The sequence below is a fragment of the Carcharodon carcharias genome, chromosome 3 (assembly GCF_017639515.1).
Source record: "Carcharodon carcharias isolate sCarCar2 chromosome 3, sCarCar2.pri, whole genome shotgun sequence".
NCBI lineage: Eukaryota > Metazoa > Chordata > Chondrichthyes > Lamniformes > Lamnidae > Carcharodon > Carcharodon carcharias.
Genome location: NC_054469.1, coordinates 181287254 through 181359342, shown reverse-complemented (window position 1 = coordinate 181359342; position 72089 = coordinate 181287254). Strand labels below are relative to the sequence as shown.

Genomic DNA, 72089 nt, shown 5'->3' with positions numbered 1-72089 from the left:
TGGGGCCCTCCAAGCTTCAGCCCTCCAGAGGACGCCTGCCAAAGTCATCACAGACAGCAGGGCGTAGCAGTCAGCAGTTTGCCACCACCTCCACTTTGGATGTCAGGGATGCACCAAGACGTAGCAGTAGGGTTAGGAAGAGATCAAGAAATAGTAGGAGCACAACGGTGGCACAGGTGTTCACCACATTTGTATACTTTCCCCCAGTGTAAATAGAATTGTGCCCATTCCATGCCTCATCTGTATGCTGAGTTGTGTTGTGCTTGATCAAATGTCACACCACGATAAAAGCAAAATACTGTGGATGCTGGAAATCTGAAACGAAAACAGAAACTGCTGGAAAAACTCAGCAGTCTAACAGCATCTGTGGAGAGAAAAAAAAACAGAGTTAACGTTTCAAGTCCTTAAGGTCTGAAGCATGACTCAGACCTTCCTGTCGCTTGCCATTTCAACACCCCATCCTGCTCTCATGCTCACATGTCTGTCCTTAGCCTGCTGCAATGTTCCAACGAAGCCCAATGCAAACTGGAGGAACAGCATCACATCTTCCAATTAGACACTTTATAACCTTCCGGACTTAAAATTGAGTTCAACACCTTCAGACCATGAGCTCTCTCCTCTATCCTCACCCTCTCTGGCAATCTCTCCTTTGCCTCCACCTATCATTAGCTTTGTATCCAGCTCCACCTGCTCCACCCCCCTTAAACAGCATAAATTTCATTACATTTTTACTTCTCTTTGGCTCTGAAGTGTCATAAGAACTCGAAACGTTAAGTCTGCTTTTTTTTCTCTCCACAGATGCTATTAGACCTGCTGAGCTTCTCCAGCATTTTCTGTTTTTGTTTCAGATGTCACACCATGTTCCCTACCCCTACTTATCGCAGATTTCGCATCATGTGCCTCTGGTCGATGTTGTGTGCAGCCATCTCATCAAAGCATCTGTCCCTTCTCAGTTCATTAGCGACATCAGTGATGCCTCAATGTAAGTGTGCTTTTGCAAGGCATCCCAGTGATATGCATTGCAGGTTCAAGAGATGTTCATCCTTGGCTGTGTAAGATGGAGGCTCATGTAGTCCCCCAACCTGTCTACATTGTAGAAAGGTGAAGGTGTAGTGTAGAAGGAAAGATATAGATGTGCATGGAGAAAGGTAATCTTTCCTTAAACTCCATGCTGTCTGTTATCCATGAGTGTTTGCAATATATAAGCTCATACTCAGGGGTCATTTGCACTCCTGCCAGCCTTGCGCGTTGTCAACTCTACAAATGTACATCTGCTAAGCTGACCAATAAATGTGCACACCCTCTCACCTCAATGTGCTGGTTCTGTCCCTCACAGGCATAATTTTGTCCTGGTGCTCAAAGCTACAGCTTTATCTGTTTTCCACCTTAGAATTATCTGCATAGCTCCCACAAGGCTATCATCACAAAGAAGGGAAGTGCTGGGCCATTCATTCTACTTAGCCTCTCCTATCCTAAACACTCGCCAAGCTCAGCAATGCTACATCCATATGGAGATGTGTTGCTGTTGATGGAACCGTTGAGCATGGTCTCAATGCTCTTATGTTAGCTTCACGGGAAGACAGTGCTTAAGGCAGAAATGGGCTAGGAGCTAGGATGTAATGCAGCTGATGTGTGCTCTTTGTTATCAACAAAGCGGAACCTTGAAGGTTCCATGCTGTGTTTGCATTTTGGGGGTCGCAAGAATCAGGGCTGGCCTTAATGGGAAACCAATGTGTTAAAAAGGAGGTATTTTCATGACTGTCAGGCAAATATGTGAAGATGATCATCATGAGGTGATCTATGTCCATTGAAAGGTCAGGCTAACTAATACCCCACATCCCTAACTGAAAGCGGAGTGTCTTAATGTAATGAGGATTAAGGTAACGCTGAGGACTGGGTGCTCTGAATAAATGGTAGCACCTTTTGAACATCCTTGTCTGCCCTGGCCCAAGTCCAGCCGCGCAGTATCGCCATCAAAGTGACACTTAAGGGGTTTCTCCATTGCTGTAGATGGATCTCCTTGAGGAGCTTTGTCAGACTGAAGGTACACTGCCATGAATCCATTGAGGACCGCAGTGCAACTCCTGCCTCTTGTAGACTGTCTTAGCGATTGGGATGCTGAAGACGCATGAAGAGGCAGCACCTTCTGTCGTGTGATGCCAGAACAACCTCCTGCAGTTGGTACCTCATCTCAGCAAGGACATATACCCTCAAGGCTTCATCATCCTTCAAAGTATGAGGACATAGTGAGTAGAATGTGTAAATACTCAATCTCAGAATGAAGAGGATGGTTGAGCATACTAGTCACGCTGGTGGTGATGTGGGCCCATCATGGAGAGCACTGGTCTGACAAGATAAGCAATGCTACTCTTCATCATCCTCCTGGAATCTGGTGGCTATGAACACCTCACGTATATGCCTGCCTCGTCTGGCCCATGCTATGGCTTCTTCCTCTGCAGCCTCAGCTTCCTTAACCTCATCACCCTCAACCCGCTTGATGTCATCATCACAGGAGACGTGCACCTCCTCCATTTTAGCATCTGGCAAGTCTTCCCCACTTTGCAGCATTGTTGTAACTTCTCTCAACTGGAGTTTCTGTCCATCGGATGAGCATCATCAGCCATGTCTTTTTGGGTAGCCTTTGTCACCAAGGAGCCAACCCTGGATGTTGAGTGGTCCCTCGAAGATGTCTGGGGTCTACGATCTACTCAAGATATAGGGGTTGTGGCAGCTTCCCAGGTATCTCGCACTAACTTGCATGATGTGTTTCTGATGGTCACAGACCAACTGCATATTGAGCAAGTGGAAACATTGCCTGTACCAGGGAGTTCTTATAGCCACATGAGTACAGTCAATGGCACCCTGCACCTGTGGGAATCCAGAAATAGCAGGAAACCCCAATGCTCTGGCTCCCTGGCTAGCTTGATCTGCAGCAAAGTGCACATAATTGTGGGCCTTGGCAAAGAGGACGTCTGTCACCTCCTGTATGTACTTGTGGGTGGAAACTTGGGTGATCCTGCAGGAGTCTCCAGTGCCCCTGGAAAGAGCCACTTGCATAGAAGTTAAGAGTGTCGGTAACTTTCAGAGCCATTGGCAAAGGATGTTCTCCTAGTCCCCATGGCGTCACCTCATGGACAATGTGGCAGATGTGAGCCACCAGATCCCTGGACATGCGGAGGCACCAACGAAACTGTCTCTCGCTCATCTGCAGTAAAGGCATGTGTCTTCTGTATACCCTTGGTCTTGAGAGGCACCTATGCATAGTGGTTCTGTGAGCCTCATCTTCTGTGTCTGGAGGGGGCCCTGCTGGCCCTTGCTCATCAGGGTCAAGCTCCTTTCCTCCTGCCTGCTGAAGCAAGCTGCTTTGTCCTGGATAGTGTCAAGCTTCTCCAGGACAAAGCAGCCCGTTTGATTGGCACCCCTCCCACAAACATTCACTCCCTCCAACACCGACGAACAGTGGCAGCAGTGTGTACCATCTACAAGATGCAATGAGAAACTCACTGAGGCTCCTTAGACAGCATCTTCCAACCCCACGACCACTACCATCTAGAAGGACAAAGGCAGCAGATACATGAGGACACCACCAGCTGGAAGTTCCCCTTCATGCCAAGAGACTTCTCCTGTTTGGCTAGGTGCCCATTTGTTTTTGGAGTCATTATCACATGGGGGAATTACCACAATTCGTACAGGGAGATCAATATTGGAACACATCAGAATTAATCTCAAATAAATGTGCTATTACATTGAAGGCTTCAGATTGCCTCTATAGTTATTAAGATGTTCCTGATATGCCTCAGCTGTACATTCCTCTTCATTTGGTAATACAGGTTCCAGACGAGTGTGCCTTTAATCAGCCCCCCAGTACTGTGATCCACTCCTCCCAGAAGCCAAAACAGCCCTCCTCCACAGTGTTTTTCTTAGTTTCACTTTCTGCTGTGCCATTGCTTGAGGTTCCAAGATGATGATCCTCAAGTTTTACTTCCAGACCATCTTCAACCCTCCCTCTGTGACATGGAAATCTCTCCCATCGTCCTGGAGGAGCATAATGTTTAGGTTTCCCTCCCTCCTATTATTCTCTGTCCTCCCCTGTAATCCTTGATCCCATTCTAATTGTGCTTGATATCCCTGTGTTACCCTGAATTGTTTGAGGTGGATGTGTCTATGCTCCATATAGACCTTACCCTTCCCCATCTTGAAATCTACTGTACCATCACATATAGGGACCCCCCCTCCACCACCATGAAAACATAGAGCGCCCACCCTATGCTACCTGTTCCCCACCTACAGACTGCAGATGCCTCCCCTAACTGTGACTGTACTAGCTGTGGCTGAGCACTATGCCAGAAACCCCCTGGACTGCCATGCGTGAGGTGATGACCATGCCCTGTGCACACTATGCTGGGCATTCCTGATAGTGAACTGATATGCCCTCCCTCTCTCTGGACTGGGACAAGGACTTGGAAGCTCAGCAATGTGAAGTGAAGCGCTTCTTCACTCCAGAATCCTCCCAATTCTGGCCCCAGCTTGCTTATGTCCTTCTGTAAGAGAATCTTTCCCAATTCTAGACCAGAGGACACTTCCACCCGCCACCCTCCCCACTCTATCGAAGTCATCTGTCTCTGTGCAGCCATCCCCAGTGCCCGCTCCAAGTCATGTGTCTGAATTCAACTTTCCCCAGTCTTTCCCCTCCCCCCAGCTGAGCCCTTGTCCTCCAGCTCCTTCCTTTGCCTGTCTTGTCTCCCCAGCCCCCAGTCAAGCCCTTCCCCTCCACCCCTTCCCTTGCCTCTTTTTTTTACTTTCCCCCAACCCAGTAGTGTGCCCCGAAGCACATTACATCCAACCCCAGCCTTATCACTGGTCTGGTATATAGAGCTTCTCCTCTGTAACCCCACTTGAAAGCAAAGGCGCCGAGTCCTAGTTGCAGCGAGCACTGCACAATGCAAGGTAGGCGAACAAACCTTAAGGCCACAAGTGAAGTGCAGGTCACCAAGTGCACGTCGCTTATATGCAGTTGTGATTTCATGCCGGTCTAATTAAATGCCAGCGTGACCTTTTGATTTAGCATGGAGGCGTGATCCCGGCAAGTTACCTTGATAATGAGCATTCATGATATTTTAATGTATTCAAATAGCATTCCCAACATGGCATATGGGAAAAGCAAGCTGCCATCGAGGGCAGGAGCAGACGATCACAAGCTGTTTTTATGCTGATGGGAAACTGACTTATTTGCTCCCATGATATTTCCGTTCCCATCCGCCATTACACACACTGTGGACAGGACTGGAAAATCCTGGATCGAGTGTCTAGCACCAACTTGGCACAGGGCTTTGTGCAGAGCTTGTAATCCACCCTTTCCAGCATTAAAGTGGTGACCAACAACATCAGCATGATTATGGACCCAGCTATTATGGAATGTCTGATGGCTGGTGTCTCAGCTTCCATTGCAACACAAGAATCTTACATTGGAAGTCTGAGTGCTGAGGTGGAAGCTAAGGTTGATGCAAGCTCAGACTTCTGCCATCATGACTGTGGATCACTGTGTGCACAGGGGCTTACAGAGTGTTACAGCAGCCCAGAAATCTGTCCTCCTACAGATTACTTGGATTTCTGAGGCATCATCTGGGAGGTGACAGTCTCCATGGAACAAAACACATTACCCTCCCTCAGGAAGACAGCATTTATCCTCCCATCACTGCCAGTACCTTTGCTGCCTGCTAACCAGCCCAGATTGGTGCCAATGCTGAATAGTGCAGTCCACATTCTAGTCCGCTTTTAGGCCCAACACTGCTTCTCAGCATCTACAGTCTCCTCCAGTGAAAATCAGCAGCCTTCCACCAGTCATGCTGCACTCACTGGGTTAGCACTGTGTAGTGCTGGGTTAGAACATGAAAGACTGGCAGTAAGGGAATCACAAGGATTTTTGTATGCAATAAGAAATTATTTGATTTCTCAGTTTGGTTTGGAATATTTAATTTGTGGTGGTTTTTATTTTTGCTATATGACCAAAATGGTGTATGACGGAAAGCAAGGTTCAGGACTGCTTGTGAATGGGGAATTGAAGTTCTGTTGGCTGGTATCTCACTCAGGTGAATACTTCACAGACAGCCAGGCCCAGAAGTGCCCTTTCTCTTCTTTATCCTCTGCATCTTCCTTCAACTCCTCCTTCTCATTTTCTCTTCCTCCTCATGTTCCTGCACCACAGCTGCTCATTCACCGTATAACTGGTGGCAAGGACTGTCCATTCACGATGGCGAGGTTGTGCAGCATGCAACAGACCACAATGAATCTTGACACCCACTCTGCCAAGTACTGCTGGGCTCTTCAAGAGCAGTCCAGGTAACAGAAACAGTGTTTCAATGCTCCAGTAATCTGCTCCATCACATTTCCTGCAGCATCATGGCTTTTATATGAATGCTGCCCACAAGTGCATGGATTTCACATCAGAATCATCAGTCATATGATCAGCAGATAACCATTGGCACCACTTTGATTTGCCAGGTAGCTTAATAGCTGTTGGCACAAGGGACTGCCACAGATTGAAGGCATCATGGCTGTGCCAGGATAACAGGCATTGACCTGCATGATTCTCTGAATGTGGTCACACATCAGCTGGACATTGAGGAAATGAAATCTCTTTCAGTTGCAGTATAGGGCGGACTTTGCCTTGTAGGCTCCACATGCCATGTACATGCAGTCAATGGCACCCTGCACCATGGGCCTGCAATCCTAGTGAAGTCACATGCTTGCTCCGTTTGCTTGGTTTTGGCAAGAAAGAATGAAATATAGTTAACTCTCTTTTAATTGAGAGCTTCAGTGAACTCCCTTAGACACACATGGACAGCAAGCTGGGAAATGTTGCAAGCGTTGTCTGCTCCAGTCTGGAAGAGGTTTGGTGCACATAAATTCATCGCCATGGTCATCTTCACAGCCACTGGCAGTGCGACTCTTGCCCTAGTCTGAGGTTGCAATTGTGACTGCAGCAGATGACAGTTTTCAACAAGATTGTCCTTAAGTGCAGAGGTTTCAAATATTTGTCCTTGGTGAGGTTCAGGTAGGAGAATGCTCCCTGAACACCCTAAGTGACATAGCCTCTTGAAATGGGACTTTCTCCTCTTATTCCTCCTCCCTCTTCCAGCAGCTAGTCCTGGACCATGTGGCCTCTATTCATTCTCCATGCTGTATTCCAAGGGAATAGCTACCAGTGGACCCATATCTGGGAGCAACTGGTTTGTTCAGAAGCCTTGAAGTCAGCAAAAGTTCCTTAAGCATTTGCCACATCACTCCCAACAGACTTTGACAACTTAAAACAAAAATAGAAAGCACCAAACAGTTGCAGAATTGAAGCAACAGCCAAAAGAAATCAACCAAAAACTAACCTGTAAATGTTTGAAGTTCCCTTTAAATAGTGCTGGTGAAGATCAATTCTGCTGCTGAACGCAGGTTTAGTTGCGCAAGGTTAAGAGATTGTATTAGCTGGAGTATTGAGTTCAAATGTGGTAGCACTGGCATCAAATCAGCATTGAACACTAATTGATGTCATGATCTGCCTGCTCTGCAAACTTCTGGCAGCCATTTACTGCACGCACTCGAATGCCAGCACCAATATGGCCTCTGGTGCAACTCACCTTAAAAATGTGAATGCCCTCCACAGACAGCATTTAGACCACCAAATAGCACCTGTAGCATACAAATAACTGGTGCTAACAATCCAAGTTTTGACCCGTGTGTTTCTTGTTAAGGATTATTCAATCCAATTGGTTGAAAAGACATGCTGTTGTTTGCCCTGTTCGCACAGCTCTCAGCTGCCCTGTAGAGGGCACTGTGCTGAAATTATTTTTTTATTCATTCATGGGATGTGGGTGTCGCTGTCTAGGCCAGCATTTATTACCTATCCCTAATTGCCCTTGTTCAGAGGGCATTTAAGAGTCAACCACATTGCTGTGGGTCTGGAGTCACATGTAGGCCAGACCAGGTAAAGACAGCAGATTTCCTCCCCTAAAGGACATTAGTGAACCAGATGGGTTTTTACAACAATTGGCAATAGTTTCAAGGTCATCATTATGCTTTTAATTCCATATTTTTTATTGAATTCAAATTCCATCATCTGCTTGGTGGGATTCAAACCCAGGTTCCCAGAGCATTACCCTGGGTCTCTAGATTATTAGTCCAACAGCAATACCAGCATACTATTGCCTCCCCAAAGTTGCCATGCAAAAGCCTACTAAAAATCTCTGGGCAGCAATAATTGTAATGAACAGCGAGCACTAGTAATTCACTGCTGACCACAAAATCCAGGCCATTATCTTTAGTCCCCTCTACAAAATCCATTCACTAGCCACGGACTCCAATTGCTTCCCTGGCCACTGTCCGAGTCTAAACCAAATTGTGCGCAACCTCAGCATCCTATTTGATCCTGAGCTGAGCTTCCAACCCACTGTTCACTCCATCACCAAAACCACCTATCTCCACCTCCATTATATTTCCTGTCTGCTCCTGCCTACGCACATCAGCTGCTGAAACCCTCATCCTTGCCTTTGTATTTCATTGATATCTTGGACAGCCTCCCACCTTACACCAGCTGTAACTTCAGTTCATCCAAAACTCTGTGCCCATATCCTAACTTGCATTATGGTCCATTCATCTATCACCTTATGCTCGCTACCTATACTCTTGACTTACATTAGTGCCTGGCCAGCAGAGCCTCAAATTTAAAGTTCTTATTTTTGTGTTCAAGTGCCTTCATGACTTCACCCCCCCTATCTGGGTAATTTCCTCCAGCCCTACAACCCTCAGAGATCTCTGCATTCCTCCAATTTTGGCCTCTTGTGCTCCCTGATTTCAATCTGCCCACCATTAACAGTTGTGCCTTCAGCTGCCAGGGCTCTAAGTTTGATAATACACCTGTAAATTGCCTTGGAATGTTTGACTATATTAAAGGTGCTCATTATATAACATATATATAAATGTGCAAGTTGTTGTAGTAGAAACAACCAAGGTAATAAATATAGCAATGTGTTGCACATGGCAGGCAGCTACCAATTTCCTGTAGTTGTTTGCCAGGTGTTTCTCATGTGTTGGTGCAGACTTGATGGGCCAAAGGGCCTCTTCTATACTGTGTGATTCTGTGATATTGGTTTGAAATGATTCTATAACTTGCGTAATTGATTCCAACAGAGGTTCTGATTCTGTCTTCCATGTGCTTGTGCCAGTTCAGATCTAATTAAACAGAACAAGGGAATGAATCACTACTTTCTAATTAATACTGCAATAGTAATTTTACAGTACACCTATGCTGTTATAATTGCTTTGATACCTGTGCCATTTAGGGAGTGGTGCAGTTAGAAGGGTAAGCTTATGAATTTGTGCTCTCAGTGCAGAGGTTGCCCATCAGGAGCACAAATTGGGAATTTCAGTGTGTGCACTCATTGACTTTCCATTCATTAAATTTAATGAACGGAAATCATGGAGGGTGCATGCCCCAATTCCTGATATGGTCGCCCAATGGGCAAAGTTCCATACTAAAAGTGTTAGCATGTAAAATGGCTCCTATACTGTCTACTTACATCACATTCCAATTGAGGACAGCAGATCTCACTTCATTTATACTTAAATGTATGTACAGAACTCCAGCCTCCAACAGAAAATACATTTTTAATGTTCGGGATGAGCTGACTAACCCACATACTCTTTCCTACAAGTATTCACTTTAACATTTATAGCAGAGTGCCAGACTGATCTGAACACAGCTCAACAATGAGATAAATGCCAAATATCATTTGTATTATATTAACAATTTTACTTAGGGTGCACACTTCCGGTTCACAAATCTTCTTGTCATGATTATTGGCCAACACTTGTGTCAATGCTTACCATTGTAAATTATTATGTCAACAATTTCCATTCAGTTTTACAACATCAACTGTCCTGTGTATTTCCATGGCCAGAACGTGGGGTGGCTTCAGTAGGTGAATTAATCTCTCTCCCAAGCCCATTGCCATCCTGTATATTAAATAACTTGCATTCATTAACTGACCATGGGCAACCACACACAAGTTTACTAGCATGGATAAAATATAAATCTAAATAATGATATTTCAAGTAAAATTAGTGCAAAATTCACCACTACTCATATTAGTTGATCTGGCACACAGATGATGGGCCAAATGGTCCAAATATTCAGTCCCGAAGGCTGTAAAGTGCCTAGTCGGAAGATGAGGTGTTGTTCGAGACTGAATATTGAATTCAACAACTTTAGGTCCTGAACTCCCTCCTCCATCCCCACCCCCTTTCTGTTTCTTCCCCCTTCCTTTTGTTTTTTCCAATAAATTATATAGATTTTTCTTTTCCCACTTATTTCCATTATTTTGAAATATTTTTAAATCTTTTATGCTCCCCCCACTCCCACTAGAGCTATACCTTGAGTGCCCTACCATCCATTCTTAATTAGCACATTCGTTTAGATAATATCACCAACTTTAATACCTATGTGTTCTTTTGTTCTGTTGTCTGTGACATCTTTTGATGATCTGCTTCTATCACTGCTTGTTTGTCCCTACAACCACACCATCCCCCTCCACTTCTCTCCCCCTCCCCCACCCACACACACACACACACACACACACACACACACCTTAAACCAGCTTATCTTTCACCCCTTCCTTGGATTCACCTAGTTCTGTTGAAGGGTCATGAGGATTCGAAACGTCAACTCTTTTCTTCTCCGCCGATGCTGCCAGACCCACTGAGTTTTTCCAGGTAATTCTGTTTTTGTTTTGGATTTCCAGCATCCACAGTTTTTTTGTTTTTATCTCTGTGTTTAATTGACTGCCACTGCTCTTTAAGAAATGTCTTCCTTGAAGAAGTTTTGTTCGTCTCTGCGACAAGATTTCCATACCTCTCTTTTGCCTTGCTCACCTTCATTGCTTTCCCTTTCTCTCCTGGTGTTTGACAAGGTGTTTACTAAAACCCGCTTTCACAGCCATATCTCCCTTCTCAGTGACTGTCTCCATCTCTGACTTACCCCACGTGGATTTCAACTGAAATTTCACCCCTCATGTTTCGAACCCACCCAGGATTACAGGTATCTCCGGGACATAAAACGTTCCTCTGACTGCTGTTCCCGTCACATTCTGAGATCCACACTCAGTGCCCTGTGCCGCCATATGAACACACTCGACCTCTCCCTCCAGCAGCACCGCCGTACCCTTTTTCAAAGCTGCGCATGCCCCCAGTTTCATTTTATTCTTCGTCTCATCCGATGCCTCAACAAGAAACTTTTCCTCTTTCTCTCAAGTGCTAAGGAACACAAGCTCCAACAACTCATCGACACCAACACCCATCTAGGACCCTCCACCCCTGCCTGTCCCTCCGGCCCCACCCCATCTTCCAATCCCAGCCCCAGCCGTGTATTCACTATACCCCCTGACCTTCCCCTCTCCGATGCTGAACGTTCAGTGCCCAGCAAAGGACTTAGTTTCATAATCTTACGCCGTCGCCTCAATGAATTTCGGGCTCGGCATGATGCTGAACTCTTCTTCCGCCGTCTTCGTCTCCGGGCTCACTTCTTTGGGCAGGAGTCCTCTCCCCATTCAACGGATCCTTTCACCCACCTCCAATATTCTCCCTCCACCTGGACCCCTCCCTCTGGATTCTTACCTTCTCTTGATCTTTTCATTGAGAACTGTCGGCGCGACATTAGTCGTCTCAATTTCTCTGCTCCTCTCACCCATTCTAATCTGTCTCTCGCTGAACTTACTGCACTCCATTCTCTCAGGTCCAATCCTGACATTGTCATCAAAGCCGCTGACAAGGGTGGTGCTGTTGTTGTCCGGCACACTGACCTCTACCTCGCAGAGGCTGAGCGTCAACTTGCAGACACTTCCTCCTACCTCTCCCTGGACCATGACCCCACCACTGAACATCAAACCATTGTTTCCAAGACTGTCACTGACCTCATCTCCTCTGGGGATCTTCCTCCCACAGTTTCCAACCTCATAATCGCCCAACCTCGGATGGCCCGCTTGTACCTCCTACCCAAAATCCACAAACAGAACTGTCTCGGTAGACCGATCGTGTTAGCTTGCTCCTGCCCCACAGAACTCATTTCTCGTTATCTTGACTCCCTTCTCTCTCCCCTTGTCCAATCCCTTCCCACCTACATCCGTGATTCCTCTGACACCTTACGTCACATCAACAATTTCCAGTTCCCTGGCCCCAACCGCTTCCTCTTCACCATGGACGTCCAATCCCTCTACACCTCCATCCCCCACCAGGATGGTCTGAGGGCCCTTAGCTTCTTCCTCCAACAGAGGTGCGAACAATCCCCATCCACCACTACTCTCCTCCGTCTGGCTGAACTTGTTCTCACACTGAACAATTTCTCCTTCAACTCCTCTCACTTCCTCCAAATAAAAGGTGTGGCTATGGGTACCCACATGGGCCCCAGCTATGCCTGTCTCTTTATGGGGTATGTGGAACATTCCTTGTTCCAGTCCTACTCCTGCCCCCTTCCACAACTCTTTCTCCGGTACATCGATGATTACTTCAGTGCTGCTTCATGCTCTCATCGGGACTTGGAAAAATGTATTAATTTTGCTTCCAATCTCCACCCCTCCATCATTTTCACGTGGTCCATCTCTGACACTTCCCTTCCCTTCCTTGACCTCTCTGTCTCAATCTCTGGTGATAGACTGTCCACCAATATCCATTACAAACCTACCAACTCCCACAACCAGCTCGACTACAGCTCCTCACACCCCGCTTCCTGTAAGGACTCCATTCCATTCTCTCAGTTCCTTCACCTCCATTGCATCTGTTCCGATGATGCTACCTTCAAAAACAGTTCCTCTGACATGTCCTCCTTCTTCCTTAACCGAGGTTTTCCACCCACGGTCGTTGACAGGGCCCTCAACCGTGTCCGGCCCATCTCCTGCGCATCCACCCTCACGCCTTCTCCTCCCTCACAGAAACATGATAGGGTCCCCCTTGTTCTCACTTATCACCCCACCAGCCTCCGCATTCAAAGGATCATCCTCCACCATTTCCGCCAACTCCAGCATGATGCCACCACCAAACACATCTTCCCTTCAACCCCCCTGTCCGCATTCCGTAGGGATCGTTCCCTCTGGGACACCCTGGTCCACTCCTCCATCACCCCCTAATCCTCAACCCCCACCTATGGCACCACCCCATGCCCACGCAAAAGATGTAACACCTGTCCCTTCACCTCTTCTCTCCTCACCGTCCAAGGGCCCAAACACTCCTTTCAGGTGAAGCAGCATTTCACTTGCATTTCCCCCAACTTAGTCTACTGCATTCGATGCTCCCAATGTGGTCTCCTCTACATTGGAGAAACCAAATGTAAACTGGGCGACCGCTTTGCAGAACACCTGCGGTCTGTCCGCAAGAATGACCCAAACCTCCCTGTCGCTTGCCATTTCAACACTCCACCCTGCTCTCTTGCCCACATGTCTGTCCTTGGCTTGCTGCATTGTTCCAGTGATGCTCAACACCAACTGGAGGAACAACACCTCATCTTCCGACTAGGCACTTTACAGCCTTTGGGACTGAATATTGAATTCAACAACTTTAGGTCCTGAACTCCCTCCTCCATCCCCACCCCCTTTCTGTTTCTTCCCCCTTCCTTTTGTTTTTTCCAATAAATTATATAGATTTTTCTTTTCCCACTTATTTCCATTATTTTGAAATATTTTTAAATCTTTTATGCTCCCCCCACCCCCACTAGAGCTATACCTTGAGTGCCCTTCCATCCATTCTTAACTAGCACATTCGTTTAGATATCACCAACTTTAACACCTATGTGTTCTTTTGTTCTGTTGTCTGTGACATCTTTTGATGATCTGCTTCTATCACTGCTTGTTTGTCCCTACAACCACACCATCCCCCTCCACTTCTTCCCCCCCCCCCCCCCCCACACACACACACACACACACACCTTAAACCAGCTTATATTTCACCCCTTCCTTGGATTCACCTAGTTCTGTTGAAGGTTCATGAGGACTGGAAACGTCAACTCTTTTCTTCTCCGCCAATGCTGCCAGACCCGCTGAGTTTTTCCAGGTAATTCTGTTTTTGTTTTGGCAGTAACACAATATTATTGTACTGGCAGGAGGAGCACTTATTAGAATACATTCTAACTTAAAATAGCAGTAAATGGGCATAAATCGGGCCCTGGCGAAATGGCAAACCCATATACATTTCTGCTTTGAATTTAAGAATTTAAAATTTCAATTCACTTAACAACGTGTATCAGACACTTTTAAGAACATGCACTCGGGGAAGTTCTAATAATGTTTATTTGTGACATATATTTTGTCATAAAATGCATTCAAAGAAACAGCAGATCTCAGTGACGGTGAGTTTTTAACATTTGCAATTGCATGTCTAAGAAGATGATTTTGTTTCCCGGCGCCTGAAAATCTGGACACAACATTGAGACCTCTAAATAAGCAGCAGTTGAAAATTCAGGGACGCGGCCAGTTTTGTAGGCGGAGATTTGTTTGGACAGAGAATTTGATGTACAAATCTAAATAGAGTGGTTGGGGGAAATTATATGATCTTTTAAACCATGCAACTAGATCACAGTGATTTGGTCTCTGGGCCAAATGCGAAGGAAACTCCACACTGATGCGTTTTTGGCTTCTAGACTGACCTTTCTTTGCCGCTACTGATAATTTTATAAATGCCATTTCAAGTTTATTTATATTGCTTTGGATTTTTTCTACCTAATTTTATAATTTGTACTTATTTATATTCCGAATGTATTGTAATTGTAAGGTGAGTTTTGGTTACATCACGAATATTTGTGTTGCGATACGCGCGCTTGAGAGAACTCTGAAATTCTGAACCCTTGAGGCAACTGATCGCGCAGCCTGCAGAGGGACAAGGCTTTACACACAAGCCGCATGGGACATATCCATGTGCAGCAAGGGTTATAACTCCATTCGTGCCTTCTGCGTCACCAGATACGCCGTAATCTCAGAGATGGATTTGCGGAGTGAATAACGCAGACACTCTAGGGCACAGTTAGAGGCTAGGGAGTTTCCAGAGCGGACAGCTTTCGATCTGATGGAAGACGTACGAAGGGAAATAAGAGGTGTGCAGCTAAGAAATACGGTCTGCTACACTGAGAACTTTTTCCGGATTTCTAAATTGTAACTCGGAGTCAGCACCTACTGCTGGCTGAACAGGGTGAGCAGGGCTGAGACCGGAGGCTGCACTCAGAAGGTCGATGTTTCTTTATTTGCAAGTGCCTTTAGCATTTCGGTCCAGCGAAGTTGGTGATAGAAGGGAGACCAATGCCGATCCAAAGCAGCAAGGTGGCAGATGAAGGGACTGCAAACTCGGCAAAGGCGAGAGATGACTGCAGAGCTCTTGTGGACTCTCTGAACAAGGTAACGGGATGCTACAAGCACCTGGCTATTGGTGTAGGGGGCTCGTCGGACTGCACCAGTCTGAGGGATGAGTTAAGGAAAACAAGGGAGAAAACCCAGGACCTGGCGGTGGTCATCAGGAACAAGCTAACGGCGGTGCTTCGGGATAAGAACCTGAGCAAGGTGGAGCGAGATGAGATGGAGCGCCTCTGGGTCATCTTCTCCTCTAACCTGGAGACCTTTCAGATGGACATGTGCAAAGTGTTAGAGCTGGGCCAGGGCTTCCCTCTGTCGGGAACCGAGAAACCCTTGATCCAGACCGGGATGTCTGGGGGGACCTCGGAGGTGGCAGCCCGGGCTCTGAGCGTCCAGAACATAGTTCATGACACGACCATGAACGTGGAGAACCTGGAGCTAGAGGAGCTGGAGGAGCAGATTGAGAAGGTGGACAGGATGATGGAGAACATGGAGATGAAGGTCAATGTCCTCAGGTGGACCGTGGAAGCCAAGGGAGACACGTACCATTCCGTGCTCAGCAACGACGCCTCCTCGGTAGCCCTACTAGCAGAGGAAGAGGTGCGGGGCAGGCAATGCTGTGACCGTGAGAAGTGTCTTATGTCCGTGCTGTTTTGCACGGTGGCTCTGATTGCTGTCGTATTATCGGTCTGCGTTGTGAACCTTGCATGATCGCTCGACCCCCACCCATCCGTGGAGCACAGGGAGGCTGCGGGTCGTCCCACTGACTTTGCAATTCACTGTTTACACATAAAAGAAAGCCAAGGCTTCGACTGTTTGTTAGGTATCCGGCAGTGAGTTGAAGACCTGATAAACATGGCAAAGATTTTTTTAAGTTTTCTTAATACGTATGCCAAAAAAAACTGATCTGTGTAAGGACTATAGATGTTGTGATTGGTCCTCCCCTTGTACAACTTTGCTGTGATGTGAGTTACATTTCATTGACAACTGAGCTCAATTTAAAAATGACAAAGGTAAAAATAACAATCTTTAAATATTGCTTTTCTAGGTTTTACCAGGAGCAATGGAAAATAAAGTTTAAAAATAGAAACCAGTTTGGGGAGGAGTGGATTTTTTAAAAAAGTGTTGATTCAATTGTTTGCATAGGAAGAGACTAATAATAATCAAAATGAATTTAGATGCTGAAGAAATGTTTGATATTTATCACTTTGAAAGGTATGACAGATACATTTGGTTTGTGATTGTTTTTGAGGTCAAGCTGTTATTAATAATTCATCCTTTTTTGCAATAATTACTGATTTAAAGTAAGCAACTTAAATATCACAGCAAAGTGGAAATTTTGAACAGTACAACCTACTTAGTAGATAATTTGAATTGAGGAAATTTGAATGAAAAGGAGTAGACTGCGCTAATACAAATCAAAAGTATGCATATTAAAATGTTTTAAAATATCCATGAAATAGAATGACTAAAGGATTGATTCCACATGGAGCTTCCTTTGTAAATACCATTTTTGTACCATAAATATTAAATCCTAAACTTTTACCTGTCATAAAGAAATAAAATACTATTGTAAAAAAATGCAGCAAGTTGTTATGATCAGAAGTGCACTGCCTGGTAGAATCAGATTCAATAGAAACTTTCAAAAGGCAATTGGATATATAATGGAAAAGCAAAAATTTGCAGGACACTGAGGAAAGAATGGGGGATTGGGACTAATTAGATAGCTCTTTTGAAGAGCTGGCACAGGCATCATTCCCTCCTCTTGTGCTGTAAGATTCTATATTTCTATGATGAAGGGAGAGAATTTTTCAGTCTATAATATCCTCAATAGCTTAATGAGTAAACACACTGTGTGGCATGATACCATTGCAGAGAGGTTCCAGAGGATAATGTACAATCAGCACTTGCAGTAGTTACATGTGACAGGAATGTATATTGGGAATCCAAGTGCTGAAATCACAGAAAATTGTGGGTCGTGAACTGAGCACAGTGCAAAATTGTCAAATGTATGCTCCTGTCACGCGAAGCTGTGCACCAGGATCAAAAAATATACCCTTTACTTTTTCTTCCTGGTCTCTGTTGCAGTGGAGGGCAATACTCTTTGTCTCTGTGACTCCAGGCAAAGAAATGGAAAATAAAATCCTACTTCTGATCAATATATCAATATACAGCGATCCCTGCTGGAATTACAACTGTGGGAAGATCTAGTGATGACAAGATCGAGCATAAACCTTCTTATGGTTGAACAGCCTGCCAAAACTGTCAGCGTTTACACATTTACACAGGAAGGATAGTCACTTGAGCAAGATAGTAGCTTGTTGCAAGGGATTACAACAAAATTAAACACTTTCAGAAGAAAGGGATTTCCCTAATCCAAAGTGAAACAATCCTTTAGACTCTTAAAAACAAAAAACTGTGGATGCTGGAAATCCAAAACAAAAACAGAATTACCTGGAAAAACTCAGTGGGTCTGGCAGCATCGGCGGAGAAGAAAAGAGTTGACGTTTCGAGTCCTCATGACCCTTCAACAGAACTAGGTGAATCCAAGGAAGGGGTGAAATATAAGCTGGTTTAAGGTGGGGTGGGGGGGGGGGAGGGGGGGTGGGTTGGGTGGGGGTAGAAAAGTGGAGGGGGGTGGTGTGGTTGTAGGGACAACCAAGCAGTGGTAGAAGCAGATCATCAAAAGATGTCACAGACAACAGAACGAAAGAACACATAGGTGTTAAAGTTGGTGATATTATCTAAACGAATGTGCTAATTAAGAATGGATGGTAGGGCACTCAAGGTATAGCTCTAGTGGGGGTGGGGGGAGCATAAAAGATTTAAAAATATTTAAAAATAATGGAAATAGGTGGGAAAAAGAAAAATCTATACAATTTATTGGAAAAAAAAAGGAAGGGGCAAGAAACAGAAAGGGGGTGGAGATGGAGGATGGAGGTCAAGACCTAAAGTTGTTGAATTCAGTATTCAGTCCAGAGGCTGTAAAGTGCCTAGTCGGAAGATGAGGTGTTGTTCTTCCAGTTTGCATTGGGCTTCACTGGAACAATGCAGCAAGCCAAGGACAGACATGTGGGCAAGAGAGCAGGGTGGAGTGTTGAAATGGCAAGCGACAGGGAGGTTTGGGTCATTCTTGCAGACAGACCGCAGGTGTTCTGCAAAGCGGTCGCCCAGTTTACGTTTGGTCTGTCCAATGTAGAGGAGACCGCATTGGGAGCAACGAATGCAGTAGACTAAGTTGGGGGAAATGCAAGTGAAATGTTGCTTCACATGAAAGGAGTGTTTGGGCCCTTGGACGGTGAGGAGAGAGGAAGTGAAGGGGCAGGTGTTACATCTTTTGCGTGGGCATGGGGTGGTGCCATAGGTGGGGGTTGAGGATTAGGGGGTGATGGAGGAGTGGACCAGGGTGTCCCAGAGGGAACGATCCCTACGGAATGCGGACAGTGGGGCTGAAGGGAAGATGTGTTTGGTGGTGGAATCATGCTGGAGTTGGCGGAAATGGCGGAGGATGGTCCTTTGAATGCGGAGACTGGTGGGGTGATAAGTGAGGACAAGGGGGACCCTATCATGTTTCTGTGAGGGAGGAGAAGGCGTGAGGGCGGATGCGCAGGAGATGGGCCAGACACGGTTGAGGGCTCTGTCAACGACCGTGGGTGGAAAACCTCGGTTAAGGAAGAAGGAGGACATGTCAGAGGAACTGTTTTTGAAGGTAGCATCATCGGAACAGATGCGACGGAGCCGAAGGAACTGAGAGAATGGGATGGAGTCCTTACAGGAAGCGGGGTGTGAGGAGCTGTAGTCAAGGTAGCTGAGGGAGTCGGTAGGCTTGTAATGGATATTGGTGGACAGTCTATCATCAGAGATTGAGACAGCGAGGTCAAGGAAGGGAAGGGAAGTGTCAGAGATGGACCACGTGAAAATGATGGAGGGGTGGAGATTGGAAGCAAAATTAATACATTTTTCCAAGTCCCGATGAGAGCACGAAGCAGCACAGAAGTAATCATCAATGTACCGGAGAAAGAGTTGTGGAAGGGGGCAGGAGTAGGACTGGAACAAGGAATGTTCCACATACCCCATAAAGAGACAGGCATAGCTGGGGCCCATGTGGGTACCCATAGCCACACCTTTTATTTGGAGGAAGTGAGAGGAGTTGAAGGAGAAATTGTTCAGTGTGAGAACAAGTTCAGCCAGACGGAGGAGAGTAGTGGTGGATGGGGATTGTTCGCACCTCTGTTGGAGGAAGAAGCTAAGGGCCCTCAGACCATCCTGGTGGGGGATGGAGGTGTAGAGGGATTGGACGTCCATGGTGAAGAGGAAGCGGTTGGGGCCAGGGAACTGGAAATTGTTGATGTGACGTAAGGTGTCAGAGGAATCACGGATGTAGGTGGGAAGGGATTGGACAAGGGGAGAGAGAAGGGAGTCAAGATAACGAGAAATGAGTTCTGTGGGGCAGGAGCAAGCTAACACAATCGGTCTACCAGGACAGTTCTGTTTGTGGATTTTGGGTAGGAGGTAGAAGCGGGCCATCTGAGGTTGGGCGACTATCAGGTTGGAAGCTGTGGGAGGAAGATCCCCAGAGGAGATGAGGTCAGTGACAGTCCTGGAAACAATGGTTTGATGTTCAGTGGTGGGGTCATGGTCCAGGGAGAGGTAGGAGGAAATGTCTGCGAGTTGACGCTCAGCCTCTGCGAGGTAGAGGTCAGTGTGCCGGACAACAACAGCACCACCCTTGTCAGCGGCTTTGATGACAATGTCAGGGTTGGACCTGAGAAAATGGAGTGCAGTAAGTTCAGCGAGAGACAGATTAGAATGGGTGAGAGGAGCAGAGAAATTGAGACGAACTAAGTCCTTTGCTGAGCACTGAGCACTGAACGTTCAGCATTGGAGAGGGGAAGGTCAGGGGTTATAGTGAATACACGGCCGGGGCTGGGATTGGAAGGTGGGGTGGGGCCGGAGGGACAGGCAGGGGTGGAGGGTCCTAGATGGGTGTTGGTGTCGATGAGTCCCCCGGCCGTGTATTCACTATACCCCCTGAGCTTCCCCTCTCCGATGCTGAACGTTCAGTGCTCAGCAAAGGACTTAGTTTCATACCCCTACGCCCTCACCTTAATGAATTTCGGGCTCGGCACGATGCTGAACTCTTCTTCCGCCGTCTTCGTCTCCGGGCTCACTTCTTTGGGCAGGAGTCCTCTCCCTGTTCAACGGATCCTTTCACCCACTTCCAATATTCTCCCTCCACCTGGACCCCTCCCTCTGGATGCTTATCTTCTCTTGATCTTTTCATTGAGAACTGTCGGCGCGACATTAGTCGTCTCAATTTCTCTGCTCCTCTCACCCATTCTAATCTCTCTCTCGCTGAACTTACTGCACTCCATTCTCTCAGGTCCAACCCTGACATCGTCATCAAACCCGCTGACAAGGGTGGTGCTGTTGTTGTCCGGCACACTGACCTCTACCTCGCAGAGGCTGAGCGTCAACTTGCAGACACTTCCTCCTACCTCTCCCTGGACCATGACCCCAACACTGAACATCAAGCCATTGTTTCCAGGACTGTCACTGACCTCATCTCCTCTGGGGATCTTCCTCCCATAGCTTCCAACCGAATAGTCGCTCAACCTCGGACGGCCCGCTTCTACCTCCTACCCAAAATCCACAAACAGAACTGTCTCGGTAGACCGATCGTGTCAGCTTGCTCCTGCCCCACAGAACTCATTTCTCGTTATCTTGACTCCCTTCTCTCTCCCCTTGTCCAGTCCCTTCCCACCTACATCCGTGATTCCTCTGACACCTTACGTCACATCAACAATTTCCAGTTTCCTGGACCCAACCGCTTCCTCTTCAAAATGGACGTCCAATCCCTCTACACCTCCATCCCCCACCAGGGTGGTCTGAGGGCCCTTAGCTTCTTCCTTGAACAGAGGCCCGAACAATCCCCATCCACCACTACTCTCCTCCGGCTGGCTGAACTTGTTCTCACACTGAACAATTTCTCCTTCAACTCCTCTCACTTCCTCCAAATAAAAGGTGTGGCTATGGGTACCTGCATGGGCCCCAGCTATGCCTGTCTCTTTATGGGGTATGTGGAACATTCCTTGTTCCAGCCCTACTCCGGCCCCCTTCCACAACTCTTTCTCCGGTACATCGATGATTACTTCGGTGCTGCTTCGTGCTCTCGTTGGGACTTGGAAAAATTTATTAATCTTGCTTCCAATCTCCACCCCTCCATCATTTTCAAGTGGTCCATCTCTGACACTTCCCTTCCCTTCCTTGACCTCTCTGTCTCAATCTCTGGTGATAGACTGTCCACCAATATCCATTACAAGCCTACCGACTCCCACAGCTACCTTAACTACAACATCTCACACCCCGCTTCTTGTAAGGACTCCATCCCATTCTCTCAGTTCCTTCGGCTCCGTCGCATCTGTTCCGATGATGCTACCTTCAAAAACAGTTCCTCTGACATGTCCTCCTTCTTCCTTAACCGAGGTTTTCCACCCATGGTCATTGACAGGGCCTTCAACCATGTCTGGCCCATCTCCCGCGCATCCGCCCTCATGCTTTCTCCTCCCTCCCAGAAACATGATAGGGTCCCCCTTGTCCTCACTTATCACCCCACCAGCCTCCGCATTCAAAGGATCATCCTCCGCCATTTCCGCCAATTCCAGCATGATGCCACCACCAAACACATCTTCCCTTCACCCGCTCTGTCAGCATTCCGTAGGGATCGTTCCCTCCGGGACACCCTGGTCCACTCCTCCATCACCCCCTAATCCTCAACACCCACCTATGGCAGCACCCCATGCCCACGCAAAAGATGTAACACCTGTCCCTTCACTTCCTCTCTCCTCACCGTCCAAGGGCCCTAACACTCCTTTCAAGTGAAGCAACATTTCACTTGCATTTCCCCCAACTTAGTCTACTGCATTCATTGCTCCCAATGCAGTCTCCTCTACATTGGAGAGACCAAACGTAAACTGGGCGACCGCTTTGCAGAACACCTGCAGTCTGTCCGCAAGAATGACCCAAACCTCCCTGTCGCTTGCCATTTCAACACTCCACCCTGCTCTCTTGCCCACATGTCTGTCCTTGGCTTGCTGCATTGTTCCAGTGAAGCCCAACGCAAACTGGAGGAACAACACCTCATCTTCCGACTAGGCACTTTACAGCCTTCCGGACTGAATATTGAATTCAACAACTTTAGGTCTTGACCTCCCTCCTCCATCCCCACCCCCCTTCTGTTTCTTCCCCCTTCCTTTTGTTTTTTTTCCCCAATAAATTATATAGATTTTTCTTTTTCCCACCTATTTCCATTATTTTTAAATATTTTTAAATCTTTTATGCTCCCCCCACCCCCACTAGAGCTATACCTCGAGTGCCCTACCATCCATTCTTAATTAGCACATTCGTTTAGATAATATCACCAACTTCGACACCTATGTGTTCTTTTGTTCTGTTGTCTGTGACATCTTTTGATGATCTGCTTCTATCACTACTTGTTTGTCCCTACAACCACACCACCCCCCTCCACTTCCCTCCCCCCACCCAACCCACCACACCTCCCCCCACCTTAAACCAGCTTATATTTCACCCCTCCCTTGGATTCACCTAGTTCTGTCGAAGGGACATGCGGACTCGAAACTTCAACTCTTTTCTTCTCCGCCGATGCTGCCAGACCTGCTGAGTTTTTCCAGGTATTTCTGTTTTTCCTTTAGACTCTTGCTCCTTTATTTATTTGGGGATCATCAGTCAAGTGAAAATATCACTTACATGTCAATACACACCCAAATTGCCTTGCAGTAGCTGCAGCCAATAATGTTCAATCGGGAGGTTGAGTTACAATCATTCACCACTTCTTTGAGTAAGAATGAAACATTTCATGTATGCTATTGAGTGATATTGTATGCAAGTAGCATCAAAATTGTAAAATATATATTTTAAATTATGTAATTATATTATAAAAGAATAAATTAAAAATTATGGAAGCAGTACTGCTTATTTTAGTTAGACAATTCCTGATATGCAAAGGTGCTTTCTTTGACCAAAAATCAAAAGTACTGAGATTAGAAATTTGAACAAGGGCACAGATTTTGTTATTAAACAAGGATTTCAATTCAATTGGTAATACATTGTGTGAAGTGTTCAGGACGTTTTAATGTGATGAGACAAAAATGAAAGTCAACATTCCATGATTGCCACAGAGTTGCAATAAATAGTGGTTTTAAATGAGTAGCAGCAAGAAAAAGGAATTAAGCAAAGGCTCTGGCCCACAAAACACTCAGCTGTCTGGTAAATGTGAAATGCACCTTTTTAAATAAACAGTAAACTTGGTAACAATCACAGTAAAAGTGGTTTGTAAACATTGTTCATAATGCTTTTGTAAAGTGCAGGCAGAAGTTTGTAAAACAGTTGATTTATATAAATAAAGCCATGTGTCTATGTTCCTCAGATGTTTTCAAACTACATAAATTATTCTCACTGACACTGCCCTTCATTTTGCATTTCTACCCAGCTTCATTAAATTCACTCCCAAGCTGCAGAAATATTGAAAACGGTGACCAAGATGATCATCTATAGCCAACAAGGACATAGTATACATACATGGATCAAAATCCACGCTCTGTTGCCAACAGGAGGAAGATTCTGCACTTGTTTTCAGATTCTCCACAAGGCTTTCATGCAAGCTGAATTTTGTGCTATATATATGTAAGATTTGTTCACAAGAGCTTAAAAGGAAGGGTCAGATGTTGCAAACAGCAGAATTTTCACCTGGTATAAAAAGTGGAGACTTTAGAAATAACCTTGCCAGTGACAAGCTTTTCAAACAAGAACCATAGAAAAGTTAGAACCATAGAAAAGTTACAGTGCAGAAAGAGGCCATTCAGCCCATCGTGTCTGCACTGGCCAAAAAACAGAAAAAAAGAAACCAGCTGCTCATTTTAGAAGTAAGTAGAAAATTTTTTCAGGGAATTATTGAAAGAATCCTACTTGTATTTACATTTTACAGAAGTAAATTGCCTTTGCTCAATCAGAAAATTAGTATGTTATATTTTTAATATACAAGTTGACAATCTGTTTGAGAGATTCCAAAAACTAACTCCACTGTACCATCTAGTGGCCAGAGCCTATGTTGTGACAGTTCAAAATTGTGTAGGAATTGTTTACACAGCAATTTGCAAAGGTAAATGTTAACTCCTCATAAAGGAGTAATCATAAAATTGTGACAACAGGAAGACAGAATGGTAGATCATGATTAACGTAACTGATGGACTGAGTAGACTTGTAATATAAAGCCAATTACTAAAGATGAAGACAAGTAAAATCCAAAAAAGAGAAGGGAAGAGTCAGAGATGAATCACATGATCATGAAGAATTAGTGTAAATTTGAAACATATGATATTCTCCAGAGGTCAGATATGGAGAATTGGAACAAAGAGTGTGTTCTATATATCCTGCAAAAGGATTAGCAAAACTAGGACCTATGCAGGAACCTTTTCACTGCAGGAAGTGAATGGGATTAAGAGAAATTGTTCAAAAAGAGAACAAGTTAAACAAGATATAAGAGGGTGGTGATGAACATGGATTGGTTGGGCCACCATAGAAGAAAGAAGCAGGCTAGCCAAAGAACATTCAGGTGAAGAAATAATGGATATCCTGGGTAAAAATGAGATAAAATGGGCCAGAGAATCTGAAGTTATTAAAATTGTAGAAGGCATCAAAATTGTCATAGATGATGGATAAGTACTGGACAAGGGGGCATAGGATAGATCTTAGATAGGAGGAAATTAGTCTTGTGGGAAAGGATCATGCTGAAAGCTGTGTTCATTAAATCTTTTAAAAATTTAAGAACAAGTATTCTGCATTACAAGAATAAATGCAGATAGCATAATCCAATACTCTATGAAAATAATATCTATGAGCTGTTGGGGCTAAGGAACAGGTTTGATATTTGCGGAAGGCAGCCAATCAGGTATATGAATGGAGATGTAGGAAATGCAACTGTACAAGGGAAGGTTATTGAATTAGCACAACTGAATTGTTGAAAGGCAAAATAAAAATGTAGAAAGAGACAGAGGTTAGGATGTCTTAAAACCAATAAAGAATTTTGCAGTGTAGTCATTGTCATAAAGTAGAGAAATGGAGAAGCTAATTTACACGCAGCAATAAGATAAATGACCAGATCATTTGTTATGGTGCTGCTGCAATGTTAACCAGAACACCGAGAGAACCCACTGGTTCTTTCTTCAAATAGTGACATTGGTCATTTCTGAGCAACTGGGAGAGCAGATGGGACCTAGGTTTAATGCCTTATTTGAAAAATGGCAAATCTGACAGTGCAACACTCCTTCAGTACTGCAGTGAAGTGCCAGCCTAAATAATATGCTGAAGTCTGTGGAGAGGGGTTTGAATCCATAATATTCTGACTCAGAGACTAGAGTGATAACACTGGGCCCAGGGAAATAAGACAAACAACCATTACAGATCAAAGGTGAACCTCCTATTAAAAGGTAGGTGGGTAAATTTAGCATGCGACACATTCAGCTATAATAAAAAGTATGTGGTGGGTATTTTTATACTTACAGAGCTGTACACTTCAAACATGACAAACTGGGAGTATGGGAGAGCTGAATTTACCCTAGAATTTGTAATATTCTACCTTTATAACAGTTGATGAACTAATGAATAATAAAGTTATTTTTAAAATATACTATTCCCCAATAATATCTTACTGATTGTTGCTGAGAGAAGTTTGATTTTTTTTCTTTTATTATAATATATAATTAAAAACCTTAATGCCAAATAGAGATTGGAATCCTGTATGTGCCAAGAGCCATCAAGGCAGGGGCTTGCTGCTCAAATGAGAGGGCAAAACTGTGATGGATGGAGTTCAATGTGGGCAAGTGAAAGATGATCCACTTTAGACCTAATAGAAGATTTCTAAATCAGGAAAAATTAGTAACTGTGGAGGAGCAGTAAGATTTAGGGGTTCATGTAGAGAAATCACCAATGAGCAGGTTATGCTACAATTGTGTAAAGCTCTGGTTAGACTGCATACAGTTCTGGACACCCCAACTCAGGAAGCATATGACCTTGGAGGGGATACGGCACAGATTTACCAGAATGATAGCTGGCAAAAAGATTTGCTAATCCTTTAGAATAGAAGATTAAGTGTTGAATAAATTGAGGTGTATAAAGTGATATTAGGGGTTAGTAGGATAGGGAGAAATTATTTCCTCTGGTGGAGGAGTCCAGAAGGAGGGGGAATAACCTTAAAATTGGAACTAGACTACTCAGGTGAGGTGGTGATGTAGTGGTATTGTCACTGGACTAGTACTCCAGATACCCAGCGTAATTCTCTGGGGGCCTGAGTTTGAATCCCACCATGGCAGATGGTGAAAAATTCTGGAATTAAAGATCTAATGATAACCATGAAACCATTGTTGATTGTTGTAAAAACCCATCTGGTTCACTAATGCCCTTTAGGGAAAGGAAATCTGCCATCCTACATGTGACTTCAGACCCACAGAAATGTGGTTGACTCTTAAATAGCCTAACAAGCCACACTGTTCTCAAGGGCAATTATGGGTGGACAAAATAAATGCTGGCCCAGCAAGTGATGCCCACATTCCATAAACAAATTTTTTTTTAAAGTGCTTTTACATGCAAAGAATGGGTAGCAGAAACCTGTAACTCTAAAAAGCTAGATTTATTGAAACATTTTAAAATTGACATTGGCAAGGGTATTAAGAGAAATGAAATCAATGTGGGTAAATGGAATTATGATGCAATTCAGCCATGATATAACTGAATGGCAGAGCAAGATCGAGGACCTAAATGGCCAACACCTGTTTCTACGTTCCAAATACATGAACAACCCTGTACAAAATCCAATATCCATTGATGTTTCTAATCTGTCAACTTGTTTCAATTGGTACTACTCTTACTTCTCGTTCAAGTTCCACGTCACAATTGAGCATACAATTTAGGCTGACAGCCTTGTGCAGTACTGAGAGACGCCATTGTCAAAATTGCCAGTCTTCAGGATGGATGTTAAAATTCTGGATTGAATGTAAGAGATCCCTTGGTATATTTCAGAAAGATTAGGAAATTCTCAGTCTCCTGGGAAAGATACTTCCCTCAAGCATCAGCATAAGTAAGCTACTACATTTGCTTAAATAATTCATTGGTTGTGGAGCACTTTGGGATCGTTCTAGAAGGCATGATAAATAAAATTTATTTAAAACAATTTGTTTTTCAAGCTTTGACCCTCTCTATTTTGCAACCTTCTGCAGCGTCACAGCCCTCCAAGATCAGCAATCCTCTAATTCAGGCCTTTTGAGCATTCCCAATTTTAATTGCTTCACCATTGGTGACTGCACCTTCCGTTTCCAAGTCCTAATCTGGAGTTCCCTTCCTACATCTCTCCACTTTGCTTTCCTCCTTTAAAACACTCCTTAAAAGCCACCTCCAAACCTTTGATCATCTGATTTAAAATCTCCTTATGTAGCTCAGCGTCATACTTTGTTACTTCATTGCATCATCGTTGACTGTCCCTTGGTTCAAGGATGAGGTCTACTCAGACTCTGCCATATCTTCATGTGACTACACACAAATTCTTGATGAACAGATCTTTGGAGACATGGCGCAGAAAGTCCCACGACAGAGGCAGTGGATTCTGAGCGCATGATTTGCTTTCTCATCATTCACCTTATGCTGCTGCTCTGCCTCACCATTAAGGTATTAATACTCAAAGTGTGATGCAGCTTGATTGATAGGATGCAGCCATTTTGAACAATTGATAGCAAGTTCCTCCCACTCATTAGTGTCAGTGCTGCCGCGCTTCAAGGAGAGTTTCTAAGTGTGTTTGAAAAATAATAAATATTCTGTTTTGTAGCGGGCCTTGGCAGTTTTTATTATATTACAGACACCATATAAATATAGGTGGTTGTTATTGTTGTCCACCCGCGCCTCCAAATCAAATGTGCGTGATGCGTCATGACGTATATGCGGATATAGCGTGGTTTGTAGCGCGGTGACGTTAGAGGGTCTATGCGCCGTGATGTGAGGAGGAGGAGGTCAGGAGGGTGATGTCAGCAGTCAGGACCCGCGAGGTGTATGCGAGCTGGTGTCTGCGAGCCGGGTGGAGGCGAGGATTCATCTCCGGGCCTCAGGCAGCAGGTTTCACCCTGGGCCTGGCTTCATCGCCATCCTGTCGACGGCTTGCTCATTTCAGGCTCTGTTTTACTACTGTTCGGAGAGGCAATAGTGGTGGACTCCCTGGCCTCGGTCCAGCGCGAGAGCCGGAGCGGAGATGGATACTGGTGCTCTGCGACAGGGTGAACTTAGGCCCAACCCCGAGCCAGAGTCTGCTCAGGAGAGGTGAGCTGGTGTGTGATGGGAATGCGGGCTGCATCTGCCCCCCAATGAGTCAGTCATATTGGCTGAATGTATAGCGTATTCAGGACTGGACTCAGGACTTCCCCCGGATGAAGACACCAAACTTCTGTGGTTGCCTTCCGCTTCGATTTCTTCTTTAAGTTTATTACGCCTTCGGATGACATCTGTTCATTTTATGAGCCAGCCTAAGCAAAAAATGGAAAAGCTGGGCATAACCATCGTATCTGACAGCATCTGAAAAGAGAAAAGGCGGTTTAATGTTTTGGGATGTAGAAAGATAAAGACTTTTTGTAGGGTAAAAGGATAATCTGATTGTCATCCTTTCTGCTTCAGGTTGGTGAAGGGGAAGCAGAAATTGTCAGTGAAAGCGTATTTCGGTATTTTTCAGGAAATGGGCTTTACTGAATGTTTAAATACTGCCATTGGAATTTTTTTCGTTCTTGAATATAGTTAAGCTTCTGCACAGTTTTGTACAAAAGTAGTAAAGTAGTGGTAAAGGTGTTGAAGTTAGAGCAGTTACCACTGTGGTGCAAGCTGAGCAAGACAATGACCAAGTGAATGTTTTTTTCATGTAGAGGTCTTGTAGATACCATTGAGAGATGTCCCTTGCGTCTTGTCTCACGAAGTGATCAGAAATACCCGTAATAATGAGTTTGAACGTTTCCTGTCACTCCTGACTACTATCAATTTATTAATCTTTGTTCAGTGGTGCATTTCTCTGAAGCAGGGTTTTTTTGTCTTTGTGGACAACCTGGTTGTTTAGCAGAGAGCCTTTCGATTGCAAACAAAGATTACATTGTTCCATTAATTTGTTTATTCCATGTACTAAGCCACATGCTTAGAAAACAGTCCTTCCTGGCCCACTGTCTCCTGCCAACGCAATAAGTACTTATGGGTATGCACAATGGTCCGCGCAGATGTCACTGCTGCGGCCAGCCTGCTAGAAAGCCTTTAAGTGGAAATGCGTTTATCCTTCAGTAACAGCATCCCACTTTTTTTTTCTCCCTGTACTGTATAACAGAGAGAGGGCAGAGTGAGACATAGGTTCAGAGTGAGTTAGGCTATGAGATGCAGACGGTCAGAAAAAGTATTGGTTCCAGGTAACCTTGTAACGTCTGGCTTTATTGAAAAAACTTCTATTGAAGAGACAGAAGGTACAGTCTCATCTCTCTCTGACATTGTATCGGGGAGAGACAGGATGAATCTCTCACCCACATTTAACCCTCTCTTGCCTGTTGTAATCTCTGCAGATTTCAGATAGAAATGTCTTTTTAAATGAATGGTTTTTAATTCATTCACAAAATGTGTGCTTCGTTGTCTGGGCCAGCATTTATTGCCCATCCCTAGTTGTCCTTGAGAAGATGATGGTGAGCTGCCTTGAACTGCTGTAGTCCATGTGGTGTAGGCACACCCGCAGTGCTGTTAGGAAGGGAGTTCCAGGATTTTGATCCAGGGACAGTGACATATTTCCAAGTCAGGATGGTGAGTGACTTGGAGAGGAACTTCCAGGTGGTGGTGTTCCCATCTATCTGCTGCCTTTGTCCTTCCAGATGGCAATGGTCGTGAGTTTGGGAGGTGCTGTCTTAGGAGCCTTGGTGAATTCTTGCAGTGTGCCTTGTAGATGGTACACACTGCTGCTACTGTGCCTTGGTGGTGAAGGGAGTGAATATTTGTGGATGTGGTGCCAATCAAGCAGGCTGCTTTGTCCTGGACAGTGTCAAGCTTCTTGAGTGTTGTGGGAGCTGCATTCATCCAGGCAAGTGGGGAGTTTTCCATCACACTCTTGACTTGTGCCTTGTAGATGGTTGACAGGCTTTGGGGAGTCAGGAGGTGAGTTACTCGTTGCAGGATTCCTGGCCTCTGAACTCATGTAGATAAAGTATGTATATGGCTAAAAGTAAAATACTGCAGATGCTGGAAATCTGAAACAAAAGCAAAAATACCTGGAAAAACTCAGCAATTCTGACAGCATCTGTAGAGAGGAATACAGTTAATGTTTTGAGTCCGTATGACTCTTCATCAGAACTAAGAAATATAGAAATGAGGTGGAATATAAGCTGGTTGAAGGGGATGGGACAAGTAGAGCTGGATAGAGGGCCAGTGATAGGTGGAGGCAAAGAAGAGATTGCCAAAGATGTCATAGACAAAAGGACAAAGGGGTATTGACGGTGATATTAGCTGAGGAATGTGCTAATGATGACATTAAGGGTAGAGAGCAGGACAATCAAGTGACAGATAACCCTAGTGGGGGTGAGGTGGGGGGAAGGGATCAAAATAAGCTAAAAGAGATAAAACAATGGATGGAAATACATTTTAAAATAATGGAAATAGGTGGGAAAAGAAAAATATACATTAAAAAATATATAAAAAATGATAAATTATTGGAAAAAGGGGGATCGGAAAGGGGGTGGGGATGGAGGAGAGAGTTCATGATCTAAAGTTGCTGAACTCAATATCAAGTCCGGAATGCTGTAAAGTGCCTAGTTGGAAGATGAGGTGCTGTTTCTCCAGTTTGCGTTAAACTTCACTGGAACATTGCAGCAGGGCCAAGGACGGACATGTGGGCATGAGAGCAGGGAGGTCTGGGTCATGCTTGCGGACAGACCGAAGGTGTTCTGCAAAGCGGTCACCCAGTCTGTGTTTGGTCTCTCCAATGTAGAGGAGACCGTATTGGGAGCAGCGAAAGCAGTAGACTAAATTGTGGGAAGTGCAAGCGAAATGCTGCTTCACTTGAAAGGAGTGTTTGGCCCTTGGCCGGTGAGGAAGGGGTGGTAAAGGGGCAGGTGTTGCACCTTCTGCAGTTGCATGAGAAGGTGCTGTGGGAGGGGGTTGAGGTGTAGGGGGTGATGGAGGAGTGGACCAGGGTGTCCTGGAGGGAACAATCCCTGCAGAATGCTGCCTGGGGGGTGAAGGGAAGATGTGTTTGGTGGTGGCATCATGCTGGAGTTGGCGGAAATGGTGGAGGATGATCCTTTGAATGCAGAGGCTGCTGGGTTGATAAGTGAAGACAAGGGGACCCTATCATGGTCCTGGGAGGGAGAGGAAGGTGTGAGGGCGGATGCGCGGGAGATGGGCCGGACACAGTTGAGGGCCCTGTCAACCACCGTGGGTGGAAAACCTCGGTTATGGAAGAAGGAAGACATGTCAGAGGAACTGTTTTTGAAAGTGGCATCATCAGAACAGATGCGACGGAGGCAAAGAGAATGGGATGCAGTCCTTACAGGAAGCAGGGTGTGAGGAGCAGTAGTCGAGGTAGCTGTGGAAGTCTGTAGGCTTGTAATGAATATTGGTGGATAGTCTATCACCAGAAATTGAGACAGAGAGGTGAAGGAAGGGAAAGGAAGTGTCAAAGATGGCGGGGTGGAAATTGGAAGCAAAATTAATAAATTTTTCCAGGCCCAGACGAGAGCATGAAGCAGCTCCGAAGCAGTCATCGATGTACCGGAGAAAGAGCTGTGGGAGGGGGCCTGAGTAGGACTGAAACTAGGTGTGTTCCATATACCCCATAAAGAGACAGGCATAAAAGAGTCATACGGATTCGAAACGTTAACTGTATTCCTCTCCGCAGAGGTTGTCAGACCTGCTGAGTTTTTCCAGGAATTTTTGTTTTTGTTATTTATATGGCTAGTCCAGTTCATTTTCTGGTCAATGATAACCCCCCTCCCCCAGGATGTTGATGGTGGGGGATTCAGTGTTGGTAATGCCATTGAACATCAAGGGGTGATGGTTGGATTCTCTCTTGTTGGAGATGGTCATTGCCTGACACTTCTGGGCACAAATGTTACTTGCCACTTGTCAGTCCAAATCTGGATATTGTCTAGGTCTAGTTGCATTTGGACGTGGACTGCTTCAGTATCTGAGGAGTTGCAAATGGTGCTGAACGTTGTGCAATCATTAGCGAACACTTCTGACCTTACGATGGAAGGAAGGTCTTTGATGAAGCAGCTGAAGATAGTTGGGCTGAGGACACTATCCTGAGGAACTCCTGCAGTGATATTCTGGAGCAGAGATGACTGACCTCCAACAACCACAACTTGTGCTACGTATGACTCCAACCAGCGGAGAGCTTTCCCCCTGATTCCCATTGACTCCGGTTTTCCTAGGGCTCCTTGATGCCACACTCTGTCAAATGCAGCCTTGATGTCAAGGGCAGTCACTCTCACCTCACCTCGGGAGTTCAGCTCTTTTGTCCATGTCTGAACCAAGGCTGTAATGAGGTCAGGAGCTGAGTGACGCCCAGTTTGGGTTCCACAAGGGCTAGTGAGCAAGTTATTGCTAAGCAAGTACCATTTGATAGCACTGTTGATGACCCCTTCCATTAATTTACTGATGGGGCAGTAATTGGCTGGGTTACATTTGTCCTTTTTCCTGTATATCCCGTATACCTGGGCAATTTTCCACATAGCCAGTTGATGCCAGTGCTGTAGCTGTACTGGAACAGCTTGGCTAGGGGTGTGGCAAGTTTTGGAGCACAAATCGTCAGTACTATTGCCGAAATATTGTCAGGGCGCATAGCCTTTACAGTAGCCAACGCCTTTAGCGTGGTTTCTGAGCACAGAGCTTGCAGTTATTTACTTAGTAATTCAAGCGAAATGAAGTTGTGTGAGACAGTTTTGTCTGTGGATACCAGAGAATTGACACTGGACAATGCCTGTCTCTGAGGTGAAATTTGGTTTCCTATTTCAGATGGCAGAGAACCAGTAGAACTGCGCGTGCACGGCGTTGGCAGCAAACACAGCCAACTGGGCTCAGAACAAACAATGAATAATGCAAATAGGATTGAGTTGACTGTGCTTTGATGGATTTATAGCCCATAGACTATTTGGCAAATATGTTTTAGTCTATCTACTTAGAAATGTCAAATCTTGTGCCCATCAACAAAGCATCCTTTCAAAAAAAATGAGTTAGTGAATAACACTTTTGTGATGTAGTTTCCAATTTCTCAACTAATGCTGTAGGCCTGCTTCCTGAAAAAGAAGCTCAAGTTTCTCAACATTTGTAAGAAGCCAGTTTAGCTGTTGAGTGATAATAAAATTCAGCCCCTGTGACTGGATTTGGAACAGATGTCTCATTTCTGAAACTTTTGTGACATGAGCACTGTGCTGATCAATGTGAATGATCATGATTTTTAACACATCTTGAACTTTGATCTGGTACTAACTGAGCTTAAGCTATCTGAAATAGATCTGCTGAAGACATAAACAAAGTACTGTACATATTTCTTGAGAAATATGAGTGGCAAGTTTGAAATAAAAATGTTGATGGATGCCAAGTTAAACTTAGACATAGAAAAAGAGCAGCTAATATTATTGAAGGATATGATTGTTTTACAACAGAGTGAGAGAAAACCACCACATTAGAATGGTTCTGCAATTGTAACCTTTTTTTAAAAAAAGAAACCACATTAAAAATTGATTGTGGCTATAGATGACAGTTTATTATCTTTGTGGAAATTGATCAAATTACTATTAAAGAAAGACTTTGCATTTATGAGATGCCTCAAATGTTTTACAGCAAGTGGCTTACATTTGAAGTGCAGCAACTCATTATGTGAGTAAGCAGGACAGGTAATTTGTATGTGGCATGTGAGTTAGTTGATCTGTTTTTCATGATATTGATTGGGAAAGGAATGTTGACCAGGTCACTGGGAGAGCACTTTACTCTTTATATGCACTTGAGCAAGTAGACAGGGTGTTAGCTTATTGTCTTATCCTAAAGACTGCACTTCTGTCAATGCAACAAGAACTTGCATTTATGTAGCATCCTGAGGCACTTAATAGGAATGTTACAAAACAAAATTTGTCATTGAGCCACAAGATATTAGGACGGGTGACAAAAAGCTTGGTCAAAGTGGTAAGTTTTCAGGATCATTGTAAATCAGGAAAGAGAGAGGTGGAGAGCGTTGAGGGAATTCCAGAACATGAGCCTAGGCAGCTGAGAGCCCAGCCATCAATGGTGGAGTGCTGAAAATGCAGCCCTCCCTCAGTCCTACAATGAACTAGTTGCTGTAGATGATATCCTTGCTATGTGGCTTTGCTTTGAGTGTGAGTGCTGCAAACTGACACTTGATGCTTAAAAGGGAAAGTGCAGTTGAGGGAGTACATTTATAAATTTTATCCAGATTTAGTAAAAACATTTTTCATACTGTCAGTTCTCTCCCCTTGCATGGCGGCTGCTGCTGCACAATGCATTAATGGGGTGTATTTTGATGAGGTCCATAGAAACAATCAGGGCTGCAACTGGCCCGAGAGCTTAACTGGGGTCATCACACAAGAAAAAAAATCACATTATGAAGGCAACATATCCAATTTATAATGTGGATCCTAGGGCACTGGATCAACTTGAGAATGTCTGAAATTGCAAAACTTTTGTGGCACTACATGAAATGCCCTCTGGTGATGTTCACTGGTATTTGTCAAGCTTTTGTGCTTCTGAACAAGTAAGAAAATATATTTTTCCATTTTCATAAGAGTCAAAACAATTCTTAATATTTTCCAGAATACGATATATATAAATACCCACACAGCTTCTCCCTTGTTGATGGATTTTTAATATCTACCACCTGCTGTTGGGTTTCACTTTATGATCCTTTTTTTATTCATTCACGGGATGTGGGCTTCGCTGGCTGGGCCAGCATTTATTACCCATTCCTAGTTGCCCTTGAGAAGGTGGTGGTGGTGAGCTATCTTCTTAAACCACTGCAGTCCACGTGGTGTAGGTACACCCACAGTGCTGTTAGGGAATTCCAGGATTTTGACCCAGCAACAGTGAAAGAATGGCGATATATTTCCAAGTCAGGATGGTGAGTGACTTGCAGGGGTACCAGGCGGTGGTGGTCCCATCTATCTGCTCCCCTTGTCCTAGGTGGTAGTGGTTGTGGGTTTGGAAGGTGCTGTCTAAGGAGCCTTGGTGAATTCCTGCAGTGCATCTTGTAGATGGTGTACACTGATGCAACTGTGTGTCGGTAGTGAAGGAAGTGACAGTTTGTGGATGTGGTGCCAATTGAGTGGACAGCTTTGTCCTGGATGGTGTCCAGCTTCTTGAGTGTTGTGGGAGCCACACTATCCAGGCAAGTGGAGAGTATTCCATCACGCTCCTGATTTGTTCCTTGAAGATGGTGGACAGGCTTTGGGGAGTCAAGAAGTGTTACTCGTCACCTGATTCCTAGCCTCTGACCTGCTCTTGTAGCCACGGTATTTATAAGGCTAGTCCAGTTCAGTTTCTGGTCAATGGTAACTCTCAGGATGTTGATATTGGGGGATTCAGTGATGGTAATGCCATTGAACATCAAGAGGCGATGGTTGGATTCTCTCTTGTGGGAGATGGTCATTGCCTGGCACTTGTGTGGTGTAAATGCTACTTGTCAGCCCAAGCCTGGACATTGCTGCATTTGGATATGGACTCCTTCAGTATGTGAGGTGTCATAAATGGGTGCTGAACATTGTGCAACCATTAGCAAACATCCCCACTTCTGACCTTATGATGGAAGGAAGATCTTTGATGAAGTGGCTAAGGATAGTTGGGCTGAGGACACTACCCTGAGGCACTCCTGCAGTGATGTGGAGCTGAGATGACTGACTCCAACAACCACAAACATCTTCCTTTGTGCTAGGTATGACTCCAACCAGCGGAGAGTTTCACCCCTGATTCCCATTGACTCCAGTTTTGCTAGGGCTCCTTGATGCCACACTCGGTCAAATGCTGCCTCATCTTTTGCACGCTGTGCTGGGCTCCTCTACCATTGAGGATGGGATATTTGTGGAGCCTCCTCCTCCAGTGAGTTGTTCAAATGTCCACCACCATTCACGACTGGATGTGGCAGGACTGCAGGGCTTAGATCTGATCCGTTGGTTGTGGGATCATTTAGCTCTATCTATCACTTGTTGCTTATGCTGTTTGGCATGCAAGTAGTCCTATGTTATAGCTTCACCAAGTTGATATCTTATTTTTAGATATTGCTGGTGCTGCTCCTGGCATGCCCTCTTGTACCTTTCATTGAACCAGGGTTGATCCTCTGACTTGATAGTAATGGTAGAGTGGGGTATTTGTCAGGCCATGAGGTTGCAGATTGTGTTCGAGTATGATTCTGCTGCTGTTGACCCACAGCGCCTCATGGGTGCCCAGTCTTGAATTGCTAGATCTGTTCGAAATTTATCCCATTTAGGTGGTAGTGCCACACAACACGAAGGAGAGTATCCTCAATGTGAAGGCGGGAATTCGTCTCCACAGTGACTGTGCAATGGTTACTCCTACCGATACTGTCATGGACAGATGCATCTGCAGCAGGCAGGTTGGTGAGGGTGAGGTCAAGTATGTTTTTCCCTTTTGTTGGTTCCCTCACCACCTACCTCAGACCCAGTCAAGCAGCTATGTCATTTAGGACTCGGCCAGCTCGGTCAGTAGTGGTGCTACCGAGCCACTTTTGGTGATGGACATTGAAGTCGCCCAGCCAGAGTACGTTCTGTGCTCTTGAACCCGTTGTTCAACATGGAGGAGCACCGATTCATCAGTTGAGGGAGGGCGGTACATGGTAATCATCAAGAGGCCTTCCTTCCTGGCCTCTATTTCCCTGACCTGATGCCATGAGACTTCATGGATTCCAGATTCAATGTTGAGGACACCCAAGGCAACTCCCTCCCGACTGTATACCACTGTGCCACAATTTCTGCCGGGTCTGTCCAGTGGGACAGGACATACCCAGGGGTGGTGATGGTGGAGTCTGGGACATTATCGGTACCTAAGATATGATTCCATGATGATGACTATGTCAGGCTGTTGCTTGACTAGTCTGTGAGGCAGCTCTCCCAATTTTGGCACTAGCCCCCAGATGTTAGCAAGGAGAACTTTGCAGGGTCGACAGGGCTGCGATTGCTCTTATCGTTTCCGGTGCCTAGGTCGGTGTAGGGTGGTCTGTCCGGTTTCATTCCTTTTTTGTGACTTTGTATTGGTTTGTTACAACTGAGAGGCTTGCTCGGCCATTTCAGGGTCAACATGTAGGCCGACCAGGTAAGGACGACAGATTTCCTTCCCTAAAGGACATTCGTGAAACAGATGGTTTTTTTTACAACAATTGACAATGGTTTCATGGTTATCATTAGGCTTTTCATTCCAGATTTTTATTGAATTCAAATTCCACCTTCTCCCTTGGCAGGATTTGAACCCAGGTCCCCAGAGCATTACTCTGGGTCTCTGCATTACTAGCCCAGCAACAATACCACTACTCCATCGCTTCCTCATTGAAGGAACAGAATAGTCAATTAGAGGACCAGCTTTCATGAAAATATTTATTTTCATTGTGGTGACAGTTTTTAGTCAAATCACATTTCCTAGGGGTCCCCTTCCTTCCTGTCCTCTATTTCCCTACTTCAAAAAGTCAATGGCAGTTTTTCTCTTTCTAAAACTTGTATCAATTTTATTTTAGAGTTAAGTGCATCTGTAGGATCTTCTCAGTATAGCTTGAAGAAAGTGGATCTGTCTCCATTGGAAGGTCGGAAGTTCTATTTCGATACTCATGCAGTGGTACGACAACTGGAAGAATATGGTAAATATAACTGTGTGTATTTTCCTACTGAAAGTTTATCTTGATTTTATTTTCTACTTTACCATTGTATTCCCTAAATCAATTGTTGTTCTGGATGAGTGAAATTATCTGAGTGATCACAGTAAATCTAGAAGATAGAAAACGAGCAAACTCTCGAACTCTAGATGCTCATAAGTAACTGGCAATCCTGGAATTTGAACCTGTGAACATTTGGAGGGAAGAAAGTTCCACCTAGAAATGGGGTTTCAACCTAACATGAATAAATTGTATGCTTAAACTGAAGTTGAATGTAATGCTGTACCAAAGTTATGATCGGGATTTTGCAGGAGTAAGACAACAAAGCTGTCAGTATTTACCATCATTAATCCTCTGAAATTGTCTGTAACTTCTGGATTCCGCATATGCGCAGTTAAACATGGCAATCCAGAAGCTGCAGTCAATGACTGCACATCCCCAAAGGAAACACTGTTGCGATTCCGCCCAGACTGCAACCAATATGAAATGATTAAACTGACAAAATCTCCACCTTTACGTTCTTAGTTTCATTGTAAAAACCCTTGGAAAAAATTGCATCTTGTTGAATGCGGGGTCACTGTTTCTAACGGTATATCATGTTGGTTACTGCTAAAAAGCCATACTGTCTTTGAAAGAATAATTTAATATTTGATGAATGTCAAATTCTCCATTACGATAAACTTAACAGTTTATATTTTTTAAAGTCTATTTGATATTCCACCATTATCCCATGTATATGTCCCAGTCAATGTTTTCAATCTAAAATTTAAAATTAAAAGTGAAGGATAGAAATTGATTTTACTTCCTGGTTTTCTGCCTGTGACTCTGAAACCTTACAAATTGGTATCAGGCGTGGGATTCATAGTGGTCGAAGTATCAGTGGCTTGAAATTTGAGAACCAACATAGGTTGTAGTTAAACATATGTGGAGTAGTTCTTAGAAACATAGAAGATAGGAGCAGAAGTAGGTCATTCAGCCCTTCGAGCTTGCTCAGCCATTCAGTATGATCATAGTTGATCCTCTATCTCAACTCCATACTCCCACTCTCTCCCCATACACCTTGACAACTTGAGTCCAGAAATCTATCCATTTTCTTAAATACATTCAGTGACTTGGCCCACAACCTTCTATGGTAGAGAATTCCACAGGTTCACCACCCTCTGAGTAAAGACGTTTCTCCTCATCTCAGTTCTAAATGGTCTACCCCATATCCTGAGACTGTGACTGGTTGTTCTAGACCCCCAAGAGGAAGCATCATCCCTGCATCCAGTCTGTCCAGTCATGTTAGTTTTTTATAACTTTCAATGAGGTCCCCTCTCATTCTTCTATATTCCGGTGAATACAGGCCTAATTGGCCCAATCTCTCCTCATACGACAACCTGCCATCCCAGGAATCGGTCTGGTGAATTTTCGCTGCACTCCTTGTATGGCACGTATATCCCTTCTTGGGCAATGCAACCAAAACTGCACACAATACTTTAGATGTGGTCTCACCATGACCCTGTACAGCTGCAGTAAGTCATCCTTGCTCCTGTACTCAAGCCCTCTCGCAATGAAGGCCAACATACCATTGCCCTTCTCAATTGCTTTCTACACCTGCATGCTTGCTTTCAGTGGTTGGTCTACAAGGACACCCAGGTCCATTTTTACATCAACATTTCCCAACCTATCACCATTTAAATAATACTCTGCCATTCTGTTTTTCCTACCAAAGTGGATAACTTCACGTTTATCCACATTATACTACATCTGCCATGTATTTGCCCACTCTCACAACCTGTCTTGTCACGACTCACTGGGGATAGTGCATGGTACTTGCAAGCCCCACTGTTCCCCAAGCCGGGACAAATGTGAAAAGTTTGATCAAACCATCAGATTGCCCCAATTCTACCTAACCGTTTAATTTAGTTTAACAGAACACGAGCACCAGGTTTGTAAACTTAATAAATAAATAACTGTTTATTGAACAAATTGTCTTTAACTAGTGGCAAAAGAAAGACATATGAGCTCCTAACTTCTAACACAATTTAACCTCTACCTCCTTAAATCTCTATGCACACACATAAGACACACAAAACATGGATTTTAAGGGTGGGGTAAAACAGTTCAATAGCACCAATCCAGAGTATAGGATTCGATAGTTTGATTTTGATTAATGTCTTCCAAATTCCTTTCAGTTCTTGTTGATGACACAAGGTAGTCTTCCAGCACTTCAGCACTTTCAGTATTTAGTTCACTGGTTGAGCACTCACTTTCAATGTCTGCAACAGTGATTTTTCCCCTTTGCTTCTTGACAGGGGCTTTCAGAGAGAGAGAGAGCAGGTTATAGAGATACGAGGAGAAAAAAAAAGTTAGCTATTATCGTGGAATTACTGGAATCTTCCACACGCAGGACAAAGAGGTTTTAGGTCTTGTTCCTTTCAGGCTAGGAGCTATTCTGCTCTGCTCTCAAAACCTGGTCATCTGGTCAGGAGCCAACTAAAATGCTGTTGTCAAGCAGCTCCCTTGGTCCAGGACTCCTTTCTGCACCATCCTGTCTTTCATGGCACACTCTGTTCCAGGACTGCAACATTGTATATATCTCTCATCCTGTTCCAGTGGACATGTCTTTCAACCTGCAGCCATTGTAATTTTAATCCACAATCCAACAGAAAATAAAAAGCTTACAGTCTACATTGTCTTGAAGTCTCTTAACACCCTCCAAGTTTGTGCAGTCAGCAAACTTTGAACTATTATATTTGATTCCTTCACCCAAATCATTGTGAATATCTGGGGCCCAAGCACCGACCCCTGCGGTACCTCACTAGTCACCACTTGCCACTCCGAGAAAGGCCCGTTTATTCCTACTCTCTCTTTCCTGTCTGCTAACCAATTCTCAACCCATTGCCATATATTACCCCCAATCCCATGTGCTTTAATTTTATACACTAACCTCTTATGTGGGACTTTATCAAAAGCTTTCTTCTTAAGTGGAGCCAGGAGTCTTAATGGCATAGGCATATGTTAAGGAATGATTGATAAGAGATTTTGACTGAGAAAACAGGTTGGAGAGTCACAGATTACCCCAGATAGGCAATTGAGAAGCTCAAGTGATTTTAAGGTAGTTTATAAAGCTAGTTAAGAAGCAACAGTTTAGATATGATGTTTAAGCTAACTAGATCAAAGCATAAGACCCATGAGAGCCATTTACTGATCCCAGAAGAGGAATGGGCAGATGGAGCAGAGTGTATTGGCCTCTTTAGCTTGTGGTGGCAGCCTTGTCCTCAGTATCTAAAGCGTTAGGAAGCCTTTCTCCCATGCTTCCTCCATCTTTCCTGGTCTTGCTCCATCTGATGAATGCAACTGCCTGACGAAGACTGCACCCATCTCCAAACACCATGACTTTACCAACACTTTATTTCTAGGGGCTGGTAGTTCGCCATATGTCAATCACTTATTGGAACCCTTCTAACCAATGAATATAGGACAGGTACTCAAGAAGATTTGGGTGGTTCGTTTTTCGGCCAACACAAACACGATGGGCCAGGTAGCCTCTTCCTGTGCTGTAAACCTTTTATGATTCTATGTCAGGGTGGTCACCTCCCCCCTTGTCATCACTTTAACTTAAGGTCACTATTTAGTTTACCTCATGCTGAGGGCCATTTGCTGACCCTTACCAGACACTCGTGTATATATAAAAGCATATCCAAGGTGCCGTCCTAACAACTTATGATTGTCAACATGGAAGCCTGAATCAGGAGACCTCAGCATTTCTTGGGATTGTTTGTGTTTTTCCAGAGGGAGAGAGAAAATGTTTCTTTGCCAAGGTGGCCTTATGCTATGCCCACCAATTCCTTAAGAAATCTATGCTTATTTTGAAAAGTATCGTTTATTAAAGGCCTTATTTCTAACACCTTGTTTGCTGGCATCACTGCTGGTGGGCATCTGGAGATCCATTTGACTTGGCGCCAGACTCAGGCTGGCATCAGGAATGATGAAATCCACAACAGATCGCTAGATCTTTGTGGAGAGCTTTTTTCGAGGCCAGCAGCAAGTGCCGTGGTTTCTGACTGCAAAACCTGGGCCAATATTTAAAGGCTTTTGACCAGTCACTACTAAGGATTCAGATATAACTTAAAGTACTTCCATTCCTGAAACTCATCTTGGTGTACTTCCCTAGGGGTCTCATCACAATACTTGCATTTATATTATTGTATATCAATTTTTTAGGATAATTTTGTCCTGTTTCTGGAGTTCTGGAAAGGACTTAAATTTTGCATGAGCTCAGGAAGTCCCAAAGCATTTTACGATGAAGCACATTTTTGAATTATAGTCACGGTTGTAATATAGAAAAACTGGGCAACCAATTTGTGCCCAGGAGGTTCTAAAAATAGCAGAGAGACATGTGACTGGATAATCTTTTGATGTTGCTTGAGGGGCAAATATTGGCCAGGAGAACTTCCCAATTCCTCTTCAAATTGTGCCATAAGATCTTTTGTATCCATCAGAAAAGGCTGTTGAAGCCTCGACTTAACATTTCATCCATAAGAAGGTAACCCTGGCACTGCAGCACTTCCTCAGTGCTGCATTGGGTTATGTGCTTAAGTCCGAAGTGAGACTTCAACCCCTAAACTTCTGTGAGAGTGCTCCCTCTGTGCCAAGATCTCAAAGTCTATGATTTCAAAGAAAAATATTCACTATTTTTTATTCATTCAAGGGATGCAGTTGTCGCTGGCTAGGCCAGCACTTAGTGCCCATCCCTAATTGCCCTTGAGAAGGTGGTGGTAAGCTGCTGCCTTGAACTGTTGCAGTCCATGTGGTGTAGGTACACCCACAGTGCTGTTAGTGGCAGGGGGAGGGGCGGGGGGGGTGGGGTAGTTCCAGGATTTTGACCCAGCAACAGTGAAGGAATGGCGATATAGTTCCAAGTCAGGATGGTGAGTGGCTTGGAGGGGAACTTCCAGGTGGTGGTGTTCCCATGTGTCTGCTGCCCTTGTCTTTCTAGATGGTAACAGTCATGGGTTTGGAAGGTGCTATCTAAGGAGCCTTGGTGACTTCCTGCAGTGCATTTTGTAGATGGTACACTCTGCTGCCACTGTGCGTTGGTGGTGAAGGGAGTGAATGTTTGTGGAAGGGGTGCCAATCAAGTGGGCTGCATTGTCCTGAACGGTGTCAAGCTTCTTGAGTGTTGTTGGAGCTGCATTCATCCAGCTAAGTGAAGAGTATTCCATCATTTCCTGACTTGTGCCATGTAGAAGGTGGACAGGTTTTGGGGAGTCAGGAGGTGAATTACTTGCTGCAGGGTTCCTAGCCGCTAACCTGCTCTTGTAGCCTCAGTATTTATATAGCTAGTCCAGTTCAGTTTCTGGTCAATGATAAACCCCAGGATTTTGATAGTGGGGGATTCAGTGAAGGCAATGCCATTGAATGTCAAGGGGTGATGGTTGGATTCTCTCTTGTAAATGATCCTTGCCTGGCACTTGTGTAGCATGAATGTTACTTGCCACTTTTATGTAGTGATTTTCACAACCACAGGACATCCCAAGGTCCTTTACAGCCAATGAAGTATTTTTAAAGTGTATTTACTGTTATAATGTGTGAAAAACATGGCAGCTAGATTGTGCACGTCAAGCTCTCACAAACAGTGTGATAATTACCAGATAATCTGTTTTTGTGATGTTAGCTGAAGGATAAATATCATTCAGGGTACAAATTCACCTGCACATCTTCAGAATAATGCCATTAGATCTTTTACATCCACCTGAGGGGGCAGATGGGACCTCATTTTAATGCCTCATCTGAAAGAAAGCATCTCTAATAGTGCAATGCACCTTCAGTACTGCTTAGAATGTCAGCCTTTGTTCTGGCATAAAAAGTCCAGGAATCGGTCCTGAACCTGCAAGAGTGCTACCAACTGAGGCATGGATGGCACTTAATTCATTTAAGTTCATTAATAGATATGTTTCTTACTAGATATCTAAAAGTAATAGCTATCAGGTGGCACATTTTATACTCTTTTTCTTTATGCAAGTGAAGGAGAAACCACTACGTTGGTGCTCTGATTGGAATTAAATTCAAGGGATTACTTGGGTGACCAATGCCTCTCATTAAACCAGTATTTTACTTGCTTATGGTATTATGGACTTTGCATTAACACCACCTTCAGTAAGAAATTGTGATATTCAGTCATTTTAATGTTTACATGACTTTGGGAGGGATATTCCGGCCCCGCCAGGATTGCCCTGTTCAGCCGAAAGTCAATGGACTTTTGGTTGGGCCGCCAAATCTCCCGCAGAGGGTCCCGCCACAATGGGACTGGAAAAACCCAGCCTTTGTCTAGCAAAGGCTAAGTTATTCCTACTGCCAGAAAGCAGTATTTTCACGTTACTAGCATCATCCATATCAGAATGTTTCTCATGACCAAATATGCACAGTTTATTACTGGGACTTTTACTTATGCCTCTGAAGCGCCATGTAGCATATATACACAACTTTTAATGTAGAGAAATGAAAGCTACACAGATGCTTGTGTTGTACTTCGTGATTTAAGTGATTGTATTGTGGGTGCAGAGCAATTGAATCGAGAGAGAATTACGTTTTCCAAAAATGGAGAAAACTCCATACAATTGTAAACAGTCATTTACAATCCACTTCCAACTAAAAAGGAGAACCTCTTGCTGACAATGCTTGTATGTGACCTTATTATCTATTGATGACTGTTCATAATCCTATAATTTAACAATGGGAATAACAATCAAAATGCATTTCCAAAGCTGTTATAGGATTTCAGTTATGTGGGAAATATTTTTCAATAGTTTTAGTTGTACTATCCCCTCCTCAATCATAATTGTGCTTTAAAAGTAATTAATTTGATTTTTTTCTCTTTTGAGGGTTTTATGACATCTGCCAAGAATATTCTAGCAACCACAAGATGTGGTTTACCTCAAGGTTCTCGATACTAAAATTTCAGACAAAGCAATTAATATTGGAGGAGAAAGTACTTGATGTGCCTAAGACTCCATCTATTGGCTTTTTTTGGGCTCCTCGGTAGCATCTAATAGTTTGTTTATAGAAATAAAACTGTTGATCTGAATACATTGGTCATGTTTTTTATTAATTAACCTCCTTGATTTTCCAAGTATACTGAGGAATTTTTGGATGATTAAAATCCTACCACTAGTTCTAGTAGTTGAGGCCTGTTTTATTACCAATATGTGATCAGATTAATTTACATTCAGTCAATAATATTATGTAAATTAAATCAGCACAATGTTGAGCAACTTAATTAATGAGGTTAAGGTATAAGTGTATATTGCTGGCCACTTAAGTGTATTTTCTATTTCATCCACTAAACTATATTATGTAGCAGAATTTTTAATACAATATTTTTTTAAAAGTACAAATAGTGCAATTACAAAAACACATTAAGGTGAACTAAGTATAGTGATTGGTAGGATAGCGTTTTCCTGATATGTGTTAGTTTCTCTGTGGTCAGACTACAAACTGTAGGGTTGCATGCATTGGAGGCAGAGTTTTGGGGTGAGGGTTGTGGTGTGGAATAGCATGGAGTCACATAAATGAAAGCAATAGGGCTTGCAAAGCATATCAGAGCGTAACAGGAATAAAAGCACAACACCTGCAAGCATGGAAAAGGTTGTAAAGTGAGTTAATGATGGAATTCTTCATTCATGGGGCTTTTACACTATATCTAGTGTGGGTGCCAAGCAAGTTATAATCTAACTCCGGAGTTGGACTTCCAGATAGAAGACTTGGCGGAGGCTGTAGTTTGTCTTTGGGTTTGCCACTTCATGAAGTGTATACTCAAGTTTTATTTTAAAGCAGTAGACAGCTCAGCTGGTTAAATGAAAAGGAGATTTAAAATCAGCTGAGCAGAGGTCAGAGAGGACAGTTGCCATTTTAAATGTCACAGCAAAGGAGAAGATGTAGCATTAGCTGATAAATACGACAACAGAACAAGTATTCCTGGATACCAGCTGTCATGGTGAGAATTTTGGATAGAAACTTTACAGTATTTGCCCTCATCTTCTATATGAGGATTGATGTTGGGGATATAATTGAGTACAGGATTATTATATGAAGGCATGCTTAAAAGAGGGCATCTATGGTAATTGTCAGTTTTATTTCAGGTAACTTCTGTTACTTTATGGTCTGCCAACCTTTTCACTATTCTCGTTAAATTTCACAATATCTTTGTTCTGCCAGCCTTTCTTGATAACATGTTTTACTGCTGTTTTTCTTGCAGGCTTCACCACTAAGCAGTCCGAGGTTGTGGTAGCTGCTCTGTTGAGAGTTATGCACTCCAGCATGGAAGTTACGTACAAGGACTTTGCAACCAAAATTCAACAAGTAAGGCAGTCCCAGTGATACTAAAAGCAAAATGCTGCAGCTAATGGGAATAAAGCAAAAACATAAAATGCGGGAGAGACTCAGCTATCAGTCAACATCTGATGAGAAAACACATTTCCAGTGCGAATGTCAATTGCGTCATGTTTTCCTGATGGATGCTGCCTGACCTGCTGAGTGTCTCCAGTATTTTTATTTTTGTTTCTGCCCCAGTGATAAGGTATGTTGTCTGAAATACATTCTTATTTGATGGATGAAATGTGACACTGCATTTTGCAAGCAACAAAGGATATACAACATTTTGCAGGCTTGTAATTTAATCAATGAGCTTAAAGAACCTCAAACTATAATGGGTGATATTCCCTGTCAGTCAAACTTGATGCTGAAATTACGTTCTTTCTATAATGTTGTTTAACGTATGCTGGCTGTGTTTTTTATTGCTAAGTCTTGGTCCTGCCTTTTTCATCTACAAAAGGTATGTCTCCAAAATAAGTTGTGAACATTTCATGTTGGAATATTCTTGAAGATATGTTTTTTTTAAAGCACCTTTCAAGCAATCAGTAATTCTGTAAATGGAGTTGGCTCTTTTTAAGTTATAATTTTTTTTGTGTTGCAGACTTTTTGAAGTAGTTCAAAGATTTGTGATAAACTGACACTGAAATTAATGCAGGCCAGTCTGACTGTGGGGTATCCTGCCAACTCTAACTTGATTAATTTTCTTTAGTGATTTTCAAATTTATTGGACAGTGTTAAAAGCATAAATGCTATTGGTTGCTAAGAATGTTAATTTGGACTTTAATAGAACCGTAGAACAACCAGAGTATGTAACCATTGGAATTAGATTACAGGAATTGGCTTTTCAACCTATCCAATCTTGCCGCTGTTAACTCTTCAACAGTAGCTATCTACTATAAACCCTGTTTCCTCCTCATTTCAAGTGTTTCTCATTCCATTTTTCAATGATATAGTTTCTGTCTCAGTAGTCACTTGTAGTAAAGCATTCGATGTTCCAACAACCATATGAAAAATGACTCTTCATTTTATTAGACATAATCTTTATTTATGCCCTCTTGTTAATGTTTTGCTAACCAGTGGAAGCAATCTTTTACTTTTTACCCTCTTAAAACCTTTGATAATTTTGAAAACTGCCAGTAGATTCTTCTCTTTCTTCTTTAATTGCTGCTCCAGTGGGAAGAAAAAAGAACTGTTTTTCAAGCCTTCATTTTTAAAATCTCTGGCACCGTTCTATTGAAACTCCTCTGTACCCTTTCCATGTCTAATAATTTTTTCTATAGTAGCTTTACCAGAGCTACCTGCGATACTTGGTTGTGGCCTGGTTACGAACCCAGCATCAGTTCCTTGCTTTTACATTCGCTGTCTCAATGTATAAAACTCAATGGTATTTGCTTTTTTGTAGCCTTTTCTCACAATGCATTTTCTGCAGTGTCTGTGCCTGTCACAATTCCTCTGCCTTTATTTACAGTATATGTTCCTTAACTGCCTAGATAAGATTATTCTAACTCTTACTTGGATTGCTGTGAGGCTCAAAACTGTCACCTAAGCACTCTGACGCTGAGAATAAATCATAATGATAATACTAAAGTACTATGAATAACTTCATTCCTGTAACAGTAACTGTTAAATGTCAAACAGAATTGTTAAAATACAATATCACACAATTAAAACATGAAAGCATTTATCCTCGCTCATCTCTTGTCCTTTTTTCTTCTTGCATTCAGTCTTTAGCTGAGATTTTCTCTTTTTGATATTTGCACTTTTTTCTATTCAAACATTTTTTGCACTTTTAATTTTATAGTTCCAGGTATTTGTAATGTTCCTATCTTATAGTTGCATCTGTTTTGAGTACATTTATGCCTTCCCTTACTTGTTTTGTGATTGAATTGAATTGATGTGTACACATTGAATGTAGTGTGCCAAACTATATTTAGCAATTAGCCAACAAATAATGGCAGTGCTAGTTGTTTTCCTCAAAAACTAAAAACATAAATTACCTACATTTGCATTTTTTTCCTGCCCTTCCAAAGTATTTTCTCATCTTTGCTGTCTTTTCTCTTATTTCATCTGTTCCAAGGCACTTCAGTTATGAAACCTGCTGTTGGGAATTGCACGAAAGGTAGACAGTATGTAGTCGTGTGTGTGTTTTTCTTTCTTCTTTCCCAGCTCTCTCTGGACAGATGCCTGGTCTCTACTCAATAGCCTCCTGTAATGGCATAGTTATAATCTGAGCACAGATTGTGAAGGCTCACAGATGTTACTTGAATAACTAACTCTATGATACTATATATTGGAGCTTCAAGGCATTCAGCCACCATATTACCCCAAAAAATGATGAAAACTGAATTGTTCCTTATCTTTTGTATTTATTTTCCATGTTATCATACTAAAAATTAACACTTAAGCATTGAAATATCTCCAAGGACCTCTAGAAGTTTAATTTGTATGTCTGTATTTCACATAATTTCCAAAGGTAGTGTAACCACCAACATGCTGTGTCAATAACTCAGATACTTACTGTTCTACTGCAATTAAATAAAACTGGGCAAGCGGAATGTTTAACAGAGAATTCCATAAACCGATTAGCTTGCAGCCTAAAATATTCCAGAATATAATTAGCTCCAGGCCTGTGATTTCTTGACTTGTGCACCTTACACGCACTAGTTCTGCAATGCAGTTGCCTGATAGGGGAATCAGCCTTTCTGTTTCCTACTTGTGTGACTGGAAACACGGATTTCACCTAGTTAAACTGGAGAGAGGAAAAGGATTTGAATCATAATAGAGTGATTTTTCTTTTCTTAGCTATGAGATTTCTATTCTGAAATGCCAAATGCATCTATAAGTAGTCTTGAATAAAATTGAATATATATACACCAGCATTTGTAAGGTTTGGTTACTCCATTTTATTTTAAAACTGCAAACCTGGCCAGTGTTCAGATTCCTAATAAAAACTGAAATGCTATATGGGATCTGAAGCATTTACAAAATTTTTGTATCAATACAATGGAGTAGTCATTAAACAGTAAACTCTATTCTCAGTTTGGTTGTGTTCTGAAAGATTGAAGCCCCCCCCCACCCCCCACCTCCGCCCCACAAAAAATACAAAAATGAATAAATGGTGCACTACTTGTTAGTTGAAAACTTGTTTTTTGATGAACCAAAAAGATTTATCTGGTAGTGTGATCTTAGCAGTTTTAATAAATTAAACAAGGTATTTTTGCACAATTTCTTGTCAGATAATTCAAATTATGTTAACTTCAGAATTCATAGTGACTTATATTAAAATGTTTTATCAAAACCTTATCAATTACCATTCAGAGCATTGAGTACAGCTATCTTTTTCTTAGATTCTTACTGAATTTTAACCCCAAACAGCAGTTTTTTGGAACCTCTTTCTATTTTAATGGCTGCTTATGGTACTGATAATTTTGTTAATCCGATCTTAAGTCCCACTTGCACTTGTATTGAAATTATACTGTTTCTTGTATCAAAGTTTTCTATAATGTATTTCAATTACAGGAGATAATGCTTCAGCACATTATGTCGCACATGACTTCTGTGAAAAAGGACATGATCATATTGGAAAAGAGTGAGTTTTCAGCAATACGAGCAGCGAATGAAGTGAGTATTTGTCAGTTTCAAGCTGGATGTTAAGTCAGTAAGGTCTACATCACTGGTGTCTCAGCAAATGAAAATGAGGACTTCCTGTTCCCTTGATCCTATTCGCACTAAACTGCTGCTCACCCAACTTCCACTCCTGGCCCCCATGTTAGCCAACATTGTAAATGGCTTTCTCTTTTTCAGGTGTTATTTCCCCTCTGCTTTAAATCAACCATTGCCCCTCTCCTCAAAATCAACCCTTGACCCCCACCTTCCATTGCAAAGTACCATCCCATCTCTAACCTCGCTTTCTTTTCATGTACTTGGTCATGTTGTCGCCTCCCAAAACCATTCCTATCTTTGCTGGAATCCCATGGCTTGAATTCCTCCAGTCAGATTTCAGCCCCTGCGACAGTACCAAAACAGCTCTTACAAAGTCACAAGTGACATCCTTTGTGACTGTGACAAAGTTAAACTTTCCTTTCTCTTTATCTGTCTAATCATAACTGGAGGCTTCTCTTCCTGCACCTGCACCATTGCCTCTGGCTTCCCCCATGGATTTCTCCTTGGTTCCCTCCTGTTTCCCATCTACATGCTGGCCCTAGGTGATGTCATTCAAAGCCACAGCAGTAGTTTTCACATGTATGCTGATGATATTCAGCTCTTATCTCACCACAACTTCTCATGCCTCCTCACTGCTAAATTATCAGACTACTTATTGGACACCCAGTACTGCTTGAGCAGAAATCTCCTTCAATTAAATATTCTGATGCCATTGATTTTGATCGCCGCTCGAAATTCCATTCCCTAGCTTCTGACTCCATCTCTCTCCTTGGCAACTGCCTGAGATTAAGCCAGACTGTTCGCAACCTTGGTGTCACATTTGACCCTAAGGTGTACTTCTGATCTCATTCATGCCGTCACTAAGGCTACCTATTTCTAATGATATTCAGCTCTATCTCACCACAACTTCTCATGCCTCCTCACTGCTTTCTACCTCTAATATTGCCCAACTTCTCCCCGTCTCAGCTCATCTGCTGCTGAAGCCCTCATTCATGCCTACATCATCCCTCGATTCGACTATAGACCTGGCTGGTCTCCCACATTCTCCCTCCATAAACATGAGGTATTCTAAAATTCTCCTGCCCATGTGTTAAGTCGCAGCAAATCCTGTTCCCCTATCGCCCTGTGATCGTTGACCTACATTGGCCCCTGTCAAGCAATGCCTTGGTTTTAAAATTCTCTTCCTTGTTTTCAAATCCCTCCATAGCCTCACCCCTCCCTATCTGTATAATTTCCTCCAGTCCTGAAACCCTAGAAGATATTTGCGCTCATCTAATTCTGGTTTCCTTCTACTTAATTTTAATTGCTCCACCTTTGATGCCTTGCCTTCTAGGTCCCAAGCTCCTTACACCTCTCTACCTCAGTTTCTCCTTTAAGACACTTTTTAAAACCTACCTTTTTGACCAAGGTTTTGGTCATCTGACCTAATGTCTCCTTCTATGGTTCAGTGTCATATACTTTGTTTTCTAATTCTTCTGTAAAGGGTCTTGAGACTTCGCGTTGCCTTAAAGGTGCTTATATAAATATAATTTTGGTGGTGTGTTTCTGTAAGATTACGGTATTATTGTTCTCAAAAACCATGCAGAAAATCCATCAGCAATTTGCCCAACCTAATCGAGAATTGCCATATGCATCAAGCTCATTTATAGGAGTGGTGGGGAGAAGAAACAGATGAAGGCAAAACGTATATTTAAACGAATACTTAACTTTTATTCAGAAGATAATTATTCCAAGTTAACTTGTAAATTGGCATGATATTAAATGAATATTTCTTACTGTGATTTGTTCCTATGGTGGGTGGCAAAATTAATACTAGTTTGAATCCTGTTCTGTGTTAACTGATCTAAGCTGACATGAAAGCAAGGACACTACAATTAATGGAAAAAACTCAGCAGGTCTAACAGCATCTATGGAGAGAAAGACAGAGCTCTGAAGAAGAGTCATACAGACTCGAAATGTTAACCGTCTTTCTCTCCACTGATACTGTTAGGCCTGCTGAGTTTTTCCAGCATTTTCTGTTTTTGTTTCAGATTTCCAGCATCCACAGTATTTTGCTTTTACGCCACAATTAATCCTCAGTGTTTTTGGGGCTGGGAGAGAAAACCTATTTGGGCATTTTTGTGATTACCTCTGTAGTTAAATACCCTGCAACTGTACATTAATTTCCGCAGGAAGGTTGGCCTCTTGGATGGGGTACTGGTGCTGCATGCCCTCGCAGGAATCAATGCCTTCAGCCAAGGGTGGGGGCAGGAATTTTTTTTAAATTCTTTATGAAGACCAAATTGAGTGTTGTTTCTTCATAGTTTAAATTTGCAGAATTGAAAGTTTGACTGACTGGGTTAAGGATGTCAAGGTGTATGTTTTTTTTATGTTGAAAGTACATGCCAAGTGGACCTGGGCTTTATCTATTGTATGAACTACAGATATAAAACTTAGAGCTAAATGAGGATGATATTTTAGGAATTACGTAAATTAACATTTCTAAATGCTCCAACTGGGCCTCACTTTATATTTTGATAAGACTGATCTGTGATTTTCTTCTTCAGAAATTGAAAATTGAATTGCAACAACTCAAAAAGCAGTTAATAGTAAGTCCCTTTTTTAAGTTGATTGCAAAGTTATTGATGACTGGATAAATTGAAAGCTGTAAAACTGTTAGCTTCAAAAATTTTAGAAATAATGATTTTTAAATATATTTCTGACACAAAACTGCATTCATGGTATGTACTGGAAACCAATATTTTGAGCATTTCTAAGACAAAGATAATAAAGTACTGTGCCATTCTCTCTCTCCATTTCCTTTGCTCTTCCCTCACTCATTGTCCAGCTATATCATTAACACCTAACCCCATCAGCTGGATGGCTGGTGTATTCATCCAGGCAGGGTAGAACAAGCATTAGGGATGTTTCAAATGCAGTTGGAGATTCAATTGGCAGAGATGATGCATACCCAATACTAATTCCCTTCTTAGTGGATTTATGAATATTGGGTCAGATTTTGTGGCTGAGGCGGCAGATGGTGGGACGAATGATGATGAATTGTTGCTTGCCATCATTGTCCCACTGAACCTGACCACAACTTCAGGATGTCTGGCATGTGCAGATCAGTGGAGAAATCCTGAAGTTGCAGTCTGTCACTCTGTCAGGGTTCGGACACCGGCTGTGCTGTCGTTCCCCGACAGAGTCAACAATCATGATTTCAAAATTTTAACATTCCTGCTCCCGCATCACTGTTTGAAACCACGTAAAAAGTTGTACCTTGCTCAGTCAGGTGTAACTGGGTTTTTAATGGCAATGTGAGTAATACAATTTGGTCACAACAGAACCAGCTCTGAAAAATAGTTTTATAATTGGACTGCTGTTAAATGATTAATTTTTAAGCTAATTTTTTTATTTTAAAAAAAATTTAGAAGATTTTAGTTTCTACCTTCACCCCATGTGTGTTTCAATCTTTAATTCACTATATGTAAGTATTTTTTTAAGTGGTTTTATATTACTGCTTTTTGTTTTCCCCTTCATGTGTGTGAAAATCTTTTAATGAGATTGGTTTCCTGGGCAGCATTACTCCAGCTCCACGTTGTGAATGCCCAGTAAAGAATGCTACAATCAGTTGCAGCACCTCTGCCTGGCGATAGAGGTGAAATTCTTACCACAGAATTTGATCTCTCAGCAAGGCTTATTTTGTGGCTAGTCAACGCCCTTGCTTCTTGATGACCACAAAATCTGGCTAGATACTTGTCATCTTGCACATTTTATTCTTTTCCCATTATGGTATTCATTTGCATGGTGTACACTACAGTACAGAATTTTCAAGTAGCATAGATAGCATCTTGTATGAATCAAAAGCAGCTTGGAAAATGGCGGGTACTTAATTGTTGTGTTGAAAATGTTCATTCTAATCTTAATTTTAGCATTGAACTGATTTTGATGTCAGAAGAACTTTCCCGCACTACACTCAAGCATAGGGGTATCTAAATTACAGTTCATGGGCCACATGAAGCCCACAACTTTGGTAGCAGTGGCCACGAAAACCAGATAACTATTCTATTTACACTTTCACTTTTTTAAAAATTTCATGGCCCTTGCAGTTTACAAATGTTTTTTGCCACTTTAAGGAAATCTGAAATTAGAATGTTTATATCAACAACTTTGTCCAAAGGAATGAGAGTAGGAATTAAAACTTTTTGTGTGTGCCTCTCAAGGTTCCATATTACACAGCCAGGGGCACCACAAAAACCAAAAGTTCAAAATATTTTTCATAATTATGTGACATTTGTTATGTCTTGATAACTGTTAAGCAAATTAGAGCTTATGCTTCCTTGCTCAGAATGATGCGATCTGTTATCTTGGCCACTTTTCATCGGGAGTAGAAAAGCAAAAGCTCACTGACACAGTAAGACTACTGTAAGGGGCAGTTCAGTATTGTACTCAGCAGTGCTGGCTCACGCGCATTCCCAGAAAAGCCAATAGAAAGATTTGTGCACATGCAAAAGTACTCCTAAGACCACTTTGAGCTATATATTTCTTCCCTTATTGCAGCTTATCATCCTGATCACTTTAAGCTTATTGCTGTAATCTGCTTTGATACTGCTCTTAAATCTGGTGTATGGAAGGTACCATGCGATTACTTGGTGAACAGGGGAATGATTTATGCAAGTTGCACAACAGACTGTCATTTAACGCAGATGTTAACTTGTATGTCTAATGTCTCCAAACACTTAAACATGTTCCCACAGTGTGTTCTGTAAATATAATTTTCACTGTTCAAAAATGAGGTTTTTAAAACAGGGTTTAGTGTACCCTTGGTCATCCTCAAGGGTATTTCTGGAGCTCTGTAAGGTAATTAGATTTCTTTATTTGTTGATTTAGCATATTATTTCTGTAGATGTATACTAAGAAATGTCTGCTACAGTGATAGCTTCAAGAACAGGAGTGGACATTCAGCCCTGAAGCATATTCTATTAGATCATGGTTGATATCCATCTTAACTGAATTCGTCCAGCTTGGTTCCTTTGGATAACTGACGCTCTTTTGGAAGTTGGTCCACAAGGTCCCAAGTGTATGTCAATATTTCAGTGTGCCCCAGGCATAAGAGTTTGAAAATCAATAGTTTAGTATGCAGCAATACTAAATGCATTCCTTGTAGCCAAAACATTTTAAGATGAATATTACAAAAAAGTTGTACTATCCTAATTTAGAGAAATTTTGACAAAATATATTCCTGATAGCTGTTGAATTAATATGCTGTTTGTCTCAGACTTCAATAATTTCAACCCATTCCTGTCTTTGGAATAATGTTTTGAAACACCTCTTTTAGGATGAAGTTGTCAAAGTTTCATCAAACAACAAATTGGACATGAATTTGGAAAAAAGTAGAGTTCAAGAAATGGTAAGTTTTTTTGTGATGTTTCTCTTCTATTGAAAGATATTAAAGTGGAATGGCATACACATCAAATTGGTACCTATTTCTAACTAGCTTGGATTCAGAAATTCAATACAAATTAGCCACGTTTGCAGATGATACCCATCTCAGAGGGTCAGTTGATTCAAGGGAGGCAGCTGATTCTGAGGATCCAGCTCAAGAAATGCATATTTTGTTCATTATAAAAACAGAAAATGTTGGAAAAACTCAGCAGGTCTACAACATCTATGAAGAGAGAAACAAGAGTTAACGTTTTGACTCCGTATAACTCTTCAGAGCTAAAGAGAAGTAGAAATGTGATGAGATTTATACTGTTTAAGAGGAAATGGAGCAGGTGAAGCAAGATTAAAGGTCAGGGATATGTGGGATTAAGGAGAGATTTGACAAATATAATATGGACACAAGACAAAGGGAGGAGTGGACCAGAGTGTCGCAAAGGGAACGGTCCCCACGGAATGCTGACAAGTGGGTGAGGGGAAGATGTGTTTGGTGGTAGCATCATGCAGGAGTTGACAGAAATGGCAGAGGATGACTCTGAATGCGGAGGCTGGTGGAGCAAAAAGTGAGGATAAGGGGGACCCTATCATGGTTCTGGGAGGGCGAGGGAGGAAGTGAAGGCAGAGGTGCAGAAGATGGGGTGGACACGGCTGAGGGCCCTGTCAACCACAATGGGGGGGACCCTTGATTAAGGAAAAAGGAAGACATCAAAAGTGCCATTTTGGAAGTTGGCTTCATCTGAACAGATGCAACGGAAGCAGAGGAACTGAGAGAATGGGATTGAGTTTTTACAGAAGGCAGGAGTTGGTGGACTTGTAATGAACAGTCTATCACCAAAAATGGAGAGAAAGGTCAAGGAAGGGGAGTTTTGGAGATGGATCATGTGAAGGTAAGAGAGGGGAGCAAATTGGAAGCAAAATCAATTAAATTTTTCCAGGTCTAGATGGCACCAATACAGTCTTCAGTGTAGCGAGGAAAGAGTTGTGGGAGGGGGCCTGAATAGGCCTGGAACAAGGAATGTTCCACATGCCCTCAAAAAGACGGGCATAACTGGGGCCCATGTTCAGTGAGAGAACAAATTCTGTCAGGTAGAGATTGGTGGTGGATGGGGATTCTTTGGGCCTCTGTTCAAGGAAGAAGCGGAGAGCTTCAGACCATCCTGGTGGGAGATAGAGCTGTAGAGGAATTGGACGTCCATGGTGAAGAGGAGGCAGTTAGAGCCAGGAACTGGAAATTGTTGGTATGACGTAGGGCATCAGCGGAATCGTGAATATAAGAGGGAAGAGGCTCGACAAGGGGAGAGAGAATGAAGTCAAGATGGGAAGAAATGAGTTCCATAGACAGGCTGACACAATGGTTCTACCAGGGCAGTCCTGTTTCTGGATTTTGGGAAGGAGGTAGAAGTGGGCTTTGCGGGGTTTAGAGACTGAGATTGGAAGCTGTGGAGGGAAGATATCCAGAGGAGATGAGGTCAGTGACAGTCCTGGAAACAATGGCTTGATGTTCAGGTGCAGGGGGAGGTCGGAAGAAGTGTCTGAGAATTGGTGCTCAGCCTTTGCAAGGTAGAGGTCAGTACGCCAGACAACCACAGCCACCACCCTTGTCAACACGGTGACATCTGCTATCTTAATTTCTCTGCTCTTCTCACCCAGTCCAAGCTCTCTCCTTCTGAATTTGCTGCACACCATTCTCTCACTTCCACCCTGACTTTGTTATCAATCCTGCTGGCAAAGGGTGGTGCTGTTGTTGTCTGGCGTACTGACTTCTATCTTGCAGAGGTTTGCAATCTTAGGAGCAGAGAAAAGAGGTGTATAAAATGGTAAACGATATGGGAAAAGTGGATCTGGAAAGTAATGTAAACAAATTGAGAGTGGGATAAGTGGACGCTGGTTGAATCTAGTAAAAGGCAAATTTCGAACCAATACAGGAAGTTCTCCTTAAAGATAGTGATCAACACTGGCTCAGATCTTCCAGTTGGCAGGGAGCAGCAGTGCATGCTGCTGACTAACTATGACTACCCACTTACCTTTTTGGGGTGGAAACTTTGGACCTTCTGGTCCTTGCTCCAGCTTGGATCCAACAACGAGCAGAGTGGGAAGGACTATTGCCAAAGTGTAATTACAGCAAAGCCATGCTCTCATTTTTGTTATGAATTGAAGAAAAGACCCTTAAGATCCGTCTTCAGTTCATTGACAAACGTCCCTGTCACTACCCCTACACCTTCGACAATGCTCACTATCCTCCTTCGCCCCAATAATGTTCACCCCAAACCCTAACAATGCTCACCGCGCTCACCCACATCTCCCCCAGACAATGCTTACACCCCCTCTTCCCCCTTCCAATCCTGACTATGGCCACCCTCTACTCTCACCACCTCCTCTCGACGCGCCCATCCCCACCCCCACTCTTAATTGCTCAGCAAATCTACCTAGTAACTGAGCCATGCAGAGGCCAGAATACAGTTCAGTTTACTAGCTAATGCTGAGTTATGTTGTTGAATGTGACCTCAGGAAAAATTGGCCTGTCTAACATCTTCATTGCCCTCCATTTCTTGCATTTGTTGTACTGCAATTAACAATAGTGCACTTCGTTGCTGAGATCCACAGTTTCTAATTTTTTTTTTTAACACCACCCATTGCCCTTTTTAGAAGCCAATGTCCATTGTTTTTCCTGTTGCTATAACCAGATCTGACATGTTGCCTGTGGGATCACATACACAGGTGGGGCTCTCCTAATGAGCGCAAATCTAGGATAGATGTACTTTTACCTCTAATTCCCATACATTTTCTTGTGACCCTTTCTAATATATCTATCTTGCACTAGTTAATTGCTTCCTGTGATATTGCTTGTTTGGGTTATTATAAAGTCTTTCCTATATTTAAAGTTGAATAAGAAGATTTGTTTGCATGTGTTTTCGATCAGCATCATCTAAGAATGTCTTGGGAGTAAACCTGGGAATGGATATTTTCCCCTTAACTTGGCAAAGTGTTTTACCATATGGGACTGGAATGAATACTTTCCATCCCTAAGCAGAAATGAGAAACATTTGCTTGGATCTATTATGCTTTTTGTAGCTGTTAGTCAAAGACGCATTTGGTTGTTTTGCTAAAACTTGCTGTTTGGTAGGTCCTCCTTTTGCTGGAGGCATGGGAAAGCAAGTCTGTCTTTTCTCTTGGTTTAAACCAGAAACAAATTGAATCTGTTGTTCTCCCCTCACCTTTAAAGTCCATTATTTCATTTTTCCCACTGCTCAGAGAATTATGAGTTCCTTTTACTTGTTTGACTTGTTTGGTTTGACTATACAAGATGTTTAGAGATTTCAAATGCAAGCTTAAGAAGCACCCTCCTTGTTCTGCAGATTTGCTCAATTTTATTGGTAGATGTAAACATTTTACCAATAACTTTGAAAAGAAACAATACTCAAGTAAAATGTCAAATAATCATGTGATAGTTCCTTGTGTGGACCTTCCCCTAATGCAAATGCTTTATTAACCTTACCAATGTTGATAGCTTGTGGGGAGGACAATATTGTTTTTAGAGGAATGATATATGATGCGACACAAAGATAGATAGGAAAGTAAATTGTGAAGGCTATAAAGGGACGTGGTTAAGTGGGCAAAGATCTGGCAAATGGAGTATAATGTGGGCAAATGTGAAATTGTCCATTTTGGTAGGAAAAGTAAAAAAAGCATATTATCTAAATGGTGAGAGATTGTGGAGCTCTGATTCAGAGAGGTCTGGATGAGCTAGTGCATGAATCACAAAAGGTTAGTATGCAGGTACAGCAAGTAATTAGGATAGCTAATAAAATGTTATCATTTATTGAGAGGGGAATTGATTACAAAAGGAGGGAGGTTATGTTTCCGTTGTTACAGGGCACAGATCTGGAGTACTATGTACAGTACTAGTTTCCTTATTTGAGGGAAGGTGTAAATCTGTTAGAAGCAGCTCAGAGAAGGTTTACAAGACTAATAGTAGGAGTGGGCAGGTTGTCTTATGAGGAAAGATCGGACAGGTTAGGCTTGTATCCACTGGAGTTTAGAAGAGTAAGAGGCGATTTGATCGAAACCTTTAAAATCCTGAGGGGTCTTGGCAGGGTGGATGTAGAGAGGATGTTTCCTCTTGTGGGAGAATCTAGAACTAGGGGTCACTGATTAAAAATAAGGGGTTGCTCATTTAGGAGTGAGATGAGGAGAAATTTTTTCTGAGGGCCTTCCTCAAAAGGAGGTGGATGTAGAGTCTTTGTTTTTAAGGCAGAGCTAGATGGATTCTTGATTAACAAGGGGATGAAAGTTTATCGGGGTAGGCAGGAATGTGGTGTTGAGCTTACAATCAGATCAGCCATGATCTTATTGAATGGTGAAGCAGGCTCGAGGGTCTGAGTGGCTCTTTTCTCCTAATTCCTATGTTCATATATGTTAAAAATGCTTATTTTATATTCAGCTTTAAATCGGACTTTTTAAACCTAGCTAGTTTATCTATTCCTTGGGCAAATTATTTTTAATTCTTTCATGGGATGTGGGTGTTGCTGGTTAGGCTGACATTTAATTCTAATTGCCCTTGAGAAGGTGGTGATGAGCCACCATCTTGAACCACTGCAGCTCATGTGATGTAGGTACACTCAGTGCTGTTGGGAAGGGAGTTCCACGATTTTGACCCAGTGACAGTGAAGGAACAGTGATGTAGTTCCAAGTCAGGATGGTGTGTGGCTTGCAGGGGAACTTGCAGCTGGTGCTGTTCCCATGCATCTGCTGCCCTTGTCATTACAGGTGGCAGATGTCGTGGGTTTGGAAGGTTCTGTCTAAGGAGCCTTGGTCAGTTTCTGCAGTGCATCTTGTAGATAGTGTACACTGCTGCCACTGTGCGTTGGTAGTGGAGGGAGTGAATGTTTGTGGAAGGGGTACCAATCAAGCAGGCTGCTTTGTCCTGGATGGTGTCAAGCTTCTTGAGTGTTGTTAGAACTACACTCATCCAGGCAAGTGGAGAATATTTCATCAAACTCCTGACTTGTGCCTTCTAGTGGTGGACAGTTTTTGGGGAGTCAGGAGGTGTGGCTTGCAGGGGAACTTGCAGGTGGTGTTGTTCCCATGCATCTGCTGCCCTTGTCCTTCAAAGTGGCAGAGGTAATGAGTTTGGAAGGTGCTGTTGAAGGGTCCTTGTTGAGTTGCTGCCATGCGTCTTTCAGATATACAAACTGCTGCTACTATGCATCGGTGGTGGAGAGAGTGAATGGTTTTAAGGTGGTGAATGAGATGTCAATCAAATGGACTGCTTTTTCCTGGATGGTGTCCAGATTCTTGTGTTATTGGAGTTGCCCTCATCCAGGCAAGTGGAGGGTATTCCACCACTCCTGGCTTCAGTCTTGTGGCTGATGGACAGGCTTTGGAGAGTCAGGAGGTGAGTTACTCACTGCAGAATCCCCAGCCCCTAACCTGCTCTTGTTGCCACAGTATTTATATGGCTGGTCCAGTTCAATTTCTGGTTAATGGTAACCCCCGCAGGATGTTGAAAGTCGGGGATTCAGTGATGGTAATGTCATTGAATGTAAAGGAGAGGTGGTTAGGTTCTCTCTTGTTGGCGATGGTCATTGTCTGATATTTGTGTGACACAAATGTTACTTGGCTGAATGTTGTCCAGATCTTGCTACATTATGGACATGGACTACTTCGGTATCTGAGGGGTCGAGAATGGTGCTGAACATTGGATGATAATCATCAATCACTTTTGACCTTATGATGGATGGAAGGTTATTGATGAAGCAGCTAAAGATGGTTGGGCCTAGGACACTACCCTGAGGATCTCCTGCAACGATGTTCTGGGACTGAGATGATTGACCTCCAACAGCCACAACCATCTTCCTTTGTGCTAGGTATAACTCTGGCATGTGGAGAGCTTTCTACCTAATTCCCATTGACTCCAGTTAACTAGGGCTCCTTGATGCCACAAATGCTACCTTGATGTCAAGCGCAGTCACTGTCACCTCACCTCTTGAATTCAGGCTCTCATGAGGTCAGGAGCTGAGTGGCCCTGGCGGAATCCAAACTGAGTGTCAGTGAGCAAATTACTGCTGTGTAAGTGCCACTTGGTAGCACTGTCGAGACCCCTTCCACCACTTCGCTGATGATCGAGAGTAGACTGATGGGGCGATAATTGGCCAAGTTGGATTTGTCCTGCTTTTTCTGTACAATGCATACCTGGGCAATTTTCCACATTGCCAGGTTGTTGCCAGTGCTGTATTGTACTGGAACAGCTTGGCTAGTACAAGCCTTCAGTACTATTGCTGGAATGTTGCCAGGGCGCATTGCCTTTGCAGTATCAGTGCCTTTAGCCATTTCTTGATATCACATAGAGTGAATCGAATAGACTGAGGAGTGGCATCTGTGATGTTGGGGACCTTAGTAGAAGGCCAAGATGGACCATCTGTCAGTACATCTGGCTGAAAATGGTTGAAAATGCTTCAGCCTTGTTCTTTTGATGTGCTGGGTTCCCCATCATTGGGGATGGGGATATTTGTGCAGCCTCTTCCTCCAGTAGTTGTTTAATTGCCTAGCACCATTCCTGACTGGATGTGGCAGGACTGAAGAGCTTAGTTCTGATCCACTAGTTGTATGATCACTTAGCTTTGTCTGTTGCATGCTGTGTCTGCTGTTTGGCATGCAAGTAGTCCTGTGTTATAGCTTCACCAGGCTGACACCTCATTTTCAGGTATGCCTGGTGCTGCTCCTGGCATGCCCTCCTGTACACTTCATTGAACCAGGATTGATCCACTGGATTGCTGGTCATTTTAGAATGCAGGACATGTCAAGCCATGAGGTAGCAGAAAGTGGTTGAATACAATTCTGCTGCAGCTAATGGTCCACAGTACCTCATGGATGTGCAGTTTTGAGTTGCTAGATTAGTTCAAACTCTATCCCATTTAGCTGAGTGGCAGTGCCACACAGCACAATGGAGGGTATCCTCAAATCAGAAAACGGGACATCGGTGGTCTGATACTGACCAATATTGTCAAGGACAAATGCATCTGCGACAGGTAAATTGGTGAGGGTGAGGTCAAGTACGCTTTTCCTTGTTGGTTTCCTCATCACCTGCTGTAGATCCAGTCTAGCAGCTATGACTTTCAGGATTCGGCCAGCTTCGTCTATATTGGTGCTACTGAGCCACTCTTGTTGATGAACCTTGAAATCCCCCACCTAGAGTACATTTTGTGCCCTTAACCCCCTTGGACCTTCCTGCAAATGGTGTTCAACATGAAGGAGTACTCAGGGTGGGGCAGTAGATGGTAATCAGCAGGAGGTTTCCTTGTCCATGTTTGACGTGGTGCAGTGAGACTTCATGGTGTCTGGAGTCACTGCTCAGGACTCCTAGGGCAATTCCTTCCCGACTGTTTACTACTGTGCTGTCACCAGGGATGGTGATGTTGGTGTGTGGGACTTTGGTAAGGTATGACTCTGTGAGAATTACTATGTCAGGCTGTTGCTTGACTAGTCTGTGGGGCAGCTCTTCCAATTTACTAGTAAAAAGACTTTGCAGGATCGACAGGGCTGCAATGCTGCTTTCGTTTCTGATGCTGATGTTGGTGCCAGGTGGTCCATTTGGTTTCATTCCTCATCAACTTTTCTGCAGTGCTTTGGTACAACTGAGTGGCTTGCAAGTCCATACCACTCAAGCACAGTACTGTGAGACCAAGTAATGATGACAGATTTCCTTTCCTGAAGGGAATTAGTGAACCAAATGGGTTTTTAATGACAACCGACAGTGGTTTCATGGTCACCATTACTGAGGCTAGCTTTTACTTCCAGAATTATTAATTGAATTTAAATTCTACCAGCTGCTGGCACAGTGAGATTTGAACCCCAGTGTGCCCAGAGCATTACGCTGGACCTCTGGATTACAGTGATATTGCCACTATGCTGCCGCCTGCCTCCCCTGAAATTGAAAGGAAAACTTCTCAATGACTCAGGATAGCATATTTAAGATGAGCAATTATTTTGGACTTGGAACTAATTAGTGAAACAAGTGATTGGGAGTTTTACCCCCAGCAATGTGATGCATCGGCACATAAAGAAGTTGAATGCACTCTTCCACCACTGTGTAGCCTATCAATACTTCTCATTTTATAATACCCAGAATCTTAGTTGCAAAAAGGAGTCTAGTAAGGGGCATCCTTATCTTGTACCTCTCTGCAGCAGAATCCATCCAGCATTATTGGGATTCCACTGCTAGTCGCTATGGCAAGTGCACTATTCATGTGGAGCAGAGCCATTCGGACCAGGGAAGTCTTGAGTTCAGCCAACATTTAATGATAAATTAGCTAATCTCGGTTTAAGTAATATTAAGGTTGTTGCAATTGGCCTCAGCATCTCTGCTGAGAAGAGGGGGAAAATCAGCTTTAGTTGCCAAGCCTGATTACGATCCAGTGACCCATGCTAGAAAGTATAATTGCCACACCATTTGCCCGGTTTTAGGAGGGTCATAATTAATGCACATGATGCCCAGCATAATCTTGATGTAAGTTATATTTTGGACTTGAGCAACAGTGTGTTGAGGGAAGTGAGTTGGTTATTATTGGAAGACTCATCCCAAAACTGCTTGACTGAAGGAAACTGATCATTAGTTTTTCCCCTTATGGACTTGACTGTTTTAACAATAGAATCGTAATTTGTCTGTCGTATCTTCTGCAACAGGTTTGAGAGAAGAGAGTTTCATCCTTTGAAGCTTGATGCTGTAGCAAGGAGCTGTTGATTCTGAGGATAAAGGTGACTTCCTTGTCCCAGTTCATCTGTCCCATCACCACCACCTCACCCTAAACTACACCAATCTCTTACAGCTGCTGTTTTTTGGTAGTTAGGTGAAAAATAGAAATTAGTGTTATGTATGTTTCCTGGGTTTGACAGTATTGGGTGTAGTAAAGAGCCACACCTATTTTTGTACATGAGGATATAGAAGTTAAAACCTCTAATCAAGTGAAATCTGTTGTACTGACTTCATGTTACTCTTTAATCTTATAGTAAACCTGACTTGTTTATAGTCTTAACTTGTATTGCCTGGTGGTGTTTATTCCTTTTTAATACAAAGTGGGTTTGTGCTATTTCTGAAAAGATAACAGTAACCAGCATTTCTGTTGTATGCAGTGCATATACATTCAATAATCTGAGTTAAGAGTGAAGGCATACTTACAAGGCAAGTCTTTAGAGTTAAGCATGAGGGAAGCATTTGATCATGCACTACGATTGCAACTATGTATACCAAATAAAGAATTAATTGTGGAATTTTTAATGGACCTTTCCACAGCAAATGCAATTTAAGAATTTCAGCCTTCGATTAATTTATATGCTGCCTTCTCATTGTTTTAGTGTAAATGAGAACCTTGTTTAAACAGTTATTGTTTAATACATTGTTATTTACAAAGCAATATCAGTTTAACATGATAAAACATTTGAACACCCATACTAAATGTCACACCTAGCTGCCTATTTGAATTTTGCTACCTATTTTTGGTCTTACTTTCAATATCACTTATCGCACTTTTTTTGTCTGTCTACAGTTGACAGAGCATGAAAGGAGAGTACTGGAAACCAGAGCTGATATTGTAGAGTTGGTGAGAATTATCTTTTGAAATTTAATTATGTAATTCACTTGGGCTGACAAGTGGCAAGTAACATCCATGCCACACAAGTACCAGGCAATGACCATCTCCAACAAGAAAGAATCTAACCATCGCCCCTTGACATTCACTGAATCCTCCACTATCTATATATCCTGGGGGTTACCATTAACCAGAAATTGAACTCGGTAGCCATATAAATACTGTGGCTACAAGAGCAGGTCAGAGGCTGGGAATCCTGTGACGAGTAACTCACCTCCTGACTCCTCAAAGCCTGTCCACCATCTACAAGGCACAAGTTAGGAGTGTGATGGAATACTCCCCACTTGCCTGGATGAGTGTATCTCCCACAACACTCAAGAAGCTTGACACCATCCAGGACAAAGCAGCTCACTTGATTGCACCCATCCACAAACATTCACTCCCTCCACCACTGGCACACAACGACAGCGGTGTGTACCATCTACAAGAGGAGGCGATGGCATAATGGTATTGTCGCTGGACCATGATGCTTTTCTTTTATGATGCTGAGTGAGGGTAAAATATTGGTCAGGACACCAGGGTAACTCTCCTCCTTCAAAATAGTGCCATGGAATCATTTACATTCACTTGAGAGGGCAGATGGAGCCTCTGCCTAATGCTTGATTCTGATAGTGTAGCACTTCCTCAGTTAAGCATTGAAGTGTCAGCCTTGATTTTTGTGCCCAAGTGCTGGAATAGGACTTGAAACTGGGACATTGCAACTCAAGCTGACACTCCGTTGAATAGTTTAGCTCCTGGCTTTCTCTATAGTAGTCTCTGACATTATCTATTTGTTGGTGTGCTTTTTTTGGCTTTTTATAAACTGCCTAATGTCACTATCAGAAGTTTTGATGTGGCTCCTACCTAACTTTCAGCATTCGCAGCAAAACCGAGCTGTGACTCAAATAAACCGAAAGATAGAAACTGAAGTAGCAGGGCTCAAAACTCTGTTGGAATCCCACAAGCTTGATACCATTAAATATTTAGCAGGTAAGAAGATTGTTTATGAGATTGGTAGCAATTGCTGTATATGCTGTAAATTCTTCTATATGTCACCTGAGCATTTGAATGAGGTTGGGGAGTGTAATCAGTTATACGATAATCACAATATTTATAGCATGTCTAACATTGAAATTAGGTGAAATAGGAATGAATGAAAGAAAGGTACTTTATAATAATAGCTGCTTGTTAATTTTGATCAAGTAGTAATAAGTGGGCAAAGGATTATTTCACAGATGTACCTGTCAACTTGAGTTGTATGTAATCTCCAAGCACATTTTTTTAATATCAGCACTGTAGCCCTCAAACTTTCAGTTATCTTTTGAAGGACCTGTGGTTCTCTCCCAGAGTTGCTTAAAGCAGTTTCACATTGCTGCTTGTTTTGTTCAGGTCGCAGCTGTGTGGGTGGTCCTTGTCTGCTGGTTCTCTGTGTTTATGTTGCCAAAGCTGACTCCCTCATCCCAATGGCAGGATCAGAAAGACAGATTTTCGTGGTTCTGTGATTCATATATCAGAGTAAGGAACAGGTTTTAGCAATGAAAATCTGAGGATTCACATGTAGAGGATGTTCCCCTTTGATTGGAATTAATTAATTGCAAAGTAAATAGAGCAATTTCATCTTTTAAAAATAACTGTTAAGCTGATGAAATAATGTCATTTGATGACTTTGCCATTGATCTTTATCTTGATGAATGTTTCCTTTTAGGTTCGGTTTTCACGTGTCTTACCGTAGTACTTGGATTTTATCGCTTATGGATATGAAGTTTAATCCCTCACTGGACCTTAATATTCATCCTCAAGGTGTCAGGAAAATGAACCATAGTGATTGTTTATAAATATCTGGGACTTCATCATTTGAAAAGCTTGGATGCCTTAAAGAATCAAGACTTTCGCATATTAGTTTACTTCAAAAAACCTGCGTAAATCTATTGAATTTTTTAAATGTAATATATGTAAGAATCTTGTTACCAAATTTGGTGTTGATAAAATATGTATGACTAATGTAAATTGTGTGGATTGCACTTGTTAATTTTGTACTAATTTAACAATTTAAAGCCTTTTTGCATTTTTTCAACTACAAACATGTATTTAGTTTCCTCAAAAATAAATTTTTTCCACTTCTGTTGGGCAACCACAGATTAAGTTCTCAGTGTTCATAATTATAAAGTGATGCACAAGATCATTTTGCTGTTTGAGTAGTAATGGCTTAGACTTCTTGGGTACAAGCTAAAAAAAAATGCTCCTAGAAGCTGATGAGCAATCGTTTAACAGTGAAGACACAAGTTTGGGATATTTTCACATCTACAGAAACCAAAGCAAGAATTGAAAAGTCACATTTTTAAATTTGTTTGCATTGTTTCTAATTCATTTGGTATAGATCATGACTATTTAGGAACTATTTGGTAATAAACTGTCATCGGTTACTGCTGGGGTTAATCTCATAAATATCAAAAGCATTTAAGGAATGATTTGCTGGTTCCTAGTGCTTCTAGGAGAACTATGTGAATGATGCATCACCTTCAGTCAGTGGAGTATCACGTCAATGCCCATAGTTTCATAGAATCTGGATCTGCAGTGTTTTGTAATGAGTCGAAAACATGTAGATAATATGAACAAGAAAAGCCAAATGTATTTCCTTTCTATCAGGCTTTAATTTCTTTTTCAACTTGTCTTGCAAAGCATTTCTCTATCTTCAGACTCTCACACGTAGTTGTTTCTACCACCTTGCCTGATCAATCTTTCCGATTGTTAAAACAGAGGTGACATGAGTGACTGCTGTGGCATCACGATAGCATTTGACTGAGCATGGCATCAAGGAGCTCTAACAAAACTGGAGTCAATGGGAATCGGGGGAAAGCTTTCTGCTGGTTGAAGTCAGAGTAGAGGATTATATTCATGTGGAGCAAAGCCACACAGACCAGGGAAATCTTGAGTTCAGCCAACATTTAATGATGAATTAATTAATCTCGGTTTAGGTAATGTTAAGGTTGTTGCAATTGGCCTCAGCACCTCTGCTAAGAGGGGAAAAAAATCAGCTTTAGTTGCCAAGCCTGATTACCATCCAGTGACCCGTGCTAGAAAGTATAATTGCTACACCATTTGCCTGGTTTTAGGTGGGTCATAATGCACATGATGCCCAGCATAATCTTGATGTAAGTTATATTTTGGACTTGAGCAACAGTGTGTTGAGGGAAGTGAGTTGTTTATTATTGGAAGACTCATCCCAAAACTGCTTGACTGAAGGAAACTGATCATCAGTTTTTCCCCTTATGCACTTGACTGTTTTAACAATAGAATCATAATTTTTCTGTCGTATCTTCTGCTGCAGCAGGTTTGAGAGAAGAGAGTTTCATCCTTTGAAGCTTGATGCTGTAGCAAGGAGCTGTTGTTTGAGGATAAAGGTGACTTCCTTGTCCCAATTCATCTGTCCCATCACCACCTCATCTTAAACTACACCAAATACTTACAGCTGCTGCTTTGTGGTAGTTAGGTGAAAGAAATTAGTGTTATGTATGTTTCCTGGGTTTGACAGTATTGGGTGTAGTAAAGAGCCACACCTATTTTTGTACATGAGGATATAGAAGTTAAAACCTCTAATCAAGTGAAATCTGTTGTACTGACTTCATGTTACTCTTTAATCTTATAGTAAACCTGACTTGTTTATAGTCTTAACTGTATTGCCTGGTGGTGTTTATTATCTCAAAGGAAGATGGCTGTGGTTGTTGAAGGTCAGTCATCTGAGTTACAGGACAGCACTGCAGGAGTTTCTCAGGTTAGTGTCCTGGGCTCTTCATCTTCAGCTGCTTCATCAATGACCTTTTCTTCTATATAAGGTCAGATGTGGGGATGTTCACTGATGATTGCGCAATGTTCACCATTCGCAACCCATCATACTGAAACAGTCTGTGTCCAAATGCAGCAAGACCTGGACAATATCCAGGTTTGGGCTGGCTAGCAACATTTGTGCCACACAAGTGCCAGGCAATGACCATCTTCAACAAGGGAGAATCTAGCCATTGACCATTACATTCAATCGCATTACCATCGCTGAATCCTCCATTATCAACATCTTGGGGGTTACCATTGACCTGAACTGGACTAGCCATTGTAAATACTGTGGCTACAAGTGCAGGTCAGAGGCTAGGAATCCTGTGGCGAGTAACTCGCCTCCTGACTCCCTAAAGCCTGTCGACCATCTATAAGGCACAAGTTAGGAGTGTGATGGAATACCCTCCATGAACCTGAATGAGTGCAGCTCCAACAATACTCAAACTACCTTTTAAGTAAGACTTGAATAAATATTTACATTCACTAATTTATCAGGAAAATTTCTTGCCTTTTTAAAAATGAAACCTACAAACACTTAAGAATAATTGGAAATTTAAAAGCATTTCTGTGTCTTACCTTGCAAAATATTGGGACAGCAAAATAACCATCAGTATTTGAACCTATCACGTTTTGGTCTGTATCCCAGGTTCAGTTCCCAATCAGTGCTGTTAGTTGATATAAGTCTGCATGGAACTAAAAATGCCACAATTTGACCTCTGTGCCACTGTATAGAGAGAATAGGATAAGATTTTCAACCCCATTGTTATTCAGTGATCCGTGATGGAAAGTGCATGCATGGGGACTGGGTTATGTCTTTCATGGTGACCAGTCAGCATCTACCACCTACATTCTTAGGTGCAGAGAAGTCACATGGATGAGATACACAAGGGTATCTGATGCCTGTGGAGTTTTCCCAGTGGGAGTCAATTCCTTCCGGAATAGCAAACAAAAATTTACCAAAAAAGTTGAATTTTCTATTAACTTTGTGTCTGAGAGGAAGTGTTAACTTTGAGCTCACCCAATTCAATGTAATGCTAATAGTTGCGGTTTCTCCTGTTGAAATTTAAAGTTGCTTTCTGCAAGTAGAGTTTTAAGGCTTAAAAGGAAATGCTTTTTGGACTTTAAATATTCCATGTATTTAATGTTGAAATCTTGAGTATCTGCTCCTGCAGTTCTATCTTGGGCTCACATTGACATTTGTAACGTCTATGTGAACAATCACTAAAAATAATAAAATGCATTTTAACAGGATATCGTAATATTGTTGACTTTTGTTTCCATGCATCGTATGATAGTGGAGGATTACATTCATGTGGAATATTTTTTAGCGAAAACTGGGTGGTCAGTTGAAGGAGTGGACAAGTTAGCTACAGAGTCTTTCCAGCCCTGTACTTTCCTATGTATAGATGCAAAGTATCAATCAAACCTAATTTAATCAATAATATGTTGAATAAATAGATTGTGGCTGTAAGCACTTCAACCATATTTGACCTTTGAAGAAAAAGACCTACTGTTTATTCCAAATGTTACATGGCAAAGATGCAAAATGCTGTGTATGATTTGACATACAAATTCAAGTTGTTGATATTGCTTCAACATAAATTTCAAATTTGTTTTATTTGGAGATATGGGTAGAAGAGAAATGCAAATTAGGTTAGTCAAAGTCTGATGTTTAGCTTGTAAAATACCATTTGCAAGAGGCAGTTGTAGGCTGCTCTCCTGTTTTTAATATCTATATCTTGCAGTGATTCACATAGGAACCTGCAACACCTTCCTGCAGAGGTCTAGGAATATAGGAGCAGAAGTAGGCCATTCGGCCCTTTGACCCTGCTCCACCAGTTGATAAGATATGGCTGATCTGATGGTGGTGTCAACTCTCCTGTTTGCCTCCCATAACCCTTGACTCCCTTGTCTATCAAAAATCTATTCAACTCAACCTTGAATAAATTCAATGACACAGCCTCAACTGCTTTCTGGGGAAGAAAAATCTACAGACTCATGTCCCTCCTCATTGCCATCTTAAAAGGGACACCTCTTATTTTTAAGCTGCGGCCCCTAGTTCTAGTCTCCCCCTCATTTTCCACCCTATCAAGCCCCTCAAAATCTTGGGCCATAACTCAGAGTGGGAACGAGCATCAGATTGCCACTCCATGCCCAATTGGTGGTGGGGGGTGGGGTGGGGTGCTTGGACATCAAGTGGGGCGGATTGGGCAGGGTTCAGGGATTTCCCTTCAGGATGTGAAGTCTGTGTCTTTACAATAGTTACTCAGAAGTTAGATGAGATTTTAATTATTCTAACTTTTTCTGAGTAACTGTGTAGCACAGCCAGAACCATCCAATTTTGCAATTTAAATCGCATTTCTGGATGGTTCCAGAGGAAGTTTGCACTTCTGGGCAATTGCTGTGGAAATCCTGGATGGTTTTTGAACTTCAGCGTTAATCTTTTGTAAACTGAATTGTTAGTAATCTTAACGAGAACAGGTACCCTGTAACTCTTTCGAGTACAAGCCTGATTCCATCTGTTTCAGATGAAGTTACATTGTTTGCCATTGTGAGATTTGAACTCTTGATCTTGGGATTACAAGCCCACTACCATAACCACTTGGCTATTTAGGCCAAGCCAACAAGTACCCTGTAGGCTAAATAGTTAACAATTTCAAATGCTATACAGGGGCACGCATGACTTTAGATTGTGTTACAAAATAGAAATAGTTATATTGGTATTTGTAGATGTTAGGAATGAGTTTAGATTTAAAGTTTAAGTTTGATTTGTATTTCTGTATCTGTGTTAAGAATGGTCAAATTGAGTTTTAGTTTCACTTTAAAAAGGTGCTTGCATTTTTAATATGAGTTTATGACTTAAGTTAATCAAAC

At 42.7% G+C, this 72089-nt stretch overlaps 2 protein-coding genes across 3 annotated transcripts; both read left to right on the top strand.

The window, feature by feature from the left end:
• The first annotated feature begins 15047 nt into the window (after positions 1 to 15047).
• Positions 15048 to 16894, top strand: LOC121276404 (regulator of G-protein signaling 9-binding protein B-like). The gene has a single exon (XM_041184756.1). It carries the CDS (start codon positions 15321 to 15323, stop codon positions 16080 to 16082), a length of 762 nt encoding a protein of 253 aa, XP_041040690.1. The 5' UTR covers positions 15048 to 15320; the 3' UTR covers positions 16083 to 16894.
• An 11516-nt stretch (positions 16895 to 28410) lies between these two features.
• Positions 28411 to 70466, top strand: LOC121276103 (mitochondrial calcium uniporter regulator 1-like). Of its 2 annotated transcripts, XM_041184054.1 has the most exons (9): positions 28412 to 28748; positions 38188 to 38307; positions 46565 to 46668; positions 50200 to 50301; positions 52890 to 52931; positions 55661 to 55732; positions 65307 to 65360; positions 66263 to 66377; positions 67093 to 70466. In XM_041184054.1, the coding sequence occupies exons 1-9, from the start codon at positions 28457 to 28459 to the stop codon at positions 67146 to 67148; spliced, it is 957 nt and encodes a 318-aa protein (XP_041039988.1). In that variant the 5' UTR covers positions 28412 to 28456; the 3' UTR covers positions 67149 to 70466. The 2 variants fall into 2 exon arrangements, with proteins under 2 accessions (XP_041039989.1, XP_041039988.1); XM_041184055.1 differs by lacking the exon at positions 38188 to 38307 and having other exon boundaries at positions 28411 to 28748.
• Positions 70467 to 72089: the final 1623 nt, after the last annotated feature.

Bases quoted from the DNA above. Each gene is read 5' to 3' on its own strand.
- LOC121276404 (XM_041184756.1), top strand. From the start codon at position 15,321: ATGCCGATCCAAAGCAGCAAGGTGGCAGATGAAGGGACTGCAAACTCG.
- LOC121276103 (XM_041184054.1), top strand. From the start codon at position 28,457: ATGTCAGCAGTCAGGACCCGCGAGGTGTATGCGAGCTGGTGTCTGCGA. The intron at 52,932-55,660 runs GTAAGTCCCTTT...CACCTCTTTTAG, and splicing joins AACTCAAAAAGCAGTTAATA to GATGAAGTTGTCAAAGTTTC. The intron at 66,378-67,092 runs GTAAGAAGATTG...GTTTCCTTTTAG, and splicing joins TACCATTAAATATTTAGCAG to GTTCGGTTTTCACGTGTCTT.